Genomic DNA, 72,089 nt, shown 5'->3' with positions numbered 1-72,089 from the left:
AATTGTTGTACCCAACTTGTGATGGAGGGCAGAAAAAGTTGGGAACCACACTAGAATTGCTGCAATGGAAGGCAAAGAATGGTGTATCTGACAAGGGATTTGGAGAGTTACTAAAAATCCAAAAGAAGATGCTTCCGAAGTACAATGAATTGCCCGCCACTACCTACGAAGCAAAACAAGTTGTCTGTCCTATGGGGCTAGAAATAGAGAAGATACATGCATGTCCTAATGACTGCATCCTATACCGTGGCAAAGAGTACGAGAAATTGGATGCATGCCCGGTATGCCATGCGTCGCGGTATAAGATCAGGCGAGATGACCCTGGTGATGTTGAGGGCGAACGTCCGCGTAAGAAAATCCCTACCAAGGTTATGTGGTATGCTCCTATAATACCACGCTTGAAACGTCTGTTCAGAAACAAAGAACATGCAAAATTGTTACGATGGCACAAAGAAGACCGTAAGGTAGACAATATGTTGAGACACCCTGCTGATGGGTCCCAGTGGAGAGCAATCGACAGAGAATTCCCGGAGTTTGCAAATGACGTAAGAAACTTAAGGTTTGCTTTAAGTACAGATGGTATCAATCCTTTTGGAGAGCAGAACAGTAGTCATAGCACTTGGCCTGTTACTCTAAGTATCTACAACATTCCTCCTTGGTTATGCATGAAGCGGAAGTTCATTATGATGCCTGTGCTCATCCAAGGCCCGAAGCAACCTGACAATGACATCGATGTGTACCTGAGACCACTTATTGACGAACTTCTCATTTGGTGGAATAAAGAAGGTGTACGTGTGTGGGATGAGTACAAACAGGAACACTTTGATCTGCGAGCATTGTTGTTCATAACAATCAATGATTGGCCCGCTCTAAGTAATCTTTCAGGACAGTCAAACAAGGGATATAATGCATGCACACACTGCTTCGGTGATATTAGAGATGTATTCTTGAAAAAATGTCGAAAGGTCGTGTACCTTGGCCATCGTCGATTTCTTCCTGCAAATCACCCCGTAAGAAAGAAAGGCAAGCATTTTAAAGGGAAGGCAGACCACCTGACCAAGCCTCGCAACCGAACCGGTGAGGATGTACTCGATATGGTCAATGATGTGAAGGTCGTCTTTGGAAAAGGACATGGAAGCCAACCTATTCCGAAAGACGCTAACGGTCACGCACCCATGTGGAAGAAAAAGTCCATATTTTGGGACCTACCCTATTGGCAAGTCCTAGAGGTCCGTAGCTCGATCGACGTAATGCACCTGACGAAGAATCTTTGTGTGAACCTGCTAGGCTTTATGGGTGTGTATGGAAAGCCTAAGGACACATTTGAAGCACGACAGGACCTGTGTTGTTTGAGAGAAAGAGACAACCTGCATCCAGAGAAGACAGATGATGGACGCCATTACTTACGTCCTGCTAGCTACACTCTAAGCAAAGAGGAGAAGGAAATCATGTTTGAATGCTTAAACAACATCAAGGTACCATCTGGATTCTCCTCGAATATAAAGGGTATTATAAATGTGCCAGAGAAGAAATTCTGTAACTTAAAGTCCCATGACTGTCACGTTCTCATGACGCAATTACTTCCAGTTGCATTAAGAGGAATTCTACCTCCAAATGTACGTCTAGCCACTGTGAAGCTATGTGCATTCCTCAATGCAATTTCTCAGAAGGCAATTGATCCAACTGATCTAGCTAAACTACAGAATGATGTGGTTCAATGTCTCGTTAGCTTTGAGTTAGTGTTCCCTCCTTCCTTCTTTGATATTATGACACACCTCCTAGTTCACCTAGTCAAGGAGATTTTCACTCTCGGTCCTGTGTTCCTACACAACATGTTCCCCTTAGAGAGATTCATGGGAGTCCTGAAGAAATATGTTCACAACCGTGCTCGCCCAGAAGGAAGCATTGCCAAGGGCTATGGAACAGAAGAGGTCATTGAGTTCTGTGTTGACTTTATTCCCGACCTTGACTCGATTGGTGTTCCTGAATCGAGACATGAGGGGAGACTAAGCGGAAAGGGGACACTAGGGACGAAAACATATATTGGTATGGATGATGATCAATAAAGCGCACTACACAGTTCTACAGAACTCCTCTTTGGTAGATCCGTATATTGAGACACACAAGGATCTCTTACGATCCGAGTTTTCAGGGAAGACTGAAGCTTAGATTACGCATAAGCACATGGAAACTTTCGGCGGTTGGTTGCGAAAAAAATGTCAAGGTGATGAGAGCATCCATGAGCAACTGTATTTATTGGCTATGCAACCATCATGGCATATCGTCACATACAAAGGGTACGAGATAAATGGGAACATATTCTACACAGTAGCCCAAGATAAAAGGAGTACCAACAAAAACAGTGGTGTCCGCATAGATGCCACAGACCCGAATGGGAATAAGCAGACATATTATGGACGCATAGATGAAATATGGGAACTAGAATATGCACCTACTTTGAAGATCCCATTGTTCAAGTGCCAATGGGTCAAGGTGACCGGAGGCGGGGTAACAGTAGACAACGAGTATGGAATGACAACAGTAGACCTTAGTAATATTGGGTACAAAGATGAACCATTCGTCCTTGCTAAGGATGTGAATCAGGTGTTCTATGTCAATGATATGGCTACCAAACCAAAAAGAGGGAAAACGATAATGACTCAACCAAAGAGCCAAAGCGCCACATAGTTCTTTCAGGGAAAAGAGTCATCGTGGGAATTGAGGACAAGTCGGACATATCAGAAGAATATGAAAAGGATGACCGAATTCCGCCCTTCAAAGTGAACAAAGACCCTAGCATCTTGGTAAATGATGAGGACACTCCATGGTTACGAAGCGATCATAACCAAGGGACATACGTAAAGAAGAAGTTCACTGCTGTGCCCACTTGATGATATAGTGATTTAATATAGTGTGTGTTTGAGATATTATGTAATAATTGTGAATTCAGATGTTTATTATGTCATGTTTCAAATTAAATCAATGTTTGATTTGGTGGGATTTCTCTCTCAAAAAGGTAAATTAGGATACTGAGTGATGAAAAATTAAAATATTAACGTTAAAATGATGTGAAAACAAATTTCCTGTCCAAAACCAATAGTTTTAATAATTTTAATTAAACACTACATTTTTGCATTAATGAAATAATAAATATTAGTTACATTATGTTTTATAATTCTAACAAAAAATAAAAAAAGTTAGGTTATCGATTTTTCCTATGTGCAATAAACAAAAAGAAAATTCATATTTTTAACAAAATAATTTTATGCCTTTTATTTAATTTACTATGTATTTAACAAAAACTATTGCATTTCTATTGTATTTAACAATACTATTGCTTAAAACAGGCGGGAAACGAAACTGCAGGCCACCTTTACTCCCTGGTGGGAAGCCCACCCAGGAGTAAAGGTGGGCTGCAGTTTCGTGGCCCGCCAAAAAAACCCTTTACTCCCAGTGCGTGTTACCAACCGGGAGTAAAGGTATACCTTTACTCCCGGTTGGTAACACGCACCGGGAGTAAAGGTACCTTTACTCCCGATTGGTAATACACACCGGGAGTAAAGGGTTTTTACTCCCAGTTGGTGGCTGGCAACGGGAGTAATTCTCTCTAATATATAACCTCCAGCGCCTGGCACAGATCTATCCACTCGTCTTCTTCCTCGTCGAACACCGCTGCCCTGTTCTTCCTCGCGCCGCGTCCGTTCGCCTTCCGTGACACCGGCGCCGCCGTCTTCTTCCTCGTGCGGCCTCCACCGCGCGCGCCCGTGCCCCTCCTCTGTGCGCGCCCGTCGCCCTCCACCGTGCCCTCCTCCGCGCCCGAGGCCCTCCACCGCGCGTTGCCCCACCGCGCCCGAGGCCCTCCACACTGCCGAGCTTGATTGAGGTGATATATTCGTCGATCTCTTTGTACATTCGTCCGAGCCCTCCACTGCCGAGTTATAGATCTCGTCGAAAACTACAACTTTGGTGTAAGCCATGTCAACGCTCGAGGTCGATTGAAAATTCCAAATTTTGAATCACAAAATCTAGGAACTAAAAATGAATATTTGGAACTCTAAATGATTTTAAATAAAAACATATCTTACGGCAAGTTTTGAATATTTGGATATTATATGGATAAATTAGCAAGTTTAATTAGAGTGTCAAAAACTACATTTTATGGTACAAAAATACATTTTAAGATCACTGGGACCTGAACTCATGACAAGTATAATTAAGGACCACCAATGAAATTACTTTAGAAATTAATTAGATCGATGTAAATCCATGGCTTGTATAATAAACACGCTATATATTATTTGGAAACAACGCTACAAACCATCTGCTAATGAACTTTCGTTACAAACTCCTCAGGATGGCAACCATTGTCGTTGTCACTAAAGCTGAAAATGATCCAGCCCATCAACCGCCATATATTCATCACTATATGATATGCCATTATTCCAAGATGCAGTTTCAATAGAAGAATTTTTTCTATCTTCATAGATCAATGTTTGTTAACAAAATTTTATCCAAATATATTCATGTAGGGTCTTTTTTTTGAAGGATTTGTTGTAGGATATATAATGGTCAAATAGGAACTCAATTTTGATACCCAGTTTGTAAACTAAGCGTTTTTTAGTTTATCAAAAATATCACATGTGATGATGTTAGCAGTTTTGGTTGGACTTGCATGCATGGCTATAGACAAATGAAGGAAAACTTCAATGTTTCTTCATTTGTGAACTTTGAATATACAGATATAATATATTAATGTTGCTAAAGTAATATGAGCATTACATATTTTTTTCCGGGAAGACTATCTTCAAACTTTATATCATAGCATCAGAGATCGCCTGTAGAAGAAGAAAATAAATTCTTATCATTTCGGAAATAGTAATGGTTATATGAGCAATAAGACACATATACTTACATTTCATAATGACTTATACTTACATAGAAATTTCTCATATGATGAATGACTACATGGTTCACATGGTACATAGGATCACAACATCACGCACTGACACCGCCCCGGCCCGCCTCACGTCGTCGTCGTCGTCAGCACGCTGGCCCGCCTCACGTCATCATCGTCAACACACCGGCCACCGCGCCAACACGTATATATACGTCATTTGTATTCATATGCATTTCGTCCATGCGTTTCTATGTATACGGCGGAGCACCGCCGCCCTCGTTCACCCATGTGTACAGACATATATACGGTGGAGTGGAGCACCGCCACTCTTGTCACACCGCCCTATCTCGTGCCCTAATTCACCCTAGTACCGACATAGTTCGTCCTAGTGTGGCGAATTGCGTCCGTGACCGAGGGCAAGATTTAATAATGCATATTGTTTGTAGATTTTACGCATGTAATAAGCAAAGATTTGACGTACTATATATTGGTTTTGTTTTTTGAAGCTAGATGGCCGACCCGAGAAATATGGATGAGGAGTTGATGATGAATTTGATCAATACTGGCACTCAAGTTGCCGGCGATGATGGTGCTAAAAATAACATGCAAGAGGATGCAGATGACGGGAGTCAGTACTTAGCTCTTGAACAAAATGAGCAACAACATATTGTCCAAGTATATATTTTTTATTATTAGCTATATATATTATAATATGTCTTATGTGTGCTCATGACATTAAAAATAATGTTTATGTTTTGTAGCCCTCTGGATCGACATCAACAACTACAACGAAGAGTAAAAATGTTCGAGGTCCCAAAAAGCCATTAGAGGGTCGCTTCATCATCTCGGAGTTCAATGTGGATACAGGAGAACCGGGGGGGCCGAATAAAATGAAATTTGTGCACCACTGTGGTTACCTTGTACGGGACCGGCTCCCGATTAGTACTCGTGAATGGAAGAAGAAGACCAATGCTCCTCATATGAGTTTTGTCTCTGATCGTGACAAGGCGTTAATTTGGAATGATGTCTTGGTACATTTCACGCTCCAAACAGATGGTTATGATGATATAATAGATGGTGATGAATTGAAGGAGCGAGTTAGGGATTGGGCAATGAAGAAGATGGCCACCCAGTTTCAGACTTGGAAGAAACACCTATACACGACGTATGTTAAGAAGAACATAGCACCAGATTTTACTGTCCCAGGCCCGATCTCAAAGCAGAGGCCCTATTGGGATGAGTTTGTATAGTACAAGACTTCGGAAGAGGGTGTAAGTTGGGTGATAAAGAACCAACGTAATGCCCAACAGAAGACATACCACCATACCTTGGGATCAGGTGGCTACCCGACTGCCATTAAGAAGTGGAACAAAATGGAAGCAGACCTTCTTGCCAAGGGTATCAGACCAGAATCACTCGAGTGGGGAGAACGTGTAAAGAATTGGTTTTTCGCTCATGGGGGAACACTAGACCAGGAGACAGGGAAGTGCGTTTATGGCGCAAGACTGTAAGAAGCAGCAGAAAGATTGTTTTAGGCTCAGAGAGCTACTGCTAGTGGTGCGTTCAGGCCCAACAGAGAGAAGGATGAGCTGACATACGCCATCGGGACTATTGAACATGGTGGCCGAACTAGAGGCAAAGGAAGTGTCTCGTGGGAGCATGGATTCCTTCAGGACAGACCTTCCTACAGAAGTCGCCAGAGAAAGAAGGAAGAAGAGGCACAGTGGCTCCAGAGGTTGGAGGAAGCGGTGCGTGAAGCACAGGAGCAGGAAAAAAACCTTGAAGCGAGAATGCAGGAGGAAATCAAAAGGCAAGTGCAAATAGCAGTGAGTGCAAGCAAGTAGGCATCAGAGCCAGGAATCAACATTAGCCAATCTATTCAGTTGAAAAGCAGCTGCGCTTCCACAGAGATACCAAATCAAGGGGACACAGGACTGCGCTTCCCTGTGGATGACGTCACTGAACCTTGTACAATGTGTGAGCTACACATTCCAAAGGAGAATTCCACAATCAAGGTGGCTATCGGTCTTGTTAATCCTATCGACCGAACCAAGACACCAAGGATTCATGGGAATATAATCCAAGAAGGATATGCTACCATCTCGGTAGATAAAGCTGAAAAAGGTTTTAGTGATTTGCCTCTTGACATTCCTGGAGGTGATGGTGAGAAGACTCTAGGAGAAGCGGAGAAGACATTCATTCTATGGCGCAAGCGCTACATCATCATTCCAGGGATGTCAGCTCCACCTCCTCCTGAACTACCTCACCATAGGTACGTGTGGATGAAAACACTACATCATTAATTTGTATTGGCTTAAATAATTAACAATCTGCTCATAATAATATGTCATTCCTTTTTTTGTAGCAGATCCTCCCCCAACCTAAATCCAATTGTTCAATCGCCAGATCATCATAGTGCTCTGTACGATGACATTGTGTTGGAAGACGAGGCTGCATCCACACCATCTCCAAGGAGGTCTCCAACGCCACAGCCGCCACCTCCAAGGAGGTCTCCAACGCCGCTGCCAACACCTCCAAGGAGGTCTCCAACGCCTCCCTCGCCCCTGCCTACCAAGAAGCCTAGCAAGAGGCCAGCCCCTAAAACGAAGAACCAGTCCCCGCCTACAAAGAAAGCCACCATGAAACCAAGGGCTATTCCCAAAATAATATCTGAAGAGAAGGAAGAAGGAACTGATGCATATAAAAAGGACATGTCTAGATTCTATGACAAACTTAAAATGAATCAAGAAGCAAGGAGAAACCCGGAGAAACCGTACTTCTTCGTAGCTCCGGATATTCTAAGAAAAAAGGTGACTTCTTACCAGCAACAACAGCGGGAATCTCGTATGCCGTCCAAATCAACGTTATCAGACTATGACCGCACTCTCACCAAGTCAATTGAGGCGGCACAAAAAAAGAAGCGGGCAGGGAAAGGAGTTGCCCAACTCGGACAACAAGCGCACCAATCAATCCCCCCGCTAGTTGTTGGTAATGAATATGGTTCGAATTTAGGATTAATGCATCAGGCAAACATACCTCCGCATGTCGATTTGGATCACCTTGGTGAATTTCTTGATGAGACTAGTCTCGACCTTTACTAGATGTTTGGTGATGGAAACATTGAGAGTGCGGCGGAGGTTGATATTTGGAAGAAAAAATTTGTACTAGGCCAGAGTCTATACAACCCTCAAGCCTTATCTGATCTGGGGACGCAAATGTACCTGCTAAACAAGTGGTACATGCAAGCGTCTACCAGTGGAGACTTCTGCGTTGGTGTCAGAATTAGAGACGAACATTGGTTCCATGGCGATGATGTTATGTATGTTGACTTTGCAGAATTTCATCAACTATGCCACCTGACCTCTCTGGACAAAGTTATCATTAGCTGCTATTGCCTGTAAGTAATAATTCTTTCGATCTATTATTAAACTCATCATATGTGTGTATATGCATATAAATTATCCTAACAAGTACTATATATATGCAGATTTACAATGACAGAGCTCAGAAAGGAAGGCTGCAATGAAATTGGTTTTGTTGATCCCCATATAGTATTCAAAGACCCAATTACTCCAAAGACTAATTGGAAGTCTGAGTCAGAGAGTAACATCATGAACTTCTTAGTGAACCAACGCCACAAGAAGGATATACTCTTTCCCTATAACTTCAAGTGAGTGTTAATCATGTCGATCATAGCCTTAATGGCTCATATGTTGATTCTAGTTAATTAATGAGTGTTATGCGTTATATCCTATAAACACATGCAGCAATCACTGGATATTGATGGACATCGATCTGGTGAAAAGTCACTTGATAATTTATGACTCGATGAGAAAACCACAACAAGACTACCAAGATATGATAGATATTATCTAGAGGTAATTTCGGGATCTCTAGCAACTATATATACACACAAACATGATGATTAACTATATCTGATGACGTGGCAAATTTTTTATTGGGCAGTGTTTGGAAAACCTTTATTGAGAAGCAACACATGGAAAAATGCAAAGCGCCACTGAATGTAATCCCTTTGAAAGTAAGTCCCCTGAATCGCATCATCTTTATTAATTAAACATATAGCTTTCACCGGATCACCAGATTGGATGACAAATCTTTTTCTCGTAAAGTGGTGTCTGAGGCAGGAACAGGGAAACAACTACTGTGGTTACTATGTTTGCAAGTTTATCAAGGTGCTCTCCCAAAGAACTCCTACAGAGAGACTCAAAGTACGTTAAAAATACACTATATATTCATTTAATTATTATTATTGATTGTGTTACTATGTCTTTATATATATATATGTACATATATTAATTTATTTTCCTTTAATTCAAACCTGTAGACTCGATGGTTGGAGGAAAAGGTCATACGGCAAGACCAAATCAAAGCAATTCAAGAGTCTATAGCCGGATTTTTTAATGAGCAGGTTATCGATTCCAAGGGCGAGTTCTACTTCGACCCAACACTGCCATTGAAGCCAAGCTAGAGGATGAGAGGAAACTTGTTATGTCACAACAACTATAATGCAATCCTTTGTAATATATGCACATGAAATAATATAATGTAAAATACACATATGCATGCATGCATGTAAATATATATATGATGCATGCATGCATATATATATATATATTTCTATGCTTGAATTGTGTGATTTAATACGTTCATTGTGCTTGAACCGAAACATACTATATGCGCGTATAAATGTATAATTAGCAGCGTACAATACGACTTCGAAAACCTATTTTGAAAAGAAAACAAAAAAATGAAAAGAAAAGAAAAAAGAAAAAAACCTTTAGTCCCGGTTCGTATTACCAACCGGGACTAAAGGTGCCGGCCATCGTGGCATGTCAGGAGGCACCTTTAGTCCCGGTTGGTGTTACCCACCGGGACTAAAGGTCCTCCTTTAGTCCCGGTTCCTGACCCGGGACTAAAGGACCCCCCTTTAGTCCCGGATGCTTGCTCCCGGGTGGGGAACCGGGACTAGAGGGGGTTCCCCACCGGGAGTAAAGCTCGGTTCTCTACCAGTGCTTTGGGCTAGCTAATTTTTTTCAAAGCTATAGTCATCAAAGTTCGACAAGCTTGTTGGGACCAAGAGGATCAATTGGATACATTGCACCAGGTGAAAACTTATGCTTCAAAAAATTTCCACTATTCAATAATGTTCTTTATGCTTTTCCAATATTAAGAAATAAAATTGTTTGATCAGTAACACACATTAATTACAGAGTGTGGCTTGGGAAGCAAACTCTCAGCAGAAGGCGATGTCTACAGCTATGGAATTATTATCTTAGAATGTAACACCCTAAAATTTGTTTGAATTTAAAATAGATGAAATGATTTATTTTTGTTAATTATGTGAGCATTTAATATAGGCCAAATAATAAATTTATAAAAATAAAATCAACATCAAAGATAGATACATGCTTGTGCATTCATGCTGGTGCATAATTTTTGTGGAGTATTGGATTTTGTTTAAATTCAAAAGGAATTCAAACTCTATTTGAAAATGGATTCAAAAGTTTGGAAAAAATAAAAAGAAAAAGGTAAAACCCTCACCCTCTCACTCTGTCTGAATCTGGCCCGAGCAGGCCCAAATCCTGGCCTTTTCCTTTTCTCTCTGGCCCGCTCGGCTTCCTCTCCTCTTCTTCTTGGGCCGGATGGCCACGGCCCAAACTGCAGCGCCAGCCCGTCTCCTCCCCTCGCTGAATCCTGCTGACATGCCGACCCCACTTCTTGTCTCTCTGACGCGCTAGGCCCGCGTGCAGGCCTTCGTCTTCCTCGCTCCGTGGCCGAACCGGACTCCGTCAGTACAGTCCGTGCTGCCCCCGCTCGCCCTCGCGTGCACTCCACGCCTTGGCCGCCTTAAAAAGCGAGAGCGACCACATCCGCACGCCCTTCTGAACCCCTAGCGCAAGCAACCGTCTCGCTTTTGAGCACCCACGCCGCCATAAACCCTAGCTCGCCGCCGCCGAAAGCAATTCGCCGCAACTGTTCCTCCTTCGCCCCTGTAAGCTTGCGAACAAGTTTGCCTTGACCTCGCGAACCTCCCGAGATCCTTAACTTGGTCAAATTTTGCTCACCCTGCGTTGTCATTGTGTGCAGTCCGCCGCCGTCCGCCACGTCGAGCCGCGCCGCTTCCTTGAACTGCCTCGGCCTCCATTTTCGCGTCAGGTGAGTTCGCGTCGAGTTTCTCGACCGATTGGTGCAACTCCCATGTCGAACCGCTGCTTGTAGGGCCCGGTTTAGATCCGCCAGCGAGAATCACCGCCGCCGGCAATGGCCGCCGTCGCGACCCCCCTTCTTCTCCGTTCGGAGCGCTGCCGCTTCGTCCTTGATCTAATCTGCGCCGTCGATCTTGGATTGGACGGTCCTTATTGGCCCGTACCCCCTTCGGGTGGCAAATTTGCTAAAGAGCCCCTGAGCTCTTTGGATTTTGAACCCGTAGTCCAAAGCGTATTCCAGGGAATACGTTTTCTCTTTTGGAAAACGTATTTTTCATTTAACAGATTCAAAATTAAGTTCCATCTAATTACAGTTTTGCCACTGAATTCAAATGCTTATAAAATGCTCATTTGAACTCCGATTCGATCCGTTCAAATTGCATTGGATTCGTAATCTCATGATCTACGTGTTAGTGTCCTTGTTAGCTCAGTTCTAGTTTTAATTTTTGAGTTCATGTTTAATGCATTAATAGTTTATAGGAAAACTTGGAAAATTCATATCTTGCTCGTTTTAGATCCAAATTTGGTGAATTTCGCGTCTATGTGATCGTAGTGACGAGTAGAATGTTTTTATACACTTTTCAAACTATTTTTTTGCTGGTGGTGTATTGTTCTAATTATAGCCTTTGTTTGCTTCATGTATGATTGCTCGAATGATTGTATGTTGCTGCTTGGTGTTGTTGATTGAGTTCAGACGGTGAGGTTTACGTTGGTGATCAAGAGAACTTCTACGACCAGCAAGACCAGAAGGATCTTCAGGAGCTTTGATCAAGGCAAGTATAGCTAAGGACCTTCCTTGTTGTCCTATTCATGATGCTCACTAAAATACATATGCATGTGTCTTCCTTGCTACCTATGGTAGGATTTCCTAGCTTTTGAATACTTAATTGCCTTGTCACCCTGGGAGGTTTGCATTGGGTAGTTCCATTGCTAGTGCAACAATCATGATCTTGAAACTTGATTAATGAATATGCTATAAACATAAACAAGATAACTTTTTGGCAACAGAAGGACTTGTCTTGTAACTGATTATCCAGGATTTAATGTACAGCTATGAGGGCTATATGGCTCTGGCTTTAGTTGCTTGGGAAACCATTTTCTAGCTAGTTAGAGGTTTGTGAGTTGGGTATAGGACAGCCTCTGTCCTGTTGAGCCTAGCTATGGAAGCGGCCTTTTATATTATTGGAAGGGGGGTTCCTATATCTGATGACCCTGCGCCCCTGGCCGGTTAGACGAGCTCTTGGGTGGCTTTATATGGTTTTTGGTGTTTTGGGAGTAATTAACCCACTCATTTGGGAAACATGACTCATAATGAAAGTGTATACCTCTGCGCAGAGTTAACAAACTGGTATATTAGCCGTGCTCACGGATACGAGTGACCTTGGAACACTTACATTAAGGGATAATGACTTTTACTTGTTAAGATGATCATTTTCGTTAATTGTTTAAGATATTGATTATTCATGTTCATTGATCATGTGTTATGGGATTATTGCTACCTTGATGTTAATGAATTCTAAACTTGAAGATTACTTAAATGCTAACCGTAGTAAACCAGCGTCAGCTTTTTGAGCCTCATAAACCCCTGGCTATATTTGTTGAGTTCGACATGGACTCACTCTTGCAATTTCCCCCACACCTCAGGACGAAGTTCAGATTACTAGTTTTCAAAGGAGTTAGGCTTGTGATCAACCAGTCAGTTTGGATCCAGTGGAGTGGAGTCTACACCCGGAGATCAGAGTTGTTTACCCGTTGATTGTTCCTAAGGTTATATCTTTTATACTATGTACATTATGTTATTAAGCATTATTATTTGATATCACCCCTCATTTGTAGCTATATGTGAGATTTGTTTCTAAAGACTCACATATGGTGTGCATCAGGTTTTGTCCTTAAAACCGGGTGTTACAGAGTGGTATCAGAGCAATGCTGACTGTAGGACACAAGCCTAGTTAGAATGGTCGTTTTAGTGTTCTTTGCTTCACCTACTTCTTGCTTTCCATCTTGATCTTGTTATTTGCTAAACTTTGATGCTCTTCTATCGCATTTTATTACAAAATATTGCTTCTTTCTAACCAAAGTCTAAATTCTTTAGATGTCTCGTGCACCCAAGAGCGCTCGCATGTCCGTTGGAGGCTGCCATCCACCCTGTTACATGTACGAGCCTATGGAGCAAGATGAAGAGCTGAGTGTGTATCAAGACAAGCAAGTGGTCTACCCTGTCGAACCACCATCACCAATGCCATCTCCTACACCCGAGCCTGAAGAAGAAGAAGAAATAGAACCTATGGAGGAGATCCCTCAAGAGATCATCGATGTGAGCAGTGATGAAGAACAAGACGTTGATCAAGGTGATGGACAACCCCCGTCGCTGTCACAAGATGGATCATCGGGAAGTGTGCCACCCCCATCAATGGGATGGACTGAAAGAATACTCCAGGATCCAGAATGCAACGTCAACGCTCACCATCGTCTTGTAGCGCTCCTCACTGATCACTACGCTGATTGGAACGCTTATGTACACTACACATGCTTCTGGTTTACTCACCCCCTGGAGAACACCTACTGGAAGACCATTGTGACCATCAGCGCAAGGAATGAAGAGGTAAAGGCTAGTGAGGTGGAGATAGCACATCGACACATGGGTCGTCAAGCTACTATGAAAGATAGCATTGAAGCTACTGCATACCATGCTTGGGTGACTCTCCGGGGCAATCGCTTTGATGCTATAAGGCAAGGCCATGATCGTCATCTTCCCCATGCCGATAAGGACTTAGAAGATGGATGGGGCATGCTGGAACCTTTGGGTTTAGAATCAACCGCACGTGGCGCGGTATATTTTGCCTATGATATGGTGAAAAAGAGCAAAAATTTGGAAGATACGGTGCGCCAGCAAGGAAGAGATCTCAAGAGGTTGCAAAAGGAGAGTGATGACCTCAGGGAAAGACTTGGAGAACCAAGGATATATGATTTGCTTCGCAGCCCGCTTCGTCCATAGTTTTGGAGTCCCTTTTGAAATAAGACGCTAGAAGCGCAAGTTGAGTCTAGTCGAGTCTTTAAGTGTGGTGTGAACCTTGTGTGCTTAGTTGAGTTCTTATTATGATTATGAGTGATTTGCTTCTTTGTAATGAGTGCTGGGATATTGTAGGCTTGTCTACAGATCCCTTAGTTAAGAATATTCAGTTTTAAGTTAATAAATAAAAAGTTTGGGTTGGTTTATCTCTTCTCGAAGTTGCTGTTTTCTGGAGCAGTCAGTGGTGTTCAGGTCATAACTCTTTACCTGTTCGAGCAATGGATATGAAATTTTTGTGGGAATAAATAGACCTCTGTATCTTTCCAACGCCGCAAGAATCACCTCATTATTAGTTCTGGATTAAAAGTTATAACTGTTGCAACCTGAAGTTTCTGTTCTGTCTGGGATCTGAAACCAGATTCTGTTGTGGTCAGTTTTTGATTAACTTAACGTCAGAATCAAAGAACATGGTCTAAATAAAAGTTGTATATAATTTCATGAGCTTTCCAACGGTGTAAAGTACAATATTATTGGATTTGTAGAACAAGAGTTATAACAGCTTTACTATGCTGCTATTTTTCTACTCGCAGGAGAAATCAGATTGTTTTTGCACATATGTTTATTTGGAATATGTTGGATAGGAGAAGAAGCAAGCTATCCTTTGGTGCCCCTAGTTGACCTTTTCTTAAGGGGGGTATCCACGATGAAGAAGTTGCAACGAAGGTTTTATGCGTTCAAAGATTTTAGTTGGAATGAGCAGTTGTCTCTATGGTTGGGAGACCTATCCATGTGCGAGAGTCCTTTGCTTGGATCAGTGACTTGATGGAACATCTACAAGGAGCTCAGGTGGTCATCAAGAATGGGTTTTGTTTTGAGTTATCATCACTTGGGTGTTCAAGCACTTTCACTCAAGACAAGTTGGTATTGATGATAACAAATAGAGACATCACACATCTACAATTGGTTTTATGGTAACTTAAGTGAGTGAGTTTAGCTTGAATGGAGTCTCTTTTTGGTTATGAAATGTCTAATGATGGTATTACCAAGAGTAGAACCCAAGAGAGATGTGTTGAGTCAGACCCACCCAAGTAGGTAGAAGTGACTTAGAGTTTCTCTGAAATGCGAGGTTATGGATGTGTTCTAAAGGTTTATGCATGAAGTCAGCAAAAGGGATGTAGGTTGAACCACGCAACATATGATGTGAATTCATTCAAGGATGTAAGTGTGGCATTTACATAGATTGTAAGAGTGACATACTTGGATCATGAGAATCTAAAGGACATTCTCCATAAGTTGGTTCGAGCTTGTGACATTAGTGTTGGGTTCAGTTAACTAGATGGTTGTGGTTTGGAAGTGAGCTAGCATTAGGAGAAGCAAAAGTCATTGCCAGTACCCTTAGCAAATGAGAGTGATGATAAGAAGGTTCGGATGAAACCAAGGACTAAGGAAGTATGTTTCAGGAATTGAGTAAACTAACCAGAACATGGTCACTAACATTTTGAAGTTGATGGCAGGATCTATTTTGGACTAAGAGAATAATGAGGGCCATTTTAGATGAGTATATATCTAGCAGGAGATTTGGTAGTATGGATTTAAAAGCCATATAACAGAGCATGCACAAAGTTTCTGCGTAGCATTTTAGAAACAGTGGAGACCAGAGTTTGTCATACAATTGAGTTCACACAACCATCTCAAGGTGATCTTTATGGGAAGCGTAGAGAGTTGTTCGGAGTATCCATTAATATCATGGAGCAAGTTACTTTGGAGTAAAGTTAATGGGTATGCGAAGTAAAGTGGAATCCTTATCAAGATGAGGGAACCACCAAAGAAAGTGAGAAAGATCCTATGGCAGAGTGTCTACCTCCTTGATTATCTTATCCCAAATCTCAAGGACGAGATTCATCTTAAGGGGGGTAGAACTGTAACACCCTAAAATTTGTTTGAATTTAAAATAGATGAAATGATTTATTTTTGTTAATTATGTGAGCATTTAATATAGGCCAAATAATAAATTTATAAAAATAACATCAACATCAAAGATAGATACATGCTTGTGCATTCATGCTGGTGCATAATTTTTGTGGAGTTGATTGGATTTTGTTTAAATTCAAAAGGAATTCAAACTCTATTTGAAAATGGATTCAAAAGTTTGGAAAAAATAAAAAGAAAAAGGTAAAACCCTCACCCCCTCACTCTATCTGAATCTGGCCCGAGCAGGCCCAAATCCTGGCCTTTTCCTTTTCTCTCTGGCCCGCTCGGCTTCCTCTCCTCTTCTTCTTGGGCCGGATGGCCACGGCCCAAACTGCAGCGCCAGCCCGTCTCCTCCCCTCGCTGAGTCCTGCTGACATGCCGACCCCACTTCTTGTCTCTCTGACGCGCTAGGCCCACGTGCAGGCCTTCGTCTTCCTCGCTCCGTGGCCGAACCGGACTCCGTCAGTACAGTCCGTGCTGCCCCCGCTCGCCCTCGCGTGCGCTCCACGCCTTGGCCGCCTTAAAAAGTGAGAGCAACCGCATCCGCACGCCCTTCTGAACCCCTAGCGCAAGCAACCGTCTCGCTTTCGAGCACCCACGCCGCCGTAAACCCTAGCTCACCGCCACCGAATGCAATTTGCCGCAACCGTTCCTCCTTTGCCCCTATAAGCTTGTGAACAAGTTTGCCTTGACCTCGTGAACCTCCCGAGATCCTTAACTTGGTCAAATTTTGCTCACCCTGCGTTGTCATCGTGTGCAGTCCGCCGCCGTCCGCCACGTCGAGCCGCGCCGCTTCCTTGAACTGCCTCGGCCTCCGTTTTCGCGTCAGGTGAGTTCGCGTCGAGTTTCTCGACCGATTGGTGCAACTCCCGTGTCGAACCGCTGCTTGTAGGGCCCGGTTTAGATCCGCCAGCGAGAATCGCCGCTGCCGGCAATGGCCGCCGTCGCGACCCCCCTTCTTCTCCATTCGGAGCGCCGCCGCTTCATCCTTGATCTAATCTGCACCGTCGATCTTGGATTGGACGGTCCTTATTGGCCCGTACCCCCTTCGGGTGGCAAATTTGCTAAAGAGCCCCTAAGCTCTTTGGATTTTGAACCCGCAGTCCAAAGCGTATTCCAGGGAATATGTTTTCTCTTTTGGAAAATGTATTTTTCATTTAACAGATTCAAAATCAAGTTCCATCTAATTATAGTTTTGCCACTGATTTCAAATGCTTATAAAATGCTCATTTTAACTCCGATTCGATCCGTTCAAATTGCATTGGATTCGTAATCTCATGATCTACGTGTTAGTGTCCTTGTTAGCTCAGTTCTAGTTTTAAATTTCAAGTTCATGTTTAATGCATTAATAGTTTATAGGAAAACTTGGAAAATTCATATCTTGCTCGTTTTAGATCCAAATTCGGTGAATTTCACGTCTATGTGATCGTAGTGACGAGTAGAATGTTTTTATACACTTTTCGAACTGTTTTCTTGCTGGTGGTGTATTGTTCTAATTATAGCCTTTGTTTGCATCATGTATGATTGCTCAGATGATTGTATGTTGCTGCTTGGTGTTGTTGATCGAGTTCAGACGGTGAGGTTTACGTTGGCGATCAAGAGAACTTCTACGACCAGCAAGACCAGCAGGATCTTCAGGAGCTTTGATCAAGGCAAGTATAGTCCTATTCATGATGCTCACAGAAATACATGTGCATGTGTCTTCCTTGCTACCTATGGTAGGATTTCCTAGCTTTTGAATACTTAATTGCCTTGTCACCCTGGGAGGTTTGCATTGGGTAGTTCTATTGCTAGTGCAACAATCATGATCTTGAAACTTGATTAATGAATATGCTATAAACATAAACAAGATGACTTTTTAGCAACAAAAGGACTTGTCTTGTAACTGATTATCTGGGATTTAACGTACAGCTATGAGGGCTATATGGCTCTGGCTTTAGTTGCTTGGGAAACCCTTTTCTAGCTGGTTAGAGGTCTGCGAGTTGGGTATAGGACAGCCTCTGTCCTATTGAGCCTAGCTATGGAAGCGACCTTATATATTATTGGATGGGGGGTTCCTATATCTGATGACCCTACGGCCCTGGCCGGTTAGACGAGCTCTTGGGTGGCTTTATATGGTTTCCGGTGTTTTGAGAGTAATTAACCCACTCATTTGGGAAACATGACTCACAGTGAAAGTGTACACCTCTGCGCAGAGTTAACAAACTGGTATACTAGCCGTGCTCACGGATACGAACAACCTTGGAACACTTACATTAAGGGATAATGACTTTTACTTGTTAAGATGATCATTTACGTTAATTGTTTAAGATATTGATTATTCATGTTCATTGATCATGTGTTATGGGATTATTGCTACCTTGATGTTAATGAATTCTAAACTTGAAGATTACTTAAATACTAACCGCAGTAAACCAGCGTCAGCTTTTTGAGCCTCATAAACCCCTGACTATATTTGTTGAGTTCGACATGGACTCACTCTTGCAATTTCCCCCACACCTCAGGACGAAGTTCAGATTGCTAGTTTTCAAAGGAGTTAGGCTTGTGATCAACCAGTCAGTTTGGATCTAGTGGAGTGGAGTCTACACACGGAGATCGGAGTTGTTTACCCATTGATTGTTCCTAAGGTTATATCTTTTATACTATGTACATTATGTTATTAAGCATTGTTATTTGATATCACCCCTCATTTGTAGCTATATGTGAGATTTGTTTCTAAAGACTCACATATTGTGTGCATCAGGTTTTGTCCTTAAAACCGAGTGTTACATAGAACTGCTGACAGGGAAGTGCCCAACAGATGAGGTGTTTACAAAAGGTTTGAACCTTCACAGATTGGTGGAGAATGCATTTCCTCAAAGGATTGGTGAGATTCTAGATCCTTGTGTCATCCTAGGTTATGAAGATGATGGTGATGTGTACAACAGTATGGAGCATGGAAATAATGCAACAGCTAGAGTGGAAAGCTGTAACAACCCAAAAATCCATACACTAAAAATACCAACTACAAAATTTTTCTTAGAACTCCCATGTGATGATGAGTGTCATGTATAGAAAACCCCACCTAAGAGATGCATTAGGTCTAACCCCAACCCAAGTTAACACATAAGCATGGCATGTTATTAGTTAATTGTGTTTATTTAAATTCTAACAAATAAAGTATTGCATGCTTTGTTAATTCAAAATGTGATTTTGATTTCCATTTGAGTTATGATATGCTTAACAAATCCAATGAATTTGGTGCACCCATTTTGAATTCAAAAATACCCAAACCAAATTTGAATTCAAATCAAGGAAGAAGAAAAAGAAAACGGAAAGAGGAAATGAGGAAGAAGGACTCGCAGCCCAGGCTGCTCGGCTTCGCGGCCTAGCCAGCCCAACTGCGCCCACCTTGCACTGGCATGCGCACGTATGCAGCCCATGAGCCGGCCCAGCGCATCGCCCGTGCACCCGTCTGCCTCGCTCGCAGCCGCTGCCCGCTAGACCCCGCATGTCAGCCACCCCCATCTACAGTGTCGTCTTCCTCACCCACGCCTCAACCGCCTACGCGACCGGCGCCTGACAGCAGTGGCAGGGGCAGCCAGGGGGTCACACCCAGGGCATGACCCTATCCCCCTTGTGCCGCGCCCACGCAACCCCGCACCACCGTTTGATGCGATGCACATGCCTCCACCGCACGATGCCATCCGCCATGGGAGGCATGGCGCTCGGCTATAAAGCCAGCCCACACACCGCTCATGCCCGGAGCCCTAGCCTCTCCCTCAGCCTCCACCGCTGCTTGGTGGCCCAGCAGCCTCACCACACCGAGAGTAGAGGGCCGAGAAGGAGTTCGTGAGAGGAGGATCAAAGCCCTCGTGCACCACCGAAGTCGTCAGAGCCAAGGGCGACGCCGTCGTCGTCATCATGGTCGTGGGTTGGCACTACATGGCACTGCTTCTGGAGCTACATGGCCGCAACTTGACACTACACCGCCATCCTCTCTTCCACAGCACCTACGGTGAGCAACCGATTTTTCCTTTGCTCACCGCCTGACTCTGCTACTCCGGCCATGGCGCTCTATACCGTGAGCGCGTAGGCCAAGGCCATCCCTAGCCTCTAGGCAACCAGCACAGCACACTCATGTTGACCGTGACCATCCCCGAGCCCTCGGATGCTGTAGACCTCTCCAAGTTCCCCGGACGCCATAGCCGAGCACGCATGCTACGCTCACGACGCCGCCGCCATGGTGCAGACCACCTCTGAGCACCAGACCACCATGCCGAGCACTAGACCATTGGTCCGAGCACCCAACCACCGGTCTGAGCACTAGACCACCGTGCCGAGCACCAGACCGTCGGTCCGAGCACTCGACCACCGGTCAGAGCACCGACCACCATGGCTAGTACTACTAGGAGCGCCTGGCGCCTCCTTGACTCACCCATCCTATTCGCTGAAGCCACGGGTAACTCACACGCACGCTGTGACCACCCCGCTGGAGCCCCGTGGTTCACCCGCATGCCTCACCATCGTCACTACAACGCCATGGCCGCCGGGACACGCCTAATGGCCACCTTGAAGCCGAAGCCCCACCTTGAGCCCTAGACGCCTTCTCCGTGCACCCACGGATCCGCTGAAGCCCCTGTCTGCCCTTTCGAGCCACTAGAGAGCCTGCAAATGTGACCTCGCCACCGGCGAGCACTGCCGAGCTACCGTTCGCCGTGGCCAGCGCCTTGGTGAGCCCCGGCCGCCACCTAGACCCCACCATCGTAGTCGCCATAGCCTGGGGAAGCCTTTCCCCTCCCCAATAGGACACCAACACCGCCACAGGGGCTCACCAGCGAGCTCGCCGCCGGCAGGAGCACTGCCGCAGGAAAAACAGGGGAACACCCCCTCGCCAGCCACCCGCACGAAAACCTGGTGCACATGAACCATAGACAGAGGAAGAGAGGGGTGGACGCGGCTCACCAGAAGAAGACGCGGTCCACCGTAGACCGGCGCACCTATCAACCGTGGGCCGTGAACCGTGGACCACGGCCCAGTGGAGGCCCATGGCCGTGACGTGGCTGCGCCACAGCACGCCATGTGCTCGGCCTGGCCCAGCCCAGACTGGCCCAACCCGAAGCCCGTTTGAGACCCGATCGTGTTGACCGTCGACTGGTCAACGTTGACCATTGACCTGGCCCCACATGTCAGTAGCATAGACACTCTGGACCCATACGTCAGATGCGGACATCATGATGATGTCACGCAGGACCCACATGTCAGCAAGCCACATGGACCAACCACAGCATGACACGTGTCAGCCCAGGATTAATCCAGCCTTTTTCCATTTTCAGAAATAGATTTAAACTTCGGAAATTCATAACTAATTCATATGACCTCAGAAAAATATGAAACTAGGACCAAAATTCATCTAAAATCAAGCTCTACGCAATGAACCCATGTTTGAGTGCATTTGTCTCTTTTGAATTTTCATTGCTTCTTTGTGCTATTCTATAGACGTCGCTAACGCGACTATAATGCGATCGTTTGCAGACTCGGAGGAGAATCGGACAGACGAGGATCATGAGTACCGTGAGGAGTACGGAGACGACTACACTGAAGGTGCCACATCCCACCCAATCTCATAGCACCGATTACGCATGGCTAATATAGAACTGCTATCGCTTTACTTTATTGCTACAGTCATATTATGGTAGGACTTGCATGGTAGTATGCTTACTTGATGGCCTTTACCTTGGCACAACCTTACCCCTGCATACCCTACTATTAGGTTAGACACACGCTTACTGCTATATATATTTCATTACTTATACTTCTACTACACTTATACTACGTGTGTGGTGGAAACTGGTGATACCTGGACTATGGGGAGAGTGTTGCGTGTGTGACTTGGGTGTGTGGAGGGTGAGGGTTGTGTCGACCAAGTTGGAGTATACGACGAGCCTGGGGCAAGTCTTGCTGTGGGGTGCTACCTGGGCACCCTTGGAAATGGATACCTATGGTGGGTAAATGGTATATGAGGTGGTCCTAGGTGTGAACCTGTGATGGGAGGAGCCTAGGATGGAGGTGCTGTGGTGGCATGGTAAACAGAAACCCTGATGGAGACATTCTAGCTTGGTCAACCCTAAGGACTTACTAGTACTCAGATTCACCGGGAAGCCTTACGTACCACTCGCCCTATATGGTGTAGGACGGCCGGACTACTTGGTAGGATATGCCACTACTGCTAGGTTGATAGCGGACAGTGTAAGGAGGTACGGGGCGTGGAGGATTTCCCCCACACCCTTCCGAGACTTCATGGAGACCTTGTGGACCAAGCTCATGACTCACAGTTTCAGCCACCCCAGATTAGACTTGGGGTGTACTAGGGCTGAATGGTAGAGTGGCATTATCCTAGGCTAGCAAGCGGCCGGAATTAGCCCAGTTGACGACGGTCAGTGAAGAAGGCAGATCTTGTGGTTATGTAAAACCTCTGCAGAGTGTATGGTTGATCGATCGATACATGTGCTGACTTGTCGGCTATGGACCTTTCCTAGGTTTTGCTTAAACTAGATAATGAGAGAGTCATTCTTTTCTCCCCCTAGAAGAGAGTGTTCGGTCGTAGCCAGGGGCTACGGGCCTTGAGACAGTGCCGAGAGGGAGTTGGCCTGTCGACTGAGTGATGGTATGGTTATGGTATGATGATGGTGTGGTATGTCGACCCCAGGATCGAAACCTGGCTTAGAAAAGGGAATGGAATGGAATGTGTGTGGGAATGGTGTTAAAACTCGATGAACTACTGTTATATACTTGATATGCTAATGCATAGGAAACCCCAGCCTTATAGGTTCCTTTTTACTATAACCAACTTGCATCCAATTTCCACAAAGCAATGCTCATAGGGTTGGGAGTGGCTAGTACAAATTGTACTAATAACTTTTGGCACACAGGTTCTGCTGAGGAGTTTAGCTCCGAGGAGTTTGACGGATGAGGGGTTCATGCCTACGCTCAAGTTTGGCGATCTTATCTTCAAGCTATTCTGAATGAATGCTACTTTTGATTCCGCCAATGCGGCGATGTAATAATTTATGTAATTCTGCACTATTTGAACTCTGATATTATCGTTGTATGGATGTGATATTCATCTGGAATTTGGGTAATATGATCTACCACGGTCTTATTACACTTCAACTTAGTGGATTTCCCTTCGTGGAAATTGGGGTTGTTTCAGTTGGTATCAGAGCCATACTTGACCATAGGACGAAACTCTCAGAAATGAACGATAGAATAGGACGTGGACAACCCTTCTTTCGGTTATATACCGACCCTGCATTTACTTTTATGCAAGGCTTATCTATTTATTGACATGCTAACACCTGTCCCCTTAAAACATGCAGATGGCAACGAACGTCGACTGGCCGCCTCTAGGACCGCTACCTCTGGACCACGCCAAGCTTTCCTTTGACCTACGTGAGCTCAGGGGTTTTGCACAGACCCTCTGCCGAGTTCTCGTCATGTTAGGTGTCCCCGACGAGCTTGTCAAGGTCACTTGCACCGGGAAGCCAGCTAAGGAAGGAGGAATCGAAGGACCGATTGTCACCTCAGTGGAGTTCCCAGCTAGCACTACCTTACCTTCTGTCCTAGCTTTCACCGAGTTGACTATAGAGGACACAGTCGAGGAGGGACTACAGGCTATCTCACACAAGGCACTCCACAGAGTAATGAGGGACCACTATGAGCACCTGAAGATGACAGAGTTCTGTCTACTTCCCTAGGCCCTCGACCTTAGCCTTACCCCTAGTGAGCAGAGTTTCGCAGTAGGCAGAGTTATCCTTGCCGAGGAGGATAGATGCCTTTGTGTCTTAGCTATTCACCTACTGGAGCAGGACAGGTACGTGACCCAGCTAGAGCAGAGGATACGTCAGTACCAGGTCCTTTTGTGGGAGCACCAGGAGCGAGACTCGTAGGGAGTGAGCTAGTCTACTGGACATAGTTGCCAAGCTACAGGACGAGCTCAACCGTCATGAGGACATCCACAGAGCCGAGGTCGCTGACTTACAGGACAAAGAAGCCGACCTAGGCAACAGGAACTGCTACCTCGACAGCAAGGTCTTGGAGTTGTAGAGAGAGTTGGACGACAAGAAGGCCGAGTTCAACCACAGAGGAGACATAGAGAGATCCAAGGGGATTGACATGCTGAAGATCCAGTCTTGAAACAAGACCATGACTCAAGATCTAGAAGAGTTCAGAAAGAAGGCCATTCGTAACCAGGGTCACCTGATCGAGGCACTCAGGCAGAACGAGTACCTATAGGACAAGTGTGAGATGACTCAATAGGCCTGGTAGAAGTCTAACAGGAAGCGCCTCAGGGAGATGAAGGGTATGTGGGATCAGCTACCCAAGGGGATTCGTAGCAAGACGAAGCCTAGGATAGAGGAGTTTGAGTTAGCCCTGACTCGCCTCAACCTAGACGCCTGTCCTACCCTACCTAGAGCCAAGCCTACTAAGGAGCTCGCCGAGGCCTTAAAGTACGTGTCCTAACTTCACAAGTCTGACAAGGAGATCAAGATCGAGAACAGTCGTATCCCAGCTGCGGTGTACGAGTTAGAGTAGATGACCCTGCGTGGTCATGAGTCATGTCAGTAGCTTCCGTAAGTTGTACCCCATGATGTACCCCTTATGAGATGTATTATGAGACACTATGCGTAGAATGATTCTCGCACGTCTTCAAGTGTAGCTACTGGAGATGATGCTATGTAATAAAACCCATGTAATGAATGTTTCAGATCCTATTGCATCTTTATGAATCTTATTGCTTCTTTGTAATGAGTGTTGGATAGCATAAATGTTTTTCTTTAAATCGTCAAAATCATGTAATCATATTGAACTATAAGCACTTATGGCACAAGCACTAAACTCTCTATGATCCGTGTTGCAGATGCCAAGCCGCCGATCTAATCACCTAATGAACCATGGACGTGTGCCCACCCCTGAACCAGTTGAACCCAATGGGGGACGTGGTGGCAACAACCATGGCCATGGCCATGGCCGTGGACGTGGAGGGATACCCTTCCACCTGGAGAATACTCCACCACCTAAGGAGAACATTCCTCCACCACCACCACCAAACCTGGCAGAAGTGATGGCACAGCAGACCTAGCTTCTTGCAGCTCTTGTTGAAGGAGCAAACCGTCGCTAGGGAGGTCAGCAGAATGACTTCCAAAGGAAGCTGGAGGGATTCCTAAAGCTAAGGCCACCTACCGATGATGGTACAGACCCTAACCCACTTGTAGCCAATGACTGGCTCAAGGAAATGGAGAAGAAGCTTGACCTCACTACTTTCACCGATGATGAGTGTGTTGGAGCTGCCACACACTAGCTCATAGGTGCAGCACGTGCCTGGTGGGATAGTTTCAGTGATTCCCATGAGGACCCTACCAACATCTCGTGGGATGAGTTCGCCGAAGCATTCACTGAGTATCACATTCCCAAGGGTGTTGTGGAGGCCAAAGCTGAGGAGTTCTACAACATCAAGATGGGAAAGGATAGGGTGACTGAGTATACTACTTGTTTCACCAATCTTCTACGCTATGCACCTTCCTACATTGTGAACTCTAAGAAGGAGAAGCTGTACTATTATCGCAAGGGACTCAACCCACACATCAAGCTAAAGTTTGGCGGTATTGAGAGTAACATGTTGCGTGCTCTGGTGGATCGCTGCATCTAGATTGAGAAGGACCGTGCTGAAGCTGGAGAAGAGTACAGGGAGAGGAAGCGTAAGCCTGAGGAGTCTCTCTGTGGTTGTGATCATAAGAGGTTCCACAGAGATGCACCATCCAGGAAATGCTCTCGCCACAACAGGGATGACAACCCTAGATCGAGTAGGGGTAGTGGAGGCTACACCGCCAAATACTGCCGCCCTGCTCAGGATTGTTGCACCCAGGACCGTTATGCTCAGGACCATTTCAACCATCCCCGCTCAGCGAATGAACGCCCAGCATAGAACCGCTCCACACCAGGCACTGGAAACTAGAAGGCACCCGTGCCAACCCCTACGGGCGGTACGCCCTTCACCTATTTTGCTTGTGGCCAACCAGGTCACAAAGCCGCTGAGTGCCCACAGAACTTAGTTGCTCAGAAGTCTCAGTTCAAGGGATCTGCTACTCGTGGACGTCTCAACCATCTGGACGCCGAGGAAGCACAAGGTGCCCCTAACATTGTGTACGGTATGTTTTTAGTTAATGGCAATACTGCATCAGTTCTATTTGACTCTAGAGCAACTTGTTCATACATATCATCCAAGTTTGCACGAGAGCATGACCTGCCTGTAACCCCACGTGAAAAGGATATCATCACCAGTTCACCGTTAGGAGACCTAAAATGCACCCACATCTGTAAGGGAGTGAGTCTTACCATTGAGGGTCTTATCTTCAAAGCCAACCTAACCCTGTTACCTTCCACGAACCTAGAGGTCATCTTAGGTATGGATTGGTTAACCATTCACCAAGGTATCATATCATGTTCACCTAGATATGTCCAAGTGACCCACCCATCAGGCCAAGTCATTAGATGTGAACCCCAGTCTGGAAAGTCCACCTCTATCCTATGTGCCCTTAAAGCAAGTTCAGAATCACAAAAAGAGGAGAAGACAGTTCATGATGTGCTAGTAGTTAGAGACTATCCCGATGTATTCCCTAAAGAATTACCGGGTATGCCACCAGACCATGATGTAGAGTTCATCATTGATCTGTTACCGGGAACGAGACCCATTGCCAAGAGACCCTATCGCATGTCAGTTGATGAACTGGCTGAGCTCAAGAAACAGCTTGATGAGCTCATCTCGAAGGGATATATCAGACCCAGTGCTTCACCCTGGGGATCCCCTATTCTGTTTGTCAAGAAGAAGGATGGCTCAATGAGAATGTGCATTGATTACCGGAACTTGAACGCAGTCACCATCAAGAACAAGTACCCCTTGCCAAGAATTGATGATCTGCTTGATTAGCTTTGAGGTGCCAAGTATTTCTCCAAGATTGATCTCAGATTTGGCTATCATCAAATGAAGATTCGAGAAAGTGACATCCCGAAGACAGCTTTTGTGACTAGGTATGGTCAGTTTGAGTTCACTGTGGTATCCTTTGGACTCATGAACGCTCCCGCCTACTTCATGAACATGATGAATAAGGTTTTCATGGATGAACTGGATAAGTTCATGGTGGTATTCATTGATGACATCCTTGTCTATTCACCCACCACTGAAGAACATGAACATCATATGAGAACTGTGCTCGAGAAATTAGCCCAACATCAGCTCTACGTAAAGTTCAGCAAATGTGAGTTTTGGCTATAGGAAGTTGCCTTCCTAGGCCATGTACTATCAGCTGAAGGTGTCGCAGTTGACCTAGCCAAGATTGAAGCTGTGAAAAAGTGGGATCAACCCCATAATGTGATAGAAGTCAGAAGTTTCTTGGGATTGGCTGGATATTATCGCCGATTCATCGAAAACTTCTCCAAGATAGCCCGTCCAATGACCAATCTTCTAAAGAAGACCAAGGAGTTTGAATGGACGCCCGAGTGCGAACAAAGCTTCTAGGAATTGAAACAGAAGCTTACCACAACTCTTGTACTAGCATTGCCTGATATCGACAAAAATTTCGTAGTCTATTCTAATGCATCCCATCAAGGACTTGGTTGTGTATTGATGCAAGATGGAAGAGTGATAGCATACGTGTCTCGACAATTGAAAGAACACAAGAACCGTTACCCTACTCATGATCTTGAGTTAGCAGCAGTTGTGCATGCCCTGAAGATCTTGAGACACTACTTGATAGGCAACAAGTGTAATATCTATACGGATCATAAGAGCTTGAAGTACTTTTTCACTCAAGAAGATTTGAACATGAGGCAACACCATTGGCTAGAGTTGATCAAGGACTATGACCTAGAAATTCACTATCATCTAGGAAAAGCTAATGTAGTCGCAGATGCTCTCAGTCGCAAGAGCTACTGTCACACTTTGATCATTGAATCTGTACCACCTGAGCTCAAGGAAGAGATTGATGATTTCCAACTTGAGATACTACCGCATGACTTGTTGAATGAGATCCGCATACAGTATGATCTCACAGAACGCATCCGTCAAGCTCAGAAAGATTGTGAAGAAATCGAATATCTCTGTGGTCTGATGAAACTAGGCTATAAGACCAACCACCATGAAGATGAACAAGGAACCATCTGGTTCAAGAACAGAATCTGTGTTCCATCTGACCTAGTGCTACGAGAGGAAATTCTGTCAGAAGCTCATGATTCTAAGTACTGTATCCACCCTGGAGGTTCAAAAATGTATCAAGAATTGAAGAAACACTTTTGGTGGAAAGGCATGAAGACAGACATTGCAAGACATGTGGCACAATGTGACACCTGTAATAGGGTCAAGGCTAAACATCAAAGTCCTACAGGTTTGCTAAAGCCTCTTGATGTTCCCGAGTGGAAATGGGAGAGCATATCCATGGATTTCATAGTTGGATTGCCCCATTCACAGAAAGGCCATGATTCCATCTAGGTGATTGTTGATCGCTTGACCAAAGTTGCTCACTTTGTACCAGTGAAGACCAAGACCAATGCCAAAAAATTAGCAGATCTATATATTGAGCATATTCTCAGACTACATGGAGCTCCCTCTAGTATTATATCTGCTCGTGGTCCTCAATTTGTGTCCCGATTCTGGGAAGCTCTGCACAAGTCCATTGGAACCAAACTTGATTTCAGCACCGCTTACCACCCATAGACAGATGGACAGACAGAACGAGTAAATCAGATCTTAGAAGACATGCTTCATGCTAGTGTACTGAACTATGGCTCCAATTGGGAGAAATGCCTACCCTATGCTGAGTTCTCTTACAACAACAGCTACCAAGCCAATATTAAGATGTCACCATTTGAAGCTCTGTATGGCAAACCATGTAAGACACCTTTGATGTGGTCCCAACTGGGAGAAAGATCGTTCTTTGACTCCACCAAGATTCAAGATGCCGAAGAAGGAGTTGCTCAAGTGAAGGAGAACTTGAGAATTGGTCAAAGTCGATACAAGAGCTATGCTAACAAAAGAAGAAAAGAACTTGAGTTCAATGTGGGGGACTTCGTCTATCTCAAGGTATCCCCGCTACGTGGAACTGTCAGATTCTATGTGAAAGGAAAGCTTGCCCCTAGATTTGTTGGCCCATACAAGATTTGCAAGAGGATTGGAAAGCTCGCCTACGAACTTGAGCTACCCGAGGAATTGATGGGTGTACATCCCGTATTCCATGTCTCACAGCTACGCAAGTGTTTGAGAGTGCTCGATGAAGTAGTTCCAACAGATACACTTGACTTTCAAGATACACTTGAGTATAAAGAACATCCTATCAGAATTTTGGGTAGAGATACCAAAGAGACCCGAAGCAAGACTATTCCTATGTGCAAGATCCAATGGAGTAATCACACTGAGAGAGAAGCAACATGGGAGAAAGAGTCTGACCTCTGACTGCGATATCCTTACCTTTTTGAAGAGTACATTATGCTTTAATCTCAGGGACGAGATTCTGTTAAGGGGGTAGGACTGTAACAACCCAAAAATCCATACACTAAAAATACCAACTACAAAAATTTTCTTAGAACTCCCATGTGATGATGAGTGTCATGTATAGAAAACCCCACCTAAGAGATGCATTAGGTCTAACCCCAACCCAAGTTAACACATAAGCATGGCATGTTATTAGTTAATTGTGTTTATTTAAATTCTAACAAATAAAGTATTGCATGCTTTGTTAATTCAAAATGTGATTTGGATTTCCATTTGAGTTATGATATGCTTAACAACTGCAATGAATTTGGTGCACCCATTTTGAATTCAAAAATACACAAACCAAATTTGAATTCAAATCAAGGAAGAAAAAGAAAACAGAAAGAGGAAATGAGGAAGAAGGCCTCGCAGCCCAGGCTGCTCGGCTTCGCGGCCCAGCCAGCCCAACCGCGCCCACCTTGCACCGTCATACGCACGTACGCGGCCCACGAGCTGGCCCAGTGCATCGCCCGTGCACTGGTCTGCCTCGCTCGCAGCCGTTGCCCGCTAGACCCCGCATGTCAGCCACCCCCGTCTACAGTGTCATCTTCCTCACCCACGCCTCATCCGCCTACGCGACCGGCGCCCGACAGCAGTGGTAGGGGCAGGCTAGGGGGTCACGCCTGAGGCATGACCCTGTCCCCCTTGCGCCACGCCCACGCAACCCTGCACCACCGTTTGATGTGATGCACACGCCTCCAATGCACGATGCCATCCGCCATGGGAGGCATGGTGCTCGGCTATAAAGCCAGCCCGCACACCGCTCACGCCCAGAGCCCTAGCCTCTCCCTCAGCCTCCACCACCGCTTGGTGGCCCAGCAGCCTCACCACACCAAGAGTAGAGGGCCAAGAAGGAGATCATGAGAGGAGGATCGGAGCCCCCGCGCACCGCAGAAGTCACCGGAGCCAAGGGTGACGCCGTCGTCATCATCACGGTCGCAGGTCAGCAGTGCACGGCACTGCTTCCAGAGCTACATGACCATAACTCGACACTGCACCGCCATCCTCTCTTCCACAGCACCTACGGTGAGCCCCCGATTTTTCCCCTGCTCGCCGCCTGACTCTGCTACTCCGGCCATGGCACTCTATACCATGAGCGCGTAGGCCAAGGCCATCCCTGGCCTCTAGGCACACCAGCACAGCACACTCACATTGACCGTGACCATCCTCGAGCCCTTGGACGCTGTAGACCTCTCCAAGTTCCTCGGACGCCGTAGCCGAGCACGCATGCTACGCTCACGATGCCGCCGCCATGGTGCAGACCACCTCCGAGCACCAGACCACCGTGCCGAGCACTAGACCACCGGTCCGAGCACCCGACCACCGGTCCGAGCACTAGACCACCGTGCCGAGCACCAGACCATCGGTCCGAGCACCCGACCACCGGTCAGAGCACTGACCACCGTGGCCAGTACTGCTGGGAGCGCTAGGCGCTTCCTTGACTCACCTGTCCTGTTCGCTGAAGCCACAGGTAACTCATGCGCACGCCGTGACCACCCCGCTGAAGCCCCGTGGTTCACCCGCGTGCCTCACTGTCGTCACTACGACGCCATGGCCGCCGAGACACCCCTAACGGCCACCTTGAAGCCAAAGCCCCACCTTGAGCCCTGGACACCTTCGTCGTGCACCCATGGATCCGCTGAAGCCCCTGTCTGCCCAGTCGAGCCACCGGAGAGCCTGCAAATGCGACCTCGCCACCGGAGAGCACTGCCGACCCGCCGTTCGTCGTGGCCAGCGCCTTGGTGAGCCCCGGCCGCCACCTAGACCCCATCATCACAGTCGCCGTAGCCTGGGGAAGCCTTTCCCTTCCCCAATTGGACACCAACACCGCCACGGGGGCTCACTAGTGAGCTCGCCGTCGGCAGGAGCACCGCCACGAGAAAAACAGGGGAACACCCCCTCGTTGGCCACCCGCACGAAAACCTGGTGCAGTGAACCACTGACAGAGGAAGAGAGGGGTGGACGCGGCTCACCGAAAGAAGACGCGGTCCACCGTAGACCGGCGCACCCGTCCACCGTGGGCCGTTAACTATGGACCACGGCCTAGTGGAGGCCCATGGCCGTGATGTGGCTGCGCCATAGCATGCCACGTGTTCAGCCTGGCCTGGCCCAGACCGGCCCAACCCGAAGCCCGTTTGAGACCCGACCGTGTTGACCATCGACTGGTCAACGTTGACTATTGACCTGGCCCCACATGTCAGTAGCACAGACACTCTAGACCCATACGTCAGATGCGGATGTCATGATGATGTCATGTGGGACCCACATGTCAGCAAGCCACGTGGACCAACCACAGCATGACACGTGTCAGCCCAGGATTAATCCAGCCTTTTTCCATTTTCAGAAATAGATTTAAACTTTAGAAATTCATAACTAATTCATATGACCTCAGAAAAATACAAAACCAGGACCAAAATTCATCTAAAATCAAGCTCTACGCAATGAACCCATGTTTGAGTGCATTTGGCTCTTTTGAATTCTCATTGCTTCTTTGTGCTATTCTATAGACATCACTAACGCGACTATAATGCGATCGTTTGCAGACTCAGAGGAGAGTCGGACAGACGAGGATCGTGAGTACCATGAGGAGTACGGAGACGACTACACTGAAGGTGCCACATCCCACCCAATCTCGTAGCACCAATTACGCATGGCTAATATAGAACTGCTATCGCTTTACTTTATTGCTACAGTCATATTATGGTAGGACTTGCATGGTAGTACGCTTACTTGATGGCCTTTACCTTGGCGCAACCTTACCCCTGCATACCCTGCTATTAGGTTAGACACACGCTTACTGCTATATATATTTCATTACTTATACTTCTACTACGCTTATACTACGTGCGTGGTGGAAACTGGTGATACTTGGACTATGGGGAGAGTGTTGCATGTGTGACTTGGGTGTGTGGAGGGTGAGGGTTGTGTCGACCAAGTTGGAGTATACGACTAGCCTGGGGCAAGTCTTGTTGTGGGGTGCTACCTGGGCACCCTTGGAAATGGATACCTATGGTGGGTAAATGGTATATGAGGTGGTCCTGGGTGTGAACCTGTGATGGGAGGAGCCTGGGATGGAGGTGCTGTGGTGGCACGATAAACGGAAACCCTGATGGAGACATTCTAGCTTGGTCAACCCTAAGGACTTACTAGTACTCAGATTCACCGGGAAGCCTTACGTACCACTCGCCCTATATGGTGCGAGACGGCCGGACTACTTGGTAGGATATTGCCACTACTGCTAGGTTGATAGCGGACAGTGTAAGGAGGTACAGGGTGCGTAGGATTTCCCCCACACCCTTCCAAGACTTCATGGAGACCTTGTGGACCCGGCTCATGACTCACAGTTTTAGCCACCCTAGATTAGACTTGGGGTGTACCAGGGCTGAATGGTAGAGTGGCATTATCCTAGGCTAGCAAGCGGCCGAAATCAGCCCAGTTGACGATGGTCAGCGAGGAAGGCAGATCTTGTGGTTATGTAAAACCTCTACAGAGTGTATGGTTGATCGATCGATACATGTGCCGACTTGTCGGCTATGGATCTTTCCTGGGTTTCGCTTAAACTAGATAATGAGATGAGTCATTCTTTTCTCCCCCTAGAAGAGAGTGTTCGGTCGTAGCCAGGGGCTATGGGCCTTGAGATAGTGCCGAGAGGGAGTTGGCCTATCGACTGAGCGATGGTATGGTTATGGTATGATGATGGTGTGGTATGTCGACCCTAGGATCGAAACCTGGCTCGGAAAAGGGAATGGAATGGAATGTGTGTGGGAATGGTGTTAAAACTCGACGAACTACTGTTATATATTTGATAGGCTAATGCATAGGAAACCCCAGCCTTATAGGTTCCTTTTTACTATAACCAACTTGCATCCAATTTCCACAAAGCAATGCTCATAGGGTTGGGAGTGGCCAGTACAATCATACTGATAACTTTTGGCACACAGGTTCTGCTAAGGAGTTTAGCTCCGAGGAGTTTGACGGATGAGGGGTTCGTGCCTACGCTCGAGTTTGGCGATCTTATCTTCAAGCTGTTCTGAATGAATGCTACTTTTGATTCCGCCAATGCGGCGATGTAATAATTTATGTAATTCTGCACTATTTGAACTCTGATATTATTGTTGTATGGATGTGATATTCATCTGGAATTTGGGTAATATGATCTACCACGGTCTTATTACACTTCAACTCAGTGGATTTCCCTTCGTGGAAATTCGGGTTGTTTCAAAAGCTGCATCCTACATCTTGTTAAACTCGGTCTCTCATGCTCTGTGGAGACACCAAAGGAAAGGCCATCAATGCAGGACGTTTATACTGAGGTTATCACAATCAAAGAAACATTTGCAGCGCTACGTGGATGAGTGAAAGGATTGTGGTTTCTATTGTTCACAAATTAGTGTTGCATGATGGCCTTTGTCTAATTTTCTTTTGAAAGGCCTTACTCTAAGATAAACAACAACAGCATAGCCTTACTCTAAGATAAGAAGCATTTAAAATAGTTTTGAATTTTGTAACACCATAAAATTTTGCCTCCTTTGGAAAATAGGTTTAAAATTATTTAATTCTGTATTTTGTGCTCATGAAATGTAGAAATAAATAAATTTCTCATGAATTTAAAATTTATCCTAAAATAGTAACATGTATGTGCATTCATCTCGCTGCATATTATTTTGTGAATGTTTGGTATTGATCAAAAATTTCAAAGAGAATTGAAATTTGAATTGAAAATGCTTTTGGAAATTTTGTTTGGAAAAAGAAAAAGGAAATTTCTTTCCTTTCCTTCCCTTCCTCATTTCGGCCCGCATGGCCATTTCCCCGCCAGCCCAACTCGGCCTCCTCTCTTGTGGACTACACCGGCCTAGCTCCGCGCCAGCCTAGCACCCGCGGGCAACCGCTGTGCCCTCCTCCCCTCTTCAGCTGCTAACCACCTGGCCTCGCCTGTCAGCTCCTCCCCCTACCTTCCTCCCGCGCGTCCCGCAACCGTAGCGGCGGTCAAGCCGCAACCACCCCGCGCTCCACTCGCGACGTGGGCGCGTCGCCCGTGCCCCGGCCTCTACAAAATGAAGCCGACCCCCCACCGCGTGCCCCCCTACTGCTCCCCGCTCCATTTTTGCACCCGCCCTGCTCGGAAGCCACAACAACCGCGAAACCGGGATCCACCACCCGCCTCCGCGCGAACCGTCATCTCCGAGCCGCCGTCGACTCCGTTCTCCCCGCTGTGAGCTTCACTGTGATCCCCTCTTTCTCCCATGCTGTTTGTTTCCCGTTTCATGTCTTCTAGCGCCCTAGCCGCGTGCGCCGACGACCTTCGCACCGCTGGCCATGGCCGCCACCTCACCAGCCGCGTTCCCCGGCCGCTCTCTAGACCTTGGCGAGTTCCCCTTCACCCCCGCAACTCCCCGGTGCCCTCGGTAGTGAAAACCGTGGCCCCTAGCCCCTGTACCATGCGATCCGGCGACCTCCACGCCGCCGGCCACACTGTTCTGGCGCCGACGCCCCTTTCTCTCTCCCTCCCATCTGTTCCGGGCCGTCCGATCTTGATCCAACGGCCACCGTTGGCCGATACCCCTTCGTGGGTCAAATTGCTAAAGAGCCCCTCTGATTTCACGTAATAGAACCCGCCGTCCTTAGCGCATTTCCCCGAGTACGCTTTCTCGTTTTGAAAGCGTAAAGTTCACTATTTTAGTCTAAAATACGTTTTTAGTATTTACAGAAATGCCATTTGTACTGTTTTGCTTATAAAATCATCGTTTTAGCTCCAAATTAACCCGTTCCAATTGCGTTAGCTTCATAATTTCATGATCTACGCGTTAGTACAACTGTTAATCAAGTTTGTAACTTTTAAATTTCATGGTTAGATTTAATTAAATATATTGCTATAGGAAATCCTGTTTAAATCATAACTTTCGCATTTTAGCTCCGTTTTTTGTGAACTTCGCGTTGACGTGATCGTAGCGAGACGTAGATTATTTTCATAAACATTTTATCTTGTTTTCTATACTGTTGGTGTACTATTGTAACTATAGGATTGTTTGCTTTGTATGAATGCCTTTGGAATGTTGTATGTTGCCGTGTTGGTCGCGTTCAGACGGTGAGGAGAACGTTGGAGATCAAGAGTTCTTCGATGACTAGCAGGACCAGCAAGAGTTTGTGAACCAAGGCAAGTATAGCATGGGCCTACCTTGATATCCTATTCACTTTAATCATTTACTCATGTGCATGTGTCTAATTTTGATAACCATAAGGACATTCTAGTCATTTGATGACTTGTTCCCTTGACTCCTATTGGTTAATTGCATATGGGTAGACTGCTAGTGCTCTAACTAAACATGATCTATATGATGGTTAACGGTTCTATGGAACTAAAAGTATAACGTGATTTGTAACAACTGATCCATAGGGCGAAGGTGCAAATGACTTTTGATCATGTTGCTCCTAGCCCTCCATAAGGACTTATCAGTCGGCAAAAGCTGGGACTGACAGTGCAACCATGAGAGTCATATGGCTCTGACTTTAGCTCAGTAATAGAACCTTTTCTAGCTTGTTAGAGTTTACCTTTATGGCACAAAAGGGGCTTGCCACGTTGGGTATAGGGCTGCCTCTGTTCCTATGTGTATAGCTGCGATGGATATGTGACATAGGAAAGGGGGGTTCCAACATCTGCCTACCGAGGAAACTAGAGAAACCTATGAAATAGCTTCATAGTGTACCCTGCCCGCTCACCTTGGCAGTGACATGGGAGTAATTAACCCGGGCATATGGGAATCACGACTCACGGTGAATGTGCACCACCTCTGCAGAGGGTAACAAACTGTTATAACAGCCGTGCTCACGGTCACGAGCGGCTCGGAAAACTCACAGAATAATTGGTTACTTGTTGATGATCATTTAAGATGTTCTATGATGATATATGATACACTTCACCCTGATATCTGTTCATATGGGATTAAATGGGAGCTTAAGCATAATTTGATAATACCTGATAATAAAAGCTTGACTTACTAAAAATGCTAACTGCAGTAAACCAGTGTCAACCTTTTTGAGCTTCATAACCCCATGTTAACTTGTTAAGTACGGGATGTACTTACACTTATTATTTTCTATATTTGGACAAAAATCCCGGATGGGTAACAGATGACAACGGGTATGAAGAATTTCCTGAGGATTATTAGGCTTGTGGGCAACCAGTTGACCTTCCCTGTGATGAAGTCCCACGAGAGAGTTATCTTTTTATATTCCGCTGTATGATGTAATACTAAGTTATATTATGGTTCTTGATGTAAGAGACACCGTGATGATACTTTATGTAATTTGTCAGCTTGTGTGTGTGATTGATCCCTGGGCACACATGAGTTAGTGCATTCAATGTTATCCTTAAAATTGGGTGTGACAAATTGGTATCAAAGCCGTGTTGACTGTAGGATGCAAGCCTAGTTAGAAACAATCATTTTAGCATCTTTGCTCCTCTGGTTTCTTGCTTACTGTCTTATTCTTGTTATTTTATTAAAACATTTATGCTTTTCATACCTTAATCTATGATATAAAATTATTGATTCTAATTCTATCTCACTTTAAATCTATAGATGTCTCATAACCCGAAGACTGCCCGCCTCAGTACTGCTGGCTACCATGCCCTGTTCACCCCACATGCTCCATAGGCGGAGAAGGAGATTGTGATCATCTCCGACGATGAGGAGATGGCTACCCTGACACCTGCACCTGCTCCTACTCCAGCTGTCGCACCGGTCTATCTTGTTGTAGCTACACTTGAGGAGTCATCGGCTACTTCACCTACACCTGCACCATCCCTAGTTGTCCCTGTGGTGGATGAGGAGATAGGCTGGAAGTGCAAGTACTACTTCAAGCTAGCCCCAAAGATGGCCTACTACCACACCCTCCTCACTCACGTGTTGGACGACTACTACCCCGACCTGCACGCCTCCATCAGCTATCACTGTGCAGAGTACCAGCATCCATTGGAGGCCACCTTCTGGAAGGTAGAGCTGGTGGTCACCGCTTGGAATGACATCAAGAATGGACATGAGGTGGAGACTGTCCACCGTGCCACTGCTAGAAGGGCCCATGCCTTGGATGGCATGGAAGATGCAGCATAGGACGCCTACATCTACTACCATGGTCGTCGCTTTGAGGCCATGAAGGAGGATCATTTCAGGTTCCTTCCTCGCAATGATCATGAGGGTGTTTGGTAGGTCTTGGCTCCACCAGAGAGTGACCCAACTCTAGAAGCAACGGTGCAGCATGTCCATGCCATGCAGGGGGTGGATGAAGAGGTCAAGGGAGAACTGCGTGCATCACAGAGGGCTGAGAGATGCCTCCAGAAGCAAGTTGATGAACTACATGCTCAACTTGGGCAGCCACCGATCTACAAGAAGAAGCGCCAGTCGTTTACCATGATTGACACCACTCCATAGGTGTTAGGTGCCTTGATTTAGATTACCACGTCGTTAGTTCGTGTTTCATATTTAGTCTTGTTTGATCTTGTGAACTTGGATGATTTGATGTTTTAATTTGTGAACTTGGTTGATTTGGAGTTTGGTTGTTTGCTGGAAGTTTGTGGGCATGTCCACAACTTCCTTAGATTGAAACCTTAAGATTAGATGAAATCTTAATGCAGATGGTTTGCTTTATCTTATCTCTACTGTGCTGATTTCTGGAGCAGCCTATGTTCTTTATCTTGTATCTCGAAATCTGGGCTGTCAAAAATTCTGAAATTTTTGTGGAGACAACTAGACTTCGGTATCTTTCAAATGTCTATGGAATCATGTCAAAAGCTGTTCAGGTTTGTGAGATCTAGCTATCACAAGTTGATGTTCCTGTGCAGTCTGGAACCCAGAATAGATTCGGTTTAGCTCTACTTTTGACCATGTGTGTGTCAGAATCTGTGAAAGTGATCTAAATAAAAGTTGTAGCTGATCTCCTAAGCTTTCGAACCGTTCTTGGTACACCTTTGTTGGATCTCTAGAACTCGAGTTATAACAGTTTTACTGAACTGCTGAATTTGAATCTTGTCCAGAAAATTCTCAGCATTGTTTCTTATCTTTTGTAAGCTCTCTATAATTTGGAAAATCTCTAAATTTTGCGCATTTGTTGGAAAACAGATGGCCGCAAGAGGAGGAAGAGGCAAAGGCCATGGTCGTGGACGTGATGCTCTCATAAATCCACCACCACCGCCACCTGTGACCATGGAACAAATATTGGGAATGCAAGCGCGGTTGATGCAAGCTATGATGCAGCGCTTGGACAATGAACCTACAAGAGGACCACCGCCTGTTCAGGTCAGAGATAAGCGTGGAGAGTTTATGAAGGGTCGTCCACCGGTGTTCACTCATGCCTCAGACCCTATGGAGGTAGATGATTGGTTGCGTGCTGTAGAGAAGCAACTTAACATAGCACAATGCAACGATCTGGAGAAGGTGTTGTATGCTTCTGGTCAACTCCAGGGAGTAGCTTAGGATTGGTGGGATTCTTTCTAGTATGGACGTCCCAACAATGCTCCTGCTATCACCTGGTAAGAATTCAAGGACAATTTCCGGTCTTATCATATCCCTGATGGACTCGTGGAATTAAAGCAGGAGGAATTCAGGTCCCTCAAGCAAGGATCCATGACTATGGCAGAGTATCGTGATAAGTTTGCTCAACTGTCACGCTATGCTCCAAATGATGTAGCTGAGGATAAGGATAAGCAACGCTGTTTCCTCAAGGGACTCTATGATGGACTACAGCTTCAACTGATGTCCAACACCTACCCTAACTTTTAGTCATTAGTGAACTGCACTATTGTGATCGACGATAAGCGCAAAGAGATGGAAGCCAAGAAGAGGAGGCTTCAAGGGCAAGCTTCTGGAAGTAACACCCACCCGCGTGCATATCCACAGCAGGGTTCTCAACAAAGGAATCAAGGGCCATCTAACCAGGGAAACCGTGGTCAGTATTCTCAACGTAATCAGTTCTAGCAACGCTCTTAGTACCAGCAACAGTATGGTAATCAACGTCCCCCGCAACAGACTAGTAATCCGGTAACACACCAGGGACCATCCAACAATGCTCATGTGAAGAGTGGTGCACCCAATAACCCTAATGCATGCTACCACTGTGGAGAAGTAGGTCACTATGCTCATCAGTGTCCTAAGAAGTAGAACCAACAAGCACCTCAGAACCAGACTGGCAATCAGAAGTTCAACGCCCGACCACCTCACACTGTGAAGGTGAACTATGTGTCATCTGATGCAGCTCAGGAGACGCCAGAGGTCATGTTGGGTACGTTCAGCGTCAACTCTATCTCTGCTATAGTACTTTTTGATTCTGGTGCTTTGCATTCTTTTATTTCCCAAGCTTTTGTTAGAATGCATAGCATACCTTTGTGTGCCATGAAAAACCCCATACTAGTAAATTCACTGGGAGGTAGTATGCCCGCTTCATATCGGAGTCCCTCAACTAGCATTTCCTAAAGGGGGGTAGACTTCAAAGTGAAACCAATTGTGTTGAGAACAGCGAGAATTGATCTTATTCTGGGAATGGATTGGATGAAACAACACCGGGCAGTGATTCAGTGTCAGGAGAAATCTGTGGTAGTGACATCACTCAATGGAGATAGAATCTGTGTAGAAGTGGTAGTGCAAGCTCAGCCTATAGCCACAGTGAACCAGCTAGATGGTGATGCCAATGAACAAGATCGTGTCGTGGAGGAGTTCCTAAATGTCTTCCTCGATGACTTGCCAGGTATGCCACCTGACCGAGACATTGAATTCATTATTGAATTATTACCTAGAACTGCACCAATAGCTAAACGTCCATATAGAATGGGGGTTAATGAATTAGAAGAGCTTAAGAAACAACTAAAAGAGTTGGAAGAAAAAGGTTTCATACGCCCTAGTTCTTCCCCATGGGGGGCACCTGTGATCTTTGTGGATAAGAAGGATGATAGTCAACGGATGTGTGTGGATTACCGTTCACTTAATGAGGTTACAATCAAGAATAAATACCCTTTGCCTAGGATTGATGATTTGTTTGATCAGTTGAGAGGAGCCTATGTGTTCTCCAAGATTGATCTTCGCTCAGGGTACCATTAGCTAAAGATTCAAAACTCAGACATACCCAAGACAACATTCACTACATGGTATGGATTGTATGAGTATACCGTTATGTCTTTTGGATTGACCAATGCACCTGCATACTTCATGTATCTGATGAATAAGGTGTTCATAGAGTTTCTGGATAAATTTGTGGTGGTATTCATAGATGACATACTGATATTCTCCAAGACTGAAGAAGAACATGCTAAACATATAAGGATGGTCTTGCAAAAGCTTAGAGAACATAAGTTGTACGCTAAGCGGAGCAAATGTGAGTTTTGGTTGAAGGAAGTCTCTTTTCTGGGTCATGTTGTCTCCAATGGGGGAATAGCAGTGGATCCAGGCAAAGTGCAAGATGTATTGAATTGGAAACCACCAACCACTGTAAGTGAGATTCATAGCTTTTTGGGATTGGCTGGATACTACAGGAGGTTCATTGAAGGTTTTTCCAAGCTAGCCATGTCTATGACGGCTCTGTTGGAAAAGAATGCTAAATATGTATGGTCGGATAAATGTTAGGCAAACTTTGATGAGCTAAAGAAGAGATTGACTACAGCTCCAGTATTGATTTTGCCCGACTTAAGCAAGAACTTCTCTATCTATTGTGATGCATCCCGTTTGGGTCTTGGATGTGTGCTTATGCAAGAAGGAAGAGTGGTGGCATATGCATCTAGACAACTGAGGAAGCATGAGTTGAATTACCCTACTCATGACTTGGAATTGGCAGCTGTGGTTCATGCTTTGAAAATCTGGAGACATTATCTAATTGGGCATAAGATTGATATCTATATGGATCACAAGAGTTTGAAGTATATCTTTACCCAATCAGATCTGAATCTGAGGTAATGTCGCTGGTTAGAATTGATCAAAGACTATGATTTGGAAGTGCATTATCACCCGGGAAAAGCAAACATCGTAGCTGATGCACTTAGCAGGAAGAGCTATGCCAATGGACTTCAGATGACATCTATGTCAGTAGAGTTGTTTGCTGAAATGGAGTATCTCAACTTGAGCCTTGTCACTAATGCAATGAAATTAGTGATAGAGCCTACTTTGGAGCAAGAGATACGCAAAGGTCAATTGGAGGATGAAAAACTTAAGGAGATAGCAGAGAATGTAGTGCTTGGAAAGGCACCAGGATTCAGAATGGATGAGAATGGCACTCTTTGGTTCAGAAAAAGGATATGTGTATCTGAAATGAAGGCTATCCGTGAAGCAATTCTATAAGAGGCACATGAATCTGCCTATTCCATACATCCCGAAAGTACCAAGATGTATTTGGATCTCAAGGAGAAGTATTGGTGGTATGGTTTGAAGAGAGATGTGGCAGAGTATGTGGCTTTGTGTGACACTTGTCAAAGAGTGAAAGCTGAGTATCAAAGACCTGCAGGGTTGCTACAACCAATGAAGATTCCTAAATGGAAATGGGAAGAAGTTGGTATGGATTTTATCGTAGGTTTGCCCCGCACTCAAAGAGGTTATGATTCAATATGGGTAATAGTGGATCGACTCACCAAGGTTGCCCACTTTTTACCAGTCAAGACTACCTATATAGGTGCAAGACTAGCAGAGTTGTACATGGAAAGGATTGTGTGTTTACATGGTGTTCCCAAGAAGATTGTGTCTGATAGAGGCACTCAGTTTACATCGCAATTCTGGCATAAAGTACACAGATCTTTGGGCATGAAGTTGAATTTTAGTTCTGCTTACCACCCGCAAACTGATGGATAGACTGAAAGGATCAACCAGATTTTGGAAGATATGATGAGAGCCTATGCACTATAGTATGGTGATAGTTGGGATAAGAGTCTGCCATACGCAGAGTTCTTGTATAACAACAGTTATCAGAAGAGTCTTAAGATGGCACCTTTCGAGGCGTTGTATGGACGTAAATGTAGAACGCCTTTGTTCTAGAATCAGACTGGTGAAACTCAAGTGTTTGGACCTGATGTCCTTAGAGACGTGGAAGAACAAGTGAGAATGATTAGAGATAATTTGAGAGTGGCTCAGTCCCAACAGAAGAGTTATGCTGATACTCGCAGAAGAGAGCTGACTTTCGAAGTTGGTGATTATGTGTACTTGAAGGTGTCACCAATGAGAAGTGTGAAAAGATTCAATATGAAGGGAAAGTTAGCACCAAGGTACTCTCCTTCCTCCTCCAAGGTACCGCCCCCACCTTCCTCTCCCTCTTTCTCTGATTCAGAGCGCTCTGATTCAGAGCTGTTGATTACTGTCAATTGCTTTGTTCATAATTGTCGATTGCTTGATTCAGAGCACATGATTCCTTTGCCGAATACTGTTGCTTTCATCTCTAAATTTGTAGAGGTAGTAGAGTTAGCTCAGATGCTTGCCATTTCTCATGAATATGGTGGACAGTAACTTGTGATCCCATTGATTTACTACTCTATGTTTGTTAGTCAACAACACCTATCCCTATCAAAAAATTCTAATGGACATTTTTCTACTTGCCTATTGCAACTGTCTACTGAAAGTACTGATAACTACTCTGAATGTCTACTGTCCTGAATGTCTACTGTCTACTGAAACTACTCTCCTCTACTCCTATTTTGAATTGATCACATTTTTTAAACTGTACTCCTTCTCTCTACTACTACTGTACCCTCTTCTCTCTACTGCATCTCTCTTCTCTCTACTCTCTCTACTCTACTACTCTCTCTACTCTATTACTCTTCTCACTACTCTCTCTACTATACTACTACACAAGGCTAGTCATATACTAACTCACTATTACTTGCTGGTCATATACTGACTCACTACTTGCTGCCTTACTCCTACTACTCTAACTACTACTACTCTACTACTCTCCACTTGATTTCTCGGCTGCTCCAACTATTTTGAATTGAACACATTTTTTATCCTTCTCTCTCTACTACTACTCTACTCTCTTTTCTCTACTTACTGCACCTCTCTTTCCTTACTTGGTGGCTGATGGCCCCAAATTTGAGATGGCCGAAGGACTTAGCCCTTCGAGGTTGATTTTTGAAACTACTAACACTAGTACTTGTCTTACTACTACTAATCTGATGAAGATTAAATTTTTTGTAAGATACTACTGTGAACCTGAGGCATAAGTTTTATTTTGATGCTACTATGAATCTGAGGCATAAGGCATGTGCAATGATGTTTTATTTTGATGCAACTCTGAACCTGAGGCATAATGCATGTGCAATGATGTTTCATTTTGATGCTACTCTGAACCAGAGGCATAAGGCATGTGCAATGATGTTTTAGTTTGATGCTACTCTGAACCTGAGGCATAAGGCATGTGCAATGATGTTTTTTACCTGCCTGTGATGATGTTTTTTACATACTGTGCAATGATGGTTGCTGCTGATGGCCTGAATTGTTCTGATCATTTTATCTGAATTGAGCACATTTTCCAAATTAAGCACATTAACTGATGAATTGAGCACTTTTTTTTGAATTGAGCTTAACTGATGATTCTGAAATGGCACTTGATTCTGAAATCGCACTCACTATCCAGTTTACTACTCTTACTACTCTACTACTCTGCACTACTCTACTACTCTTCTGTACTACTCCTTTAATACTACTACTACTACTCTACTCTCGTATCCTCTAGTCCACTACTATTGTCCTCTACTGTTTTATTTTGATGCTACTCTGAACCTGAGGGTTGTTGGGAATCTTGGGATGCCTGCTGTGGGGTTGCTGGGAATGTTGCCTGCTGTGGGTTTGCTAGGAATGTTGCCTGTGATGATGTTTTTTTACATACTGAGCACCTGTCTGTTGCCTGTGATGATGTTTTTTAACATACTGAGCACCTACCTTATGCCAATGATGAGGGTTTTTATATACTGAGCACCTGCCTTATGCTAATGATGAGGGTTTTTATATACTGGGCAATTGCCTTATGCCAATGATGAGGGTTTTTATGTACTACTCCTATCTACTCTTGTCCTATCCCACCTCTACTACTACTACTACTACTCCTCTACTGTACTCTACTACTACTACTACTACTCTACTGTACTCTATTACTACTACTACTACTACTATACTACTACTACTACTACTACTACGTACTACTGCTACTACTCTACTATGGCTTTGGATGTGGCCAAGTGGATGAGGCTGCCCTGTTACCTTGATGTTTAGTAGGTGCTGTTACCTTCATGTTGTATTATGTCTTGAACTGCCGATGATGAAATTGTCTAAGTCCTACTACTTCTACTACACTTCTCCTCTCCTATCCTCTACTACTACTTCTATGTTTTTTTGCCAATCCTCTCCTCTCCTTTGTTTTGCCAATGATGAAATTGTCTAAGTCCATTCATTATATGGAATATGAGTTGATGATCATGAACTTGTGAGGAACTTGACATCATTAGCAGCCGCCCTTACATTACCTTCTCCTTTCTTCTCTGTTACGATTCCTTTATGCTCCAAGTTTATGATCAAATGATGATTGACATGTTTCTAAGGCCTCTACTACTCTACTACTACAAGAACAACAACAACAACAACAACAACAACAACAACAACAACTACTACTACTACTACTACTACTACTACTACTACTACTACTACTACTACTACTTCTACTTCTACTGCTACTACTACTTTTCCCGTATCTAATTCACACTTTATTCCTTGCATCTATTAGAACAAAGCATGAAATGACATGGACAACAGACAGTGCAACCAAATCCCATGAAAATAATGAGCAGCCTAGCCATGGAGGTCAAGAACTATAGGAATAGCTTACGTAGGAGTAGTTCGATATGAGGTAGAAATTGATCTAGCAGTGTTGCTTTCTCAAGGGGAAGGTGGAGCAGAAGGGGGAGCAGAAGGGGGAGCAGAGGGAAGAGGAGGAGAGGCTGATGAAGGCGAAGAAGAAGAGGAGGATGACGAGGGCTCATCCTCAGGATATGAAAGTCCCGAGGATCCTCACCCACAACAACCCAGACAGAGGCCAACAGAGGATGAGTTGGACCTAGATTTTGACCCGAACGAGGAGGTAGGGATGGAGCCTTTATAGCCTGTGAAATTGTCTAAGGCTTTGGCTATATTACCTCTACTAACGCTTTTGACCTGTCGTATATGCAGGTCCCTGCTAGACCTCCAAAAAGATGACATCGATGTCCGGCATGTTATGCTGAACAAGACAAAGTTGGGGAAAGGAGGGCAGAGGCAACTGCCACAGAGACTGACATTGAGGCCTCTGCTCCATAGCCTTAAGGCACAACCACGACGCACTCCACTACCGTACCAAAGAGGAATTGAGGGATAAGAAAGCCAAACCAATATCCAAAGAAGGGGGTAACTTTCATGATATCATGCGTTGGAGAAGAAGGGCAGATCCTTGAGCCACCGGAGTACATCAGCAAATTCCGTAATGCGATCGGGGCAGTAGTAAGAGATTAGCTGAACCCAGCAATCCGTTTCTAGAGTGGCAAACATGGCGTACCTGAGGTGAAAAAGCAAGACCTATGGGATGAGTGGCTAATGGGCACTTTCAAGCTACCGACGGGGACCCATGAACCGGTAAAGTGACATGCTTACAAGATAATGGGAAACACCTTCCAACATTGGAGGGCGGATCTGAACAAGAGGTTTATCTAGAGGGGGCTCACTCCCTTCCACGAGTTTGGCAACATAACTCATAATCAATGGGCACAGCTCGTGGCTGAGAAGACTTCACCTGAAGCATTGGCCCTCAGTGCCCGTAATAGGGAGCAGGCGAAGAAGAACAAACACCCACCTCGCCTAGGCCCCGGTGGCTACCATGCCAAGCAAGGTGTGTTTAGGAAGCTGGACGAAGCAGCCGAAGCTTCTGGGGATCCAAAGAAAAAGAAAGTGAAGGATTTGAGGAAACGTTTGAAGCAATGGATATATGCAAGGAGTGTGGATTCCTCCAACCTCAAGTTTGTTGAGCCGGAGATAAAAGAGGCAGTATCAAAGATACTGAAATATTCTGAAGACACAGAGAATGGAACATTCACTCCTTCCAGAGAGAGGGACGAGCTGAGCCTTGCCTTTGGCAACCCCGAGCACAAAGGCCGCACCAGGGGGCTAGGGAAGCTAGTAACCTAGAAGAAAGGATTCGCAGAGGATAGCAACATGTACAAGAAACATGGCAGAGACCGAGAGGCCAATCTCGAGCTCACTGTGAAGGCTCTAGTTGCGAAGGCGCTTTTGGAGCAAGGTGTGAATACGGCGGCATGGATGCTCATGGAGCCGATGGGAGAACTGGCTATAGTTGGCAGCCCTCTGGGTGTTCCCAGCAGCCAAGGTTCCACTGCAACCATAACCGATGTCGATCGCATACGGGTGCCAACTAGTTGCACCCTATTGGTTCCCATGCACAGGGGAAACAAGATGGTGATGGTTGAGGTGGCAACGGGTGTGGCACATCCTTCGGGAGGCGAATGGCATAGTCGCTCAATCCCGCAGGACTACACTAAGGTCGAGGTGCATACCGTGAAGCCCGACTTCATGACATGGGAGATAGAACACCCAACTCCTGAGGGGCTTGTTCATCTTGGAGAATTCATGAAACAGTTCATCCTCTGGCACAAAAGGACATTGTTGTAGAGGAGCAAGTTGTTGAGGACGGGGAGGCATATTCTTCCCTGACTCCTAGCGAGCACGTGACTGACAAGCCATAGACTTCTCCAGCTCGTCTTATCGAGCAAGGGCATGATGAGATGCCACAACGTTCTCCAGCTCGTCATATCGAGCAAGTGCATGATGAGATGCCGCATCCTTGTCCAACCAAGCAAGGGCCCGATGTCCCGCCAGAGCCTTCTCAACAGGCGCGGCCGATACCCAAACAAGGACTGCCTTCTAAAAAGAAGATGAGGGCGCGCATGAATCGGAGGCCCAAAAGAAGATTCCCTACCATACAAGGTCAATGTTTGCTCTGATGAAAGACGTCTCGTTGATTGACAAGTGGTTTGCTCATGACCAGTTTAAGCCTGAGAACCAAGTTAAAAACGTCTACGCACGTGCTTCTGAGCCGCCCGACACTAGCAAACTCCACCAAGAAGTAAAGAAGTATCCAAATGCTGACAAGATCAAGTGGACAAAGGATGTCCCAAAAGAATATGAAAGAGGCAAGCACTTCCTACCAAACCGAATCATGCAGTGCATGCCAATTGGAATGAGAAAGTTCCATGATTGGTACTTGCGTGCTCACTTGATGAGACTGAACGAGATAAAAGCCGTCTTCCCTAAAGGCACATTTGGAGGCGCAGCTAGGGATCTAATGTTTGACTTTGAGGACATGCAGGCATGCTTTCACCTCGGAATGATGGAAATGAATCTAGTTCGCATGTGGTGCCTGTAAGTCCTTGACCTCTCGATATGATATGAATGAAATATTTGGATTTTGTTGTAACTAACCACATCATGTTTTGTAGAATGCAAACACATATTGTGAAGAAGGCGCCAACTCTAAGAGCCGCCTACGTCGACCCTTGGTTGATATGTGCATCAAATTTCTAGTACCCCAAGGACTGGGCAATGGATTGCGAAGAACTAGCTGCTGGAAAGACCGTTGAGGAGAAAGAGGCGATCCGGGCAGATAAGATGTATAGAGAGGGCTTTAAAGTTGCGTGCCGGATTGCCAAATGTCTTAAGAATCTCCAGCATAATGAAATGATATGGTTACCATAGCACTTCGGGTAAGTTCGACTCTATACTGAAAGAAAGCATTGTTCGATATATTTAGTTCGATGCAACAGAGCTTATTTGTTTCTTCAATGATTAAATTCATGCAGGAACCACTGGATTCTTGTAGGGGTCGATGTTGGGCTGAGCATGGCACATGTCTATGACTCAGCAGATTATGTGCCGGAGACGTACATGGACTTCATAGCGATTTGCAAGACGTATACATATCGACAATAATGCTCATTAGCTTATATATGTTTGTATATATACTTGTAAACTTTGCTTTTCGATACTAACAAGTTGCATTTGCTAAAACCATTCGAACAGGGCATTCAGGCTCTATGTCCAACATCATAAAGGAAGACATCATCCAGAAAGGAAAGAGAGATTGGCTATCAAAACTCTATGTCCGGTACGTGTAACTTACATCGGTACACTCCATTACGTGGTTTGTCAATAGCATTACTTAACATTTCCATATGCGAAACACAGTGTCTAAAGCAGAGGCCTGGGAGTCTACATTGTGGATATTACGTATGTTGTATGATGAGTAACACTAGTGCCTACAGGAGACACCCCAATCTGCTTAGTTTGACACTTTTTTCGCTCGTAGTATGAAAGCTTAGCTTATGTTATGAAATCGTCCTAGACCTAAACTTGTTCTCTTGTAGTGGAAGGAAGAGATGGATAGGATAAGGGACGTATACAAGGATGATGAACTCTTGGGGCTCGTTGGCGACCTTTGTGGCTTCATCATTGACGAGGTTATTTCTTCTAGAGGCGATTACCATGATCGAAACTCCGACTTAGGTAGTAATCCGAGGTACCAACACCTTCGTGAGACTCTAGGCCATTGATAACAATCTGGAATGGTTTGGACTTGTGGAACTATTTGAACTTGTGAATTATGGCTATGTAATGATGGACTTTGTGAATTGAACTTTTGAAACTTTTGAAATATGGCTTGTAATGATGGTTTAAACTGTGCTCGTGTGTTTGTGGATGTATATATTTATATATGTGGTGGTCAGATTTGAATTTGAATTTGAATTGTATATTACATGCTGTGGTCAGATTTGAATTCGAATTTGAATTTTTTTTCTAAAAAATCAACTGTAGGGGCGGTTCTAGATTGAACCACCCCTACAGATACAGACTGTAGGGGCGGCTGGTGCTGCAGCCATCTTTACAGTGGGTCTCTGTAAGGGCGGCTGAAAACACCAGCCATCCTTACAGCCGCCCTTACAGAGAGCCTCTGTAAGGACGGTTTGGCCAGCCGCCCCTACAGTGCTCTGGACAGTAAGAGCCACCTGGGAGGGGCGGCTGGGCCAGCCACCCTTACAGAGCCCTGGGAGCCGCCCTTGTTGTGCTAGGCTGTAGTAGTGTACGTTTGTATGTGGATAAATACTTGTAGCTACCGTCAATGAATCCAGTTCCAAATCTGCATGTGTAATCTTATATTTGTTTACTACTAATATTTGGTTTCCTAGCCTTGGCATTGAGATTATTCTTCTTTTGTTTTGTTTTTGTAATTCCTCAGAGAAGATGCGGATAGCTAAAATATGTCTCAGGAGGGTCTTACCATGGACACATTTTAGCAATCCACGTCTCTGATGATCCTACTTCAAAGGCACATTTTGTTTAAAACGTGTCCCTGGTGAGAGTCATGACAGAAGCGTAATTCTGACGTCTTTGATATCTTCACGTCACATATGCAAATTCTCTAGCACATTTTTATACGTATCATATCAATGTGACATTAGGGGCGCCGGCAAAAGTTATTGAAGTAGGAACTATCATATCATTGTCTATACACAATACTCCCTCTGTCCCCAAATAAATCATTTTCTAGAATCCATGCAAGTCAAAAAATATCTTAAGTTTAACTAACTGTATCAGAAAGACTAACAACATCTATAACATAAACTGAGCATATTATGATAATATATTCTAGGTACATCTAATGATACTAATTTGATGTCATAAATCTTGAATTTTTTTTCAAAAGTTTGACATAAGACAACTCTATAAATCTATTTATTCAGGAATAGGGGGAGTAATTAATGTTATAATAAGCACACATCACAATTTGTTAATTATCTATAAAAGGTTACATATATAAGCTGCTACATATACAGCTTGTACATAAGTTACAAATAATATATTTCAATTCTATGCATTTAAGTTTAAACACATACAGTATCCAATATGAAACCTAGTTTTGTAGATCTTGAGGCAAGGAACACAGCTAGCAGTGCAAACTTATTTAAAAACAGAGACATGAGGAGTGAGTAATGGTCAGTTTATTTAGAGAAAAAAAATTTAACCATTTTTCCGCTGATACTAGAAAGGACACGTGGTAGAAAACTATAGTCGGTTGGATCGAGCAAATCGATGATGGGCTGTCATCAGCGGGTCGTCCGCTCGCTTCTCGTGGGACCATCAATCATTGATGCATACCCAACCGGGGGCCGCCTTGTCGTTTCGGGCAATGCGGATCCCATGACTGTACAATGCAAAACTTAGAGCTCGCTGCTAAATGATGTTCGTTCCGAACCTTCGTGTCGGTAGAGTAAGTGTGGGGATTCGGAGGACCGGTTCGCGTGGCATGATCTGCGTTAACAAAAGATGGCACAACAATCTCCTTCAGTCTAAATAAACTACTCATATATAATAATATACTTTCCTTTTTCTGTGGATGTGCTATAAGTTACTCCAACCGTTCCAAATTACAAGTTGTTCCAACTTTCTTGTAGAGTCAAATATGTTAAGTTCGACAAAATTTATATAGTAAAATAATAACATTTATTTATTTATTTTCGCGAGCGGGTTTGCACCCATTTTTCATTAAGAGGATAAGTATAATTAGTTTATTCATTAATTATATTTTCATAATATACCTATTTGATGTCATAAATCTTTGTAATTTTGTCTATAATTCTGGTCAAACTTGATATGTTTTGACTCTCCAAAAAATTTGGAGTGACTTATAGCAACTAATGCAAATAGATATACCCGCATAATGTGTGTAGGTAATCGGTTGCCCTCATGTGGCTGGCCGTGGACACTTACTATGGCCGCTGATTCCAGCTGCTTCCGGATTTGCCTGGTGAAGCAGTTGCCAGGAGGAAGACAAGGCCGCTGCCACTGCCAGTCGTCGCTGCAGACCGCAAGAAGAAGCAGCAAAATAACACCAAGGACAACTGGCGGCGACCTCTTGGTGGAGACATGGAACTTCTTGTTGCTGGGCGGCATGCTGATATCGATCGATCGCGGAAGTGATGAGGAGGGAAAATTAAAGTAGTGGTCGTTAATCATACAAACTACAGATCGAGAAGAGCTATATATATATAGAGTGTCACAACCGATTTTAAGGATAAAATGGGATGCATAATCTTATGTGCGCGAGATCAGTCACACACATAAGCTGACAAACTATAAATAGTATCATCACAAGTGTTTATTACATCACGAATAATAAGACATAGTCTTCACATAAACGTAGCGAAAGTATAACGAAAATCTCTTGTGGAAGCTCCATATCACAGGGACGTCAACTGGTTGACCACTAAGTCTAGTAATCCTCAGGAAAGTCGTCATTACCATAGCCACCTGTTACGCATCCGGGATTTTTATCCAAATAATGAAAATAAACAAGTGTAAGTACATGTCGTACTCAACAAGTGTAACATGTAGTTCATGAGGCTCAAAAGGCTAGACACAGGATTAACAACACTTAGCTTTTAGTTGTCACAATTTTAGTAGATGAGTAGCAACAAGTTGTTTCAATCACAAAGTAAAACGCATGATCATTGTAAACATGAATAATGAATAGCATAAACAAATAATTCTTAGTGATCATCTATTCCATAAGGGTTCCAAGGCCACTCGTGACCGTGAGCACGGCTGATATACCAGTTTTACACTTTGAAGAGGTTGTACACTTTCACTGTGAGTCGTGATACCCAAATACCCAGGTTAATTACTCCGAAAACACTTCCAAAGTGAGCAAGCAAGGTACACTATGAAGCCTTTCAAAGGTTCGTCTAACAAGTTAGGGCCATTAGATTCACTCGTTAAATAGATATAGGAACCCCGTGTCAAATGGCACAATTCCATCGCGGCTATACACATAAGAGTAGAGGCTGTCCTATACCTGATTTGTAAGCCATTATTACGCCAATAAAGGTAACCACTAACAAGCTAGAAAAGGTCCTCATACTAAGCTAAAGCCAGAGCCATATAGCCCTCACAACTGTACTGTAAGTCCTGGATGATCACTTACAGATAAGCCCTTAGGGAGAGGAATCTAGAGCATTTAGAAAGTAACTAAACACTCCATCCCACTGTTTCCAAGTTGCTAAAAAGTCATGTTTTAATGTTTGTTCCATATATCATTAGTCAAGTTACAAGATCATGGTTTAACTGAGCGCTAGCAAAGCTACCCAATGCATATTCCATAGGAGACAAGGTATAAGTTCAATTCTAGGGAATCTCTATCAAGGTGACACATGCAACAAGAATTAAATGTATTAAAGTTGATAAGAAATAAGAATAATCCCATGCTATACTTGCCTTGAACAAAATGCTCCTGCTCGTCAAAGTAGTACTCTTGTTCACCCACGAATTGCTCACCGTCTATACTCGATAATCACAGCAACATACAAGCATCCACAAGCAATCATGCATAGCAAATAAAAACTATAGATTAGAACAGTACACCAAACAGCATAAAATCAAGATGAAAAGGTTGTAAAACGAATCTATGTCTCACTACGAACACACAGACGCGAAGATCACAAAAATCGGAGCTAAAACGAAAAAGTTATGAATTAAATAAGATTTCCTTTAGTAAAATAATAGATTAATTCTAACCTTGAATTTTAAAAGTTGAAAACATACCTAACAGTTGTATAAACATGTAGATTATGGAATTATGAACCTAATGCAAGTTGAACGGACCAAATCGGAGTTAAAACGGAGATTTTATGGCCTACAGAAGGTAGTGGCAGTTTTGTAAATAGATGAAACTTGATTTTTGAATTTAAAATAATTAAAATCTGATTTTAAACTGAACCAGGGACTCAGCCACAATTTGAAGAAAAGACAGGGGCTCTTTAACAAAAGTTTAGGGACGACGGGTTAAGATCTAATTAATTGTAAGAGCCTTTTTGCAAATTTCGCAGCGAAGGGCTATCGGGCTCTGTCGGCCGTTGAATCTGAATTGCACGGCAGAGGGGAGAGAGAGAGCCCGCCGGCCGGAGATGAAGCCAGCGCGGCGGCGCCATGGCCGGAAGCGGAAGACCTCGCCGGCGTTTGGCAATATGACACTACCGGCCATCATAACCGGAACGAAATGCACTGGGAGCAAGAGAAGAAAACAGCGAACTCACCAAGGCAGCTTATAGCGGTCGACGGCGGATGGAAACGGTGCGCGGCCTCGGCGGACTATTCTCGGGGTGGCGGCTAGGGCTAGCGGCGGTGCTTCAAGCTCGAGACGAGGCGAGGCGGCTTCGAAGCTTGGGACGGTCGCGGCATGATGCAGGCAACCGGTTTTTATGGCCAGTAACGACTTGGGGCACAAGGCAAGGAGGGAGCGTGGGCGGCGCGGATTCAGCAGCTGTGGCAACAGCGGAGTCCATCCCGGTCACTCGCGGAGGAAGGCGATGACACACGGAACCCGGCTGACAGCGGCTCAGGCGCGCGCGGGAGGAGAACGACGCGGACGATGCGAGCCGGCCTGTTGGCTTGCTTTGCTGGGCCACGCGAAAAAAAACAAGGAGAGCGGCGGCCCAAGAGCGGGAGGGAAGGGACTGCCGGCCTGCGAAGAGACAGAGCTGCGCGGCTGAAACTGGGCCAGCGCCTGGGCCAACTGGCCGGAAGCAAGGAAGGGGAAATGAAATCCTTTTCTACTTTCCAAACAACTTTTGAATGCAAATTCAAATCAATTTGAAATCTGATTTCAAACCACACAATACAAAAATAATATACGTGCTTAAATTAGCAAGCCTGACTCATGCATGCATTCGAGAGCGGACGACTTGGACCGTGCCATTTTCGTACCGGATATAGTATATATACGTGACTTCCCAATGGTTCACCACCAGGTCATCTACGGCCAGGTCACGGATCGGTTGGCAGAATGGCACTTGAGCAAGCATTGGTAGCGCATGCGCGCAACATCAACACTTTTCGTTCTAGCTCTTATATATAACCAAGTTAATCAATTAATCCGTCTTGATCAGCACAGAAAATTATGAATTTTATTGTGAGATAGCTCTAGATGCAGCCGCCTCTAAGGGCCTTTTTGATCCCTCCGCTAAACTTTGCAGCTCTAAATATTAGAGCAAGTCTCCTTGTCTAAAGTTAGCTCTAAACTTTAGCCCACCTCAGATTAGATCTATGTGAGCTTTAGATCTCAAAACTGAGCTAAAGTGCTCTAAAGTTTTTAGAGCTCTAAAGTTTAGAAGAGTGTGGCTTAGGCTTGGACGACGAAAAACTTGTAACTTGCTAGCTCACTCGACTCGCTTGTTGGTGGCTTGGCACGAGCTCGGCTTTTTCGAATTTTAATTAATGAGCCAGCTTGGTTAATTAACAAGCTAGCTCGAGCCAGCTCGTGAGCCCTCGTGAGTCAAAACGAGCCAGGTAATTCACATGACAACAACTGTAATCGGTCCACATATCCCTCGGTTAGCCCAATACAACTTTAAGCAGTCCATATATCCCTCTGTCTATGGCCCAACACAATTAAAAAATGAAAACCCTAGACCAATAGACCCCATGGCCCCACCTAGTCACCCCACCGGCCTACCCCACGGCATCATGTTCACACGAGACGAGTCTAAAATTCATATGTATTTTGTTTATTCCATTTTAAATATACATGTGATGTGTTTGTTGTAAACTTGCGGTTATAATATCTATGTACCGTGTTTTTGTGCTTCAGCTCATGAGCCAAACGAGCTAGCTCGGGCTCTCTAACGAGCCTAGCCGAGCCAGTCTTTTGGCTCGTTTGTATAACGAGCCGAGCTGCCTCAGTATCCAACTCTAGTGTGAATTCAAACAGGTCCTAAAGATAGGGGCATTTTTAGAGGCAGCTGTAAATCTCAACCACCTCTAAAAACCATTTTCTAGAGGCGGACCGGCTAGGAAACCATTTTTACAGTTGCATTTGAACGGTCTTTACTAGAAGAGTTCTTTGTTGCTAAAAATCATGTGTGTAGTATTGACATTTATTTTTTAAAATTGCTAAGTATATATGTTTTCACGTTTCCACTACTAGAGCGGGCTAGGGATTTGCACTAACAAGGAGTCTTCCACTATATACGTCTTCCATTTATCTTCCAATAGGGTTTCCTAGCTACCGGCATTGTGGGTCAATAATGATTATTCAATCTACATAGTGGAGACTATGGTGTTTTGTGGCTTTAGTTATTGTGCACTTACATAATGGCAGCTGCAACTCTAGAATGTAAGTAAAGTAGAGTCAAGGTCAACAAAACAAATAAATGATGTTGTTTTGATCTGAGTCATCGATACATCGTCATCAAGTTAACTGATATACTTAGGCTACTCCTAATGCATTTATTATTATTGTTAGATATTGCACGGTTTGATCCAAATTTGAACGAATCAACTAACTGAAGAAAACGCAGAAGCATAACCAATGGAGTGTGGTGTGTGCACTACACCACAACACCAAGATTACCGATGGATGAACTGACGCTAAAAGCAGCTATAGCGACAGACAATTTGACGCTAAAAAGTTATAGCGACAGACTTCTGCAGACGGTGTAAGTCCTGTCGCTAAAAATTTTAAGCAACAGACAATACATTTAGCGACAGATAGTCCGTTGCCCTGAATTTTTTTAGCGACAGATAGTCTATTGCTACTTTTTGGCGACAGATGCTCTGTTACTAGGCATATACCGACAGATCATCCAACAGGTCCATGTATTTATAGCGACAGATTGTTCTATAGGACAATATAAATATATAAAAAATAAATACAATGAGAAAATATGTAGCATATATCATACCCAGATTCAAGCTTAAGGTCTATCACATAAAGATATAGAAACACATACATCACATGGAGATCAATACATATATAACATACAACCTTGTCTTGCACAGTACATCATCCAACAAGTTCAACCACCAAAAGATCACATGAATGCACACCCAGCAAGCAATACTAGTAGTTTGTGTTTGACATACTAAGGTTTGTGCACACAATCATTTCTAGGAACTCAAAAACCAAAAGCAATGGCTTGCCAACACTAGAACCTCCACCAAGTTATGTGCAGAACCATTTTCCAGAAACTCAAGCCAAAGACTGCCCAACACTTCCTGAAAAATATAACAACCATGTAATTAGGCAAGTGGAGAAAATATGTGAAACTGTTGTGCAGTATGATTTGTAATCAGCAAGTGTAGACATCCATTTTCCATAAACTCAAGCCAAATTACAGGTTTTTTCTCCTACTGCAGTTAAATAGTCATCTAGTACAAATAACAGTTAGTTGTGAACTTTAGTTTACATATTCAGCAAAGTTCATAGTGGTTGGATACATGTGCAAGTAATAGTTACAGTTACAATTTTCATCTCTAAACAAATGCCTTCTTTCTCCTTCATATTTAGTATAGCTATTACCTATAAACTACGACCTGACAGCATATCACATGTATAGGTACGACTTGGGTGAAGCTCAGTCTTGTATCTAAGTTATATGGTAACATATCAGGTGCAAACCAACCAACCTGTGCAAACTTGAAAACTACCAATCTGGACCACTAAATGCTGGTCCAATGGATAGGGCTAGGCGGTTAGGGCTAGGCGGCTGTGTGCTCGTGCGGGGACAAAAATCTTGCTGTAAGGTGGGATAGGGAGGCGGCGTAGGTTTGGGCGACTATTTAAGAGGTGCGACATCTTTGGAGGCACGACATAGGCTCGTGGTGGAGCTGGACATGGACGGTGTCGGCGCGGTGGTGTCTGAGCCGGTCACGGGACGGAGGTAGAAGAGGCGCCTGACGGGTGGGCCCGGCGCATCGGCGGGCGGAGAGAGGACGCGCGGCGTGGGTGTCTGGCTACGCCGGATGCGCACTGTTGGGCTGTGCAGAGCGGGCGCTGGAGGGAGTGAGCCGGTGCTGGGCTTCAGCCCGAGGAGGGGGGGATGAAAAACCAAGCAGCCAGCTAGGCCAGCGGAGAAGCAAGGCCGCACAGGAAAAGAAAGGCAGACCGACTGGGCCGAAAGCAGGGAAAGGAGATGGGAGGAAGAGAAATCCATTTTTCCATTTTCTAATTTTTCCAAAGCAAATTCAAAATGCAAATTCAAATCAATTTAGAATCCGGCATCAAACCAAGCAATACAAAATAATATGTAGCGACATGAATGCACATACGTGATTGTGAACCTACATTTGATTTTAATTTAATAAAATTATTATTTTCCTAAATTCAAATGCCCACAAAAATGCATAATAAATCAGTTTCTCGTATTTAAAAATTATTGTAAATTTTAGGGTATTACAATTCTACCCCCCTTAAAATGAATCTCGTCCTCGAGATTCGGACGATGCTTACTCAAAAAGTTGCGGGTATGTTTTCCTTAGATCCTCTTCTCTTTTCCAAGTAGCCTCATCTTCTGTATACCGATTCCACTGAACCTTACACATCTTTATAATTCGGCTCCTTATAACACTTTCTACCATCTCCAAAATCCTTACCAAAAACTCCTCATAAGTGAGATCTTCCTTAACTGTAAGCTCTTCTAATGGTATCTGCTCCTCGAGTACGCATAAACACTTCTTTAACTGGGACACATGGAACACATCATGTACACCTGACAAACTCTTGAAAGGCCCAATATACCTTGGTGCTAACTTCCCTTTCATGTTAAACCTTCTCACACTTCTCATAGGTGACACCTTCAAGTAAACATAATCCCCTACTTCAAAAACCAATTTCCTTCTCCTAGTGTCAGCATAACTCTTCTGTCGAGACTGAGCCACTCTCAAGTTATCTCTTATCATCCTTACTTGCCCTTCTGCGTCCCTTAAAACATCTGGTCCAAACACCTGAGTTTCTCCCGTTTGATTCCAAAACAATGGGGTTCTACACTTTCGTCCATACAAAGCTTCGAAAGGTGCCATATTGAGACTCTTTCGATAACTGTTGTTATATGAGAACTCTGCATAAGGCAAACTCTATGAGAACTCTGCATAAGGCAAACTCTTGTCCCAACTTGTACCGTACTGCAATGCACAAGCTCTCAACATATTATCTAATATCTAATTAATCCTCTCAGTTTGCTCATCTGTCTGAGGATGATATGATGTACTAAAATTCAACTTTGTTCCTAATGAACTATGTACTTGCTGCCAAAAATGAGATGTAAATTGAGTACCTTGATCAGACACAATTTTCTTGGGGACTCCATGTAGACACACTATTCTTTCCATATATAAGTGGGCTAACCTCGGTCCATTATAAGTAGTCTTGACCGGTATAAAGTGAGCAACTTTAGTTAACCGATCTACTATTACCCAAATTGAATCATAACCCCTCTGAGTGCGTGGCAACCCAACTATAAAGTCCATACCAACTTCTTCCCACTTACACTCAGGTATCTTCATCGGTTGTAGCAATCCTGCAGGTCTTTGATGTTCTGCCTTGACTCTCTGACATGTATCACATAAAGCAACATATTCAGCAACAGCTCTCTTCAATCTGTACCACAAATACTTCTCTTTTAGATCCAAATACATCTTGGTACTTCTAGGATGAATAGAGTAAGCAGACTCATGTGCCTCACGAACAATTGCCTCTCATATAGCCTTATCCTTAGGCACACATAGTCTTTTCCGAAACCAAAGAGTTCCATTATCATCCATACGGAAATCTGGTGCCTTACCAATCACTATATTTTCCGCTATCTCTTTCAACTTTGCATCCTGTAACTGGCCCTTACGTATTTATTGCTTAGTTTCAGCTCCAACACCAACTCCACTAAATTAGTGACAAAGCCCAAATTTAGTTGCTTGAATTCAGCACACAACTCACTTGACATCAGTGTCACTTGCACCTCATTGGCATAACTCTTCCTGCTAAGAGCATCGGCAACAACATTTGCCTTTCCAGGATGATAGTGTACCTCCAGATCATAATTTTTGATCAACTCTAACCATCGATGTTGTCTCATATTCAGATCCATCTGAGTAAAAAATGTACTTTAGACTCTTGTGATCAGTATAGATGTCACTCTTATACTCGATAAGATAGTGCCTCCATATCTTCAAAGCATGAACTACTGCTGCTAACTCCAAGTCATGAGTAGGACAATTTAACTCGTGCTTTCTCAACTGTCGGGAAGCATAAGCCACCACTCTGCCTTCTTGCATAAGAACACATCCAAGACCTTGATGAGATGCATCATAATAGATCGAAAAGCTCTTGTTCAAATCTGGCAAAACCAACACTGGAGCAGTAGTCAACCTCTTCTTCAACTCTTCAAAGTTAGCCTGGCACTTCTCGAACCACACAAACTTGGCATTTTTCTCCAACAAAGCTATCATAGGCTTGGCAAGTTTAGAGAAACCTTCTATGGTATCCAGCCAATCCCAAGAAACTTTGAATCTCTCCCGCATCGGTTGGTGGTTTCCAATTCAATACATCTTTCACTTTGCTTGGATCTACTGCGATTCCACCATTAGAGACAACATGGCCAAGGAAAGAAACTACCTTCCACCAGAATTCACACTTGCTTCGCTTAGCATACAACTTGTGTTCCCTGAGCTTCTGTAAGACCAACCTTAGATGTTCAACATGCTCTTCTTCCATTTTGGTGAATACCAATATATCATCGATGAATACCACTATGAACTTATCCAAAAACTCCATGAACACCTTTTTCATTAAGAACATAAAGTATGCAGGTGCGTTGGTGAAACCAAAGGACATAACGGTGTACTCATAGAAACCATACCTCATAGTAAAAGTTATCTTGGGTATGTCAGTTGCACGAATCTTCAACTGATGGTAGCCAGAATGAAGATCAATCTTAAAGAAAACACAGGCACCTCTCAACTGATCAAACAAATCATCAATTCTAGGCAACAGATATTTGTTCTTGATAGTAACCTGATTAAGTGACCGATAATCAACACACATCCTCTGAGTACCATCCTTCTTGTCAACAAATATAATCGGTGATCCCCAAGGTGACGAACTAGGACGAATGAAACCTTTCTCCTATAACTCCTTTATTTGTTTCTTAAGTTTCTCTAGTTCGTTAACCCCCATTCTATATGGACGCTTAGCTATAGGTGCAGTTCCAGGTAATAATTCAATAATAAACTCAATGTCACGGTCAGGTGGCATACCTGGCAAGTCATCGGGGAACACATCCGAAAATTCATCCACCACTAGGTCTTCCTTGTTGACGCGATCATCAAGCTAGTTCACTGTGGCTGTCGGATGTGCTTGTACCACAACATCAACACTGATTCTATCTCCATTTGGTGTGGTCACAACAACTACCTTCTCCCGACACTAAATGACTGATTGTTGTTGCTTCATCCAGTCAATACCTAGAATCACATCAATGCTAGATGTTCTCAACACAATGGGGCACACTTTGAACTCTAACCCCCTTAAGAATAGACTAGTCAGAAGACAACGATATGAAGCTTGCATACAACCTCTCGGTGAGTTTACTAATAGAGGATTCTGCATGGCACATAATGGTATGCAATGGTTTCTAACAAATGCTTGTGATATGAATGAATGCGAAGCTCTAGAATAAAAAAGAATAGTGGTAGAGGTTGAGTTGACATTGAACGTACCAAGCATGACTTCTGGTACCGCAAGCACCGTCTCGGTAGACACATGGTTCACCTTTCCTGTGTTGAGTGCTGGCTTCTGCGGTGTTCCCTTCTGATTACTATGCTGACCTTGGGATGTTTGTTGATTCTGCTTCCTAGGGCAATGGTTAGCATAATGCCCAACTTCTCCACAATGATAGCATATGTTGGGGGTACTACGTGCACTGGTCTTTATGGGAGTGTTGTTGGGTGTTCCCTGTTGTGGTGTCTGCTGACCACTCTACTGCTGGGGACGTTGATTGCCATTCTGCTGCTGGTTCGGGTTGTGCTGAGGGTACTGACCACTGATTCCACTGATTGGATGGTCCCTAGAACCTCTACTAGAAGCCTTGCTGAGGATTGGTGTGCAGACGAGTATTGCTCCCAGAGGCCTGTCCCTGAAGCCTCCTCTTCTTGGCCTCCATTTCTTTGCGCTTATTGTCAATAACAATGGTGTGATTCACCAGCGTCTGAAAGTTGGGGTATGTATTGGACATAAGCTGGAGTTGTAGACCATCATACCTTGAGAAAGCAGCGTTGCTTATCAGCATCATTCATCCACCTCATTCAGAGCATAACGTGACAACTGAAGCAAACTTGTCATGATACTCAGCAATGGACATGGATCCCTGCTTCAGAGCTCTAAATTCCTCCTGCCTGAGCTCTATCAGTCCTTTAGGTATGTGATAGGATCTAAAATTCTCCCTAAACTCCTGCCAGGTGATAGGAGGAGCATTGGCGGGACGTCCATACTCAAATGACTCCCACCAGTCTTGTGCTTCTCCCTGGAGTTGTCCTAAAGCGTACAACACCTTCTGCTGATCATCGCATTGCGCTATGTTGTGCTATTTTTCAACTACACGAAGCCAATCATCTGCTTCTAGTGGATTAGTGGCATGAGAAAACACCAAGGGACGGCCCTTCAAGAATTCACCATGCTTATCACACGGTGCTCCACCAACTGGTTGGTTCTGCTGATTCTGTACCAACGCTTGCATGAGCTGTGTCTGCACTGCCAGAAGTTGCTCAATTGCCAGTGGTGGTGGTGGTGGTGGATGTGGGGGAACACCTCCACGACCTCGGCCTCTTCCTCTTCCAGACATTTGTCATCCAACACAAATATTCAAATTTTAGAGATTTCCAAGTTAGAATACATCCTGTAAATTTTCTAGACAAGTTCCAACATCAATAGCTCAGTAAAACAGCCATATCTCGAGTTCCAGAAATCCAAAAGAGGCGTACTTTATATGGTTTGAAAGCTTAAGAAATTATCTACAACTCTGATTTAGACCACATTCCCAGATTCTGTGGGTAGTTTACTCAAAAACATGATAGAACCGAAACTATCCCTGATTCCAGACTGCGTTGAATCTTTATCTTGAAACAGCGATATCTCACAAACCACATCATATATGAGGGTGATTCTAGAGGCATTGGAAAGATACTTTAGTCTAGTTATTCCCATAAAGATTTCATAATTTTGGTCGAGTAGATTTTAATTAGTATTGAGATAAGTGCAGACTGCTCCGAAAAATAGATTCCGAGAGAACAAGATATAACAAACCCAATTATTTATTTATTGACCCAAACTTTAATATTCTTAACTATGGAACTTGCGGACATGCCCACAAAGTTCCAGCACACATTACAAAAATCCAACTCACACATAAACATAATAACAAATGAACTAGGCACACCAATGTTCACACTGCACTAATAGACTCGACTAGACTCAACTTGACTCATTCTACTACCGTTTTATTATATAAGAGGGGCTCCAACATCTATGGGCGAGGTTTATGGGGAAGCTCCTTGTACATCTTTGGCAGGTTGAGGCACACCCTTTGTTCATCTATCACCTGTTGGTGTCTCTTGATGGTTTTCTGTTGTGCCTTCAACTGATCCTCCAGTCGGCGAATCTTTGCTACGGACTCATAGCCAAAGTGTACCATCACTTGGGTTGTTGGATCCATGCCCTGTGGGTCCATCATTGCCCATCCCAATTCTAGGTGTTGGTGAGGGAGAAATCGATATTCTGTAAGGGCGGCTGAAAACACCAGCCATCCTTACAGCCGCCCTTACAGAGAGCCTCTGTAAGGACGGTTTGGCCAGCCGCCCCTACAGTGCTCTGGACAGTAAGAGCCACCTGGGAGGGGCGGCTGGGCCAGCCACCCTTACAGAGCCCTGGGAGCCGCCCTTGTTGTGCTAGGCTGTAGTAGTGTACGTTTGTATGTGGATAAATACTTGTAGCTACCGTCAATGAATCCAGTTCCAAATCTGCATGTGTAATCTTATATTTGTTTACTACTAATATTTGGTTTCCTAGCCTTGGCATTGAGATTATTCTTCTTTTGTTTTGTTTTTGTAATTCCTCAGAGAAGATGCGGATAGCTAAAATATGTCTCAGGAGGGTCTTACCATGGACACATTTTAGCAATCCACGTCTCTGATGATCCTACTTCAAAGGCACATTTTGTTTAAAACGTGTCCCTGGTGAGAGTCATGACAGAAGCGTAATTCTGACGTCTTTGATATCTTCACGTCACATATGCAAATTCTCTAGCACATTTTTATACGTATCATATCAATGTGACATTAGGGGCGCCGGCAAAAGTTATTGAAGTAGGAACTATCATATCATTGTCTATACACAATACTCCCTCTGTCCCCAAATAAATCATTTTCTAGAATCCATGCAAGTCAAAAAATATCTTAAGTTTAACTAACTGTATCAGAAAGACTAACAACATCTATAACATAAACTGAGCATATTATGATAATATATTCTAGGTACATCTAATGATACTAATTTGATGTCATAAATCTTGAATTTTTTTTCAAAAGTTTGACATAAGACAACTCTATAAATCTATTTATTCAGGAATAGGGGGAGTAATTAATGTTATAATAAGCACACATCACAATTTGTTAATTATCTATAAAAGGTTACATATATAAGCTGCTACATATACAGCTTGTACATAAGTTACAAATAATATATTTCAATTCTATGCATTTAAGTTTAAACACATACAGTATCCAATATGAAACCTAGTTTTGTAGATCTTGAGGCAAGGAACACAGCTAGCAGTGCAAACTTATTTAAAAACAGAGACATGAGGAGTGAGTAATGGTCAGTTTATTTAGAGAAAAAAAATTTAACCATTTTTCCGCTGATACTAGAAAGGACACGTGGTAGAAAACTATAGTCGGTTGGATCGAGCAAATCGATGATGGGCTGTCATCAGCGGGTCGTCCGCTCGCTTCTCGTGGGACCATCAATCATTGATGCATACCCAACCGGGGGCCGCCTTGTCGTTTCGGGCAATGCGGATCCCATGACTGTACAATGCAAAACTTAGAGCTCGCTGCTAAATGATGTTCGTTCCGAACCTTCGTGTCGGTAGAGTAAGTGTGGGGATTCGGAGGACCGGTTCGCGTGGCATGATCTGCGTTAACAAAAGATGGCACAACAATCTCCTTCAGTCTAAATAAACTACTCATATATAATAATATACTTTCCTTTTTCTGTGGATGTGCTATAAGTTACTCCAACCGTTCCAAATTACAAGTTGTTCCAACTTTCTTGTAGAGTCAAATATGTTAAGTTCGACAAAATTTATATAGTAAAATAATAACATTTATTTATTTATTTTCGCGAGCGGGTTTGCACCCATTTTTCATTAAGAGGATAAGTATAATTAGTTTATTCATTAATTATATTTTCATAATATACCTATTTGATGTCATAAATCTTTGTAATTTTGTCTATAATTCTGGTCAAACTTGATATGTTTTGACTCTCCAAAAAATTTGGAGTGACTTATAGCAACTAATGCAAATAGATATACCCGCATAATGTGTGTAGGTAATCGGTTGCCCTCATGTGGCTGGCCGTGGACACTTACTATGGCCGCTGATTCCAGCTGCTTCCGGATTTGCCTGGTGAAGCAGTTGCCAGGAGGAAGACAAGGCCGCTGCCACTGCCAGTCGTCGCTGCAGACCGCAAGAAGAAGCAGCAAAATAACACCAAGGACAACTGGCGGCGACCTCTTGGTGGAGACATGGAACTTCTTGTTGCTGGGCGGCATGCTGATATCGATCGATCGCGGAAGTGATGAGGAGGGAAAATTAAAGTAGTGGTCGTTAATCATACAAACTACAGATCGAGAAGAGCTATATATATATAGAGTGTCACAACCGATTTTAAGGATAAAATGGGATGCATAATCTTATGTGCGCGAGATCAGTCACACACATAAGCTGACAAACTATAAATAGTATCATCACAAGTGTTTATTACATCACGAATAATAAGACATAGTCTTCACATAAACGTAGCGAAAGTATAACGAAAATCTCTTGTGGAAGCTCCATATCACAGGGACGTCAACTGGTTGACCACTAAGTCTAGTAATCCTCAGGAAAGTCGTCATTACCATAGCCACCTGTTACGCATCCGGGATTTTTATCCAAATAATGAAAATAAACAAGTGTAAGTACATGTCGTACTCAACAAGTGTAACATGTAGTTCATGAGGCTCAAAAGGCTAGACACAGGATTAACAACACTTAGCTTTTAGTTGTCACAATTTTAGTAGATGAGTAGCAACAAGTTGTTTCAATCACAAAGTAAAACGCATGATCATTGTAAACATGAATAATGAATAGCATAAACAAATAATTCTTAGTGATCATCTATTCCATAAGGGTTCCAAGGCCACTCGTGACCGTGAGCACGGCTGATATACCAGTTTTACACTTTGAAGAGGTTGTACACTTTCACTGTGAGTCGTGATACCCAAATACCCAGGTTAATTACTCCGAAAACACTTCCAAAGTGAGCAAGCAAGGTACACTATGAAGCCTTTCAAAGGTTCGTCTAACAAGTTAGGGCCATTAGATTCACTCGTTAAATAGATATAGGAACCCCGTGTCAAATGGCACAATTCCATCGCGGCTATACACATAAGAGTAGAGGCTGTCCTATACCTGATTTGTAAGCCATTATTACGCCAATAAAGGTAACCACTAACAAGCTAGAAAAGGTCCTCATACTAAGCTAAAGCCAGAGCCATATAGCCCTCACAACTGTACTGTAAGTCCTGGATGATCACTTACAGATAAGCCCTTAGGGAGAGGAATCTAGAGCATTTAGAAAGTAACTAAACACTCCATCCCACTGTTTCCAAGTTGCTAAAAAGTCATGTTTTAATGTTTGTTCCATATATCATTAGTCAAGTTACAAGATCATGGTTTAACTGAGCGCTAGCAAAGCTACCCAATGCATATTCCATAGGAGACAAGGTATAAGTTCAATTCTAGGGAATCTCTATCAAGGTGACACATGCAACAAGAATTAAATGTATTAAAGTTGATAAGAAATAAGAATAATCCCATGCTATACTTGCCTTGAACAAAATGCTCCTGCTCGTCAAAGTAGTACTCTTGTTCACCCACGAATTGCTCACCGTCTATACTCGATAATCACAGCAACATACAAGCATCCACAAGCAATCATGCATAGCAAATAAAAACTATAGATTAGAACAGTACACCAAACAGCATAAAATCAAGATGAAAAGGTTGTAAAACGAATCTATGTCTCACTACGAACACACAGACGCGAAGATCACAAAAATCGGAGCTAAAACGAAAAAGTTATGAATTAAATAAGATTTCCTTTAGTAAAATAATAGATTAATTCTAACCTTGAATTTTAAAAGTTGAAAACATACCTAACAGTTGTATAAACATGTAGATTATGGAATTATGAACCTAATGCAAGTTGAACGGACCAAATCGGAGTTAAAACGGAGATTTTATGGCCTACAGAAGGTAGTGGCAGTTTTGTAAATAGATGAAACTTGATTTTTGAATTTAAAATAATTAAAATCTGATTTTAAACTGAACCAGGGACTCAGCCACAATTTGAAGAAAAGACAGGGGCTCTTTAACAAAAGTTTAGGGACGACGGGTTAAGATCTAATTAATTGTAAGAGCCTTTTTGCAAATTTCGCAGCGAAGGGCTATCGGGCTCTGTCGGCCGTTGAATCTGAATTGCACGGCAGAGGGGAGAGAGAGAGCCCGCCGGCCGGAGATGAAGCCAGCGCGGCGGCGCCATGGCCGGAAGCGGAAGACCTCGCCGGCGTTTGGCAATATGACACTACCGGCCATCATAACCGGAACGAAATGCACTGGGAGCAAGAGAAGAAAACAGCGAACTCACCAAGGCAGCTTATAGCGGTCGACGGCGGATGGAAACGGTGCGCGGCCTCGGCGGACTATTCTCGGGGTGGCGGCTAGGGCTAGCGGCGGTGCTTCAAGCTCGAGACGAGGCGAGGCGGCTTCGAAGCTTGGGACGGTCGCGGCATGATGCAGGCAACCGGTTTTTATGGCCAGTAACGACTTGGGGCACAAGGCAAGGAGGGAGCGTGGGCGGCGCGGATTCAGCAGCTGTGGCAACAGCGGAGTCCATCCCGGTCACTCGCGGAGGAAGGCGATGACACACGGAACCCGGCTGACAGCGGCTCAGGCGCGCGCGGGAGGAGAACGACGCGGACGATGCGAGCCGGCCTGTTGGCTTGCTTTGCTGGGCCACGCGAAAAAAAACAAGGAGAGCGGCGGCCCAAGAGCGGGAGGGAAGGGACTGCCGGCCTGCGAAGAGACAGAGCTGCGCGGCTGAAACTGGGCCAGCGCCTGGGCCAACTGGCCGGAAGCAAGGAAGGGGAAATGAAATCCTTTTCTACTTTCCAAACAACTTTTGAATGCAAATTCAAATCAATTTGAAATCTGATTTCAAACCACACAATACAAAAATAATATACGTGCTTAAATTAGCAAGCCTGACTCATGCATGCATTCGAGAGCGGACGACTTGGACCGTGCCATTTTCGTACCGGATATAGTATATATACGTGACTTCCCAATGGTTCACCACCAGGTCATCTACGGCCAGGTCACGGATCGGTTGGCAGAATGGCACTTGAGCAAGCATTGGTAGCGCATGCGCGCAACATCAACACTTTTCGTTCTAGCTCTTATATATAACCAAGTTAATCAATTAATCCGTCTTGATCAGCACAGAAAATTATGAATTTTATTGTGAGATAGCTCTAGATGCAGCCGCCTCTAAGGGCCTTTTTGATCCCTCCGCTAAACTTTGCAGCTCTAAATATTAGAGCAAGTCTCCTTGTCTAAAGTTAGCTCTAAACTTTAGCCCACCTCAGATTAGATCTATGTGAGCTTTAGATCTCAAAACTGAGCTAAAGTGCTCTAAAGTTTTTAGAGCTCTAAAGTTTAGAAGAGTGTGGCTTAGGCTTGGACGACGAAAAACTTGTAACTTGCTAGCTCACTCGACTCGCTTGTTGGTGGCTTGGCACGAGCTCGGCTTTTTCGAATTTTAATTAATGAGCCAGCTTGGTTAATTAACAAGCTAGCTCGAGCCAGCTCGTGAGCCCTCGTGAGTCAAAACGAGCCAGGTAATTCACATGACAACAACTGTAATCGGTCCACATATCCCTCGGTTAGCCCAATACAACTTTAAGCAGTCCATATATCCCTCTGTCTATGGCCCAACACAATTAAAAAATGAAAACCCTAGACCAATAGACCCCATGGCCCCACCTAGTCACCCCACCGGCCTACCCCACGGCATCATGTTCACACGAGACGAGTCTAAAATTCATATGTATTTTGTTTATTCCATTTTAAATATACATGTGATGTGTTTGTTGTAAACTTGCGGTTATAATATCTATGTACCGTGTTTTTGTGCTTCAGCTCATGAGCCAAACGAGCTAGCTCGGGCTCTCTAACGAGCCTAGCCGAGCCAGTCTTTTGGCTCGTTTGTATAACGAGCCGAGCTGCCTCAGTATCCAACTCTAGTGTGAATTCAAACAGGTCCTAAAGATAGGGGCATTTTTAGAGGCAGCTGTAAATCTCAACCACCTCTAAAAACCATTTTCTAGAGGCGGACCGGCTAGGAAACCATTTTTACAGTTGCATTTGAACGGTCTTTACTAGAAGAGTTCTTTGTTGCTAAAAATCATGTGTGTAGTATTGACATTTATTTTTTAAAATTGCTAAGTATATATGTTTTCACGTTTCCACTACTAGAGCGGGCTAGGGATTTGCACTAACAAGGAGTCTTCCACTATATACGTCTTCCATTTATCTTCCAATAGGGTTTCCTAGCTACCGGCATTGTGGGTCAATAATGATTATTCAATCTACATAGTGGAGACTATGGTGTTTTGTGGCTTTAGTTATTGTGCACTTACATAATGGCAGCTGCAACTCTAGAATGTAAGTAAAGTAGAGTCAAGGTCAACAAAACAAATAAATGATGTTGTTTTGATCTGAGTCATCGATACATCGTCATCAAGTTAACTGATATACTTAGGCTACTCCTAATGCATTTATTATTATTGTTAGATATTGCACGGTTTGATCCAAATTTGAACGAATCAACTAACTGAAGAAAACGCAGAAGCATAACCAATGGAGTGTGGTGTGTGCACTACACCACAACACCAAGATTACCGATGGATGAACTGACGCTAAAAGCAGCTATAGCGACAGACAATTTGACGCTAAAAAGTTATAGCGACAGACTTCTGCAGACGGTGTAAGTCCTGTCGCTAAAAATTTTAAGCAACAGACAATACATTTAGCGACAGATAGTCCGTTGCCCTGAATTTTTTTAGCGACAGATAGTCTATTGCTACTTTTTGGCGACAGATGCTCTGTTACTAGGCATATACCGACAGATCATCCAACAGGTCCATGTATTTATAGCGACAGATTGTTCTATAGGACAATATAAATATATAAAAAATAAATACAATGAGAAAATATGTAGCATATATCATACCCAGATTCAAGCTTAAGGTCTATCACATAAAGATATAGAAACACATACATCACATGGAGATCAATACATATATAACATACAACCTTGTCTTGCACAGTACATCATCCAACAAGTTCAACCACCAAAAGATCACATGAATGCACACCCAGCAAGCAATACTAGTAGTTTGTGTTTGACATACTAAGGTTTGTGCACACAATCATTTCTAGGAACTCAAAAACCAAAAGCAATGGCTTGCCAACACTAGAACCTCCACCAAGTTATGTGCAGAACCATTTTCCAGAAACTCAAGCCAAAGACTGCCCAACACTTCCTGAAAAATATAACAACCATGTAATTAGGCAAGTGGAGAAAATATGTGAAACTGTTGTGCAGTATGATTTGTAATCAGCAAGTGTAGACATCCATTTTCCATAAACTCAAGCCAAATTACAGGTTTTTTCTCCTACTGCAGTTAAATAGTCATCTAGTACAAATAACAGTTAGTTGTGAACTTTAGTTTACATATTCAGCAAAGTTCATAGTGGTTGGATACATGTGCAAGTAATAGTTACAGTTACAATTTTCATCTCTAAACAAATGCCTTCTTTCTCCTTCATATTTAGTATAGCTATTACCTATAAACTACGACCTGACAGCATATCACATGTATAGGTACGACTTGGGTGAAGCTCAGTCTTGTATCTAAGTTATATGGTAACATATCAGGTGCAAACCAACCAACCTGTGCAAACTTGAAAACTACCAATCTGGACCACTAAATGCTGGTCCAATGGATAGGGCTAGGCGGTTAGGGCTAGGCGGCTGTGTGCTCGTGCGGGGACAAAAATCTTGCTGTAAGGTGGGATAGGGAGGCGGCGTAGGTTTGGGCGACTATTTAAGAGGTGCGACATCTTTGGAGGCACGACATAGGCTCGTGGTGGAGCTGGACATGGACGGTGTCGGCGCGGTGGTGTCTGAGCCGGTCACGGGACGGAGGTAGAAGAGGCGCCTGACGGGTGGGCCCGGCGCATCGGCGGGCGGAGAGAGGACGCGCGGCGTGGGTGTCTGGCTACGCCGGATGCGCACTGTTGGGCTGTGCAGAGCGGGCGCTGGAGGGAGTGAGCCGGTGCTGGGCTTCAGCCCGAGGAGGGGGGGATGAAAAACCAAGCAGCCAGCTAGGCCAGCGGAGAAGCAAGGCCGCACAGGAAAAGAAAGGCAGACCGACTGGGCCGAAAGCAGGGAAAGGAGATGGGAGGAAGAGAAATCCATTTTTCCATTTTCTAATTTTTCCAAAGCAAATTCAAAATGCAAATTCAAATCAATTTAGAATCCGGCATCAAACCAAGCAATACAAAATAATATGTAGCGACATGAATGCACATACGTGATTGTGAACCTACATTTGATTTTAATTTAATAAAATTATTATTTTCCTAAATTCAAATGCCCACAAAAATGCATAATAAATCAGTTTCTCGTATTTAAAAATTATTGTAAATTTTAGGGTATTACAATTCTACCCCCCTTAAAATGAATCTCGTCCTCGAGATTCGGACGATGCTTACTCAAAAAGTTGCGGGTATGTTTTCCTTAGATCCTCTTCTCTTTTCCAAGTAGCCTCATCTTCTGTATACCGATTCCACTGAACCTTACACATCTTTATAATTCGGCTCCTTATAACACTTTCTACCATCTCCAAAATCCTTACCAAAAACTCCTCATAAGTGAGATCTTCCTTAACTGTAAGCTCTTCTAATGGTATCTGCTCCTCGAGTACGCATAAACACTTCTTTAACTGGGACACATGGAACACATCATGTACACCTGACAAACTCTTGAAAGGCCCAATATACCTTGGTGCTAACTTCCCTTTCATGTTAAACCTTCTCACACTTCTCATAGGTGACACCTTCAAGTAAACATAATCCCCTACTTCAAAAACCAATTTCCTTC

At 44.1% G+C, this 72,089-nt stretch overlaps 1 pseudogene; it reads left to right on the top strand.

Annotated features, from left to right (window-relative positions):
* The first annotated feature begins 17,042 nt into the window (after positions 1 to 17,042).
* On the top strand, positions 17,043 to 47,335 carry LOC136506947 (uncharacterized; annotated as a pseudogene).
* Positions 47,336 to 72,089: the final 24,754 nt, after the last annotated feature.

Source organism: Miscanthus floridulus, chromosome 15 (assembly GCF_019320115.1).
Source record: "Miscanthus floridulus cultivar M001 chromosome 15, ASM1932011v1, whole genome shotgun sequence".
NCBI lineage: Eukaryota > Viridiplantae > Streptophyta > Magnoliopsida > Poales > Poaceae > Miscanthus > Miscanthus floridulus.
This window is presented reverse-complemented; position numbering and strand designations above follow the sequence as displayed.